The 69,062-nt window shown below is 50.0% G+C and overlaps 4 protein-coding genes across 6 annotated transcripts in view; 3 read left to right on the forward strand and 1 right to left on the reverse strand.

Moving 5' to 3' along the window:
- Nucleotides 1-5,032: 5,032 nt before the first annotated feature.
- Nucleotides 5,033-30,548, forward strand: MPP3 (MAGUK p55 scaffold protein 3). 2 transcript variants are annotated; one of them, XM_065897188.1, is made up of 18 exons: nt 5,033-5,057; nt 5,301-5,419; nt 5,557-5,634; nt 6,857-6,970; nt 7,209-7,346; nt 10,416-10,497; nt 12,446-12,531; nt 13,892-13,966; nt 17,211-17,407; nt 19,244-19,308; nt 20,761-20,781; nt 21,345-21,386; nt 22,539-22,703; nt 22,798-22,878; nt 26,216-26,309; nt 26,527-26,635; nt 28,001-28,123; nt 30,372-30,548. In XM_065897188.1, exons 1-18 carry the CDS (start codon nt 5,033-5,035, stop codon nt 30,546-30,548), a joined length of 1,791 nt encoding a protein of 596 aa, XP_065753260.1. The 2 variants fall into 2 exon arrangements, with proteins under 2 accessions (XP_065753260.1, XP_065753261.1); XM_065897189.1 differs by having other exon boundaries at nt 6,890-6,970.
- On the reverse strand, nt 28,424-43,296 carry CFAP97D1 (CFAP97 domain containing 1). The gene is made up of 6 exons (XM_065897222.1): nt 43,107-43,296; nt 42,539-42,609; nt 42,149-42,267; nt 41,067-41,190; nt 40,521-40,577; nt 28,424-28,609 (listed from the first exon to the last, which is right to left on the reverse strand). The coding sequence occupies exons 1-5, from the start codon at nt 43,228-43,230 to the stop codon at nt 40,530-40,532; spliced, it is 486 nt and encodes a 161-aa protein (XP_065753294.1). The 5' UTR covers nt 43,231-43,296; the 3' UTR covers nt 28,424-28,609; nt 40,521-40,529.
- Nucleotides 43,297-43,311: 15 nt separating this feature from the next.
- DUSP3 (dual specificity phosphatase 3) lies at nt 43,312-54,195 on the forward strand. Of its 2 annotated transcripts, XM_065897218.1 has the most exons (5): nt 43,312-43,462; nt 44,764-44,903; nt 47,490-47,543; nt 47,825-48,051; nt 53,801-54,195. In XM_065897218.1, exons 1-5 carry the CDS (start codon nt 43,370-43,372, stop codon nt 54,004-54,006), a joined length of 720 nt encoding a protein of 239 aa, XP_065753290.1. In that variant the 5' UTR covers nt 43,312-43,369; the 3' UTR covers nt 54,007-54,195. The 2 variants fall into 2 exon arrangements, with proteins under 2 accessions (XP_065753290.1, XP_065753291.1); XM_065897219.1 differs by lacking the exons at nt 43,312-43,462; nt 47,490-47,543 and having other exon boundaries at nt 44,779-44,903; nt 53,801-54,006.
- An 11,406-nt stretch (nt 54,196-65,601) lies between these two features.
- SOST (sclerostin) overlaps nt 65,602-69,062 on the forward strand; it is a 4,940-nt gene continuing 1,479 nt past the window's right edge. Inside the window, exons 1-2 of the mRNA XM_065897220.1 lie at nt 65,602-65,852; nt 68,552-69,062. The exon at nt 68,552-69,062 is cut by the window's right edge and continues 1,479 nt beyond it. Coding sequence (XP_065753292.1) covers nt 65,636-65,852; nt 68,552-68,973 — 639 coding nt within the window. The 5' untranslated portion in view covers nt 65,602-65,635 and the 3' untranslated portion in view covers nt 68,974-69,062. The remainder of the gene's footprint in view (nt 65,853-68,551) is intronic.

Genomic DNA, 69,062 nt, shown 5'->3' on the forward strand with positions numbered 1-69,062 from the left:
TGTATGCAGAGTGGTACCTGCTTGTGGATTTACTTTGCAATTCCCTAACAAATAATGTTGGATGAGCACTTTCTCATATGCTGCTTATTGGCTATTTATGTATCATCTTTTGTGAAGCGTGTGTTTACACGTTTTGCCTGATTTTTGGTTGGGTTGTTTTTCTTTTTATTATTATTATTTCTTTTATTATTGGGTGGCAGGAGTTCTTTATTGTGGATACAAATCCTTTGTCATATATATATATATATATATGTTGTGAGTATTTCCTCTCAGTCTGCTGCTTGCCTATTTATTTTCTTGACAGTGTTTTTTGATGAACAGAAATTTTAAATTTTGATGAAGTCAGTTTTGTTTTGTTTTTTGGAGTCCATGCTTTTTATGTCCTTTCTAGAAATCGTTGGCTTCCAAAAGATTGAGAAGATCGTCTTCTATGTTTTTCTTCTAGAAGCTTTCTCAATTTAATTTATGTTTATGGTCCCTTTTATTTTTTTAATTTTTAAAAAGTTTAGTAAAATATTTTCATCAGCCCACTATGTCCAAAATATTATCATTTCAACATGTAATCATCATACAAATTGTTAATGAAGTATTTTACATTCTTTTTTCTGTATCAGGTCTTTAAAGCTGGTGTGTAGTTTATAGTTACTCACACCTCAGTACAGAGTAGCTGCATTTAAATGCTCAACATGCTAGTGGCTGTAGTATCGCACAGTGTGTATTATACTTATATGTCTCCCCACCTCATGGATACTCTTGTGTATGACCTACTTGATCATCAAACCAAATACAGTCTTTTCCCCATACACCTGCTCCTCAAGCCTCTCCATCTGGACCTATGGTCCCATTTATTTATTTTTGAGAGATGGAAAAAAATTCTCATATTTCTTTGTTCTTTTTTTAATTTTTGAATTTTATTTAATTTATTTTTTTATACAGCAGGTTCTTATTAGTTATCCATTTTATACATATTAGTGTATATATGTCAATCCCAATCTCCCAATTCATCACCCCCCCGCATTGCTTTGCTCTTAATGACATGAGTGTACTTCATTCATCCTCCACACGGTCAGTATAGTGTTACAATATCAAATTAAGATGAGGACACAGAAGCTCTTGACCAGAAGTTAAAGGTGAGGGGGCAAGTCTGCATAGTACCCAGGGTCCCTACAGGGGACACATAGGACCGTTGTCAGGATTAAGGGAATGAGGTGAGTCACCCAGGGGTCTGTGACAGTGGGAAACTCTTGCCTTTTACCTTGGCCAAAAAGGGCCGATGGGAGGGAACTGTGTGGGCGAGCCTGGACAGCTGGAGGTGTGGCAAAGGAGGGGAATAGTCCCTGACCTCTCTCTCCTCCCTCCTGCCAGTTTCCTGCTGTGGCTCCCACTGGCCAAATCCAACTGGAAGTCCAAAGTAAAGGGAGCCCAGGTAACACAATCCATCAGTGTCAGTCTCCAAGGACACAGAGCAAAACAGAGTAGGACAGAGAAAGAATTGGGGGCAGGGTGTGGAGCGAGGTACATGGAAAATACCCAGCACGGTCTGATGCCCATAATCCTAAGATGTGGCTGACGTCCTCAGCACAGTCTCTGCATTTCTGTATGATTTTCTAAAACCAGAGAACAGCAGCCCAAGAGCTGTGCTTGGGTGGCCAATCGAACACCTGAAAAGAATCTGTTTTTCAATTTTCCAAAGAAATTAAGAAATTTCCATCATCTTCCCCAAGGCTGTGATGTCAGACTGTTTTAGTCTCAGCTCAGCTACTTCAAACACTGTCACGTATTTCTATAAACTTGAACCATGGGAGTTCCGCTTTCACGGTTTTAATATACAATCTAGAGGCAAAGACTGTGTCGATATGTCACAGATGTCCTGGTTACAGGATGCACCGCTACCCGGCCCGGACGAGGAGCCAGCGGGCCCTGCCAGACCCAGCTGACCTCATTTGGCAAAGCTGGCTTTGGGGGATTTTATTTTAAAACCTGAATATTTATACAGTTTGCATTCTTAGGGAGGTGAGAAATTCTGTGAAACTTCAAGAGCTCTCATTTGCTTTATCTTTTTGCTAAGAGAAGCCAGGCGGTCTGGCTGAGGGGACCTAGCTGACTTGGCTTAGCTGAAACATACCTGTTGTTATTAACCACAGGGCAGAATTATTTGAAGTTCAATTTCTACGTTAAACATAATCATTTTGCTCTGTTTGGATTCCTGAGGGCTCTTTGGATTCTGTAATTTATTTCATTGCTCTGATGCTGCGCCTCCCCCCACCCCCTTGTATTCCAGACTCTTCGGCCCCTATGGTCCCTTTTAAACTGAACTTTGTATGTGGTGTAGGGTAGGGATTGACCCCCCTCCCGCCCCCACCCCAGAATATCTACTTTTTCCAGCACATCGGTTGGTGCCCTCGTCAAAAATCATCTGACCCTATATCAGATGACTCTTGATATCTCTCAAACGCTAAGCACCCCTGGTAAAAATGTGTCTCATTTAGGCTTTCCCTACTCAAAGTGAGGTCCTAAGACAAGAGGCGTCACATCACCTGGGAGCTGAAATGCAGAACCTGGCACCACTCCAGCCCTACACAACCCCCAGATGATTCATAATCACATTACATTTTCAGAAGCACCGGTGTAGATCATTTTTGAGGAAGGAGGGGAAATGTGATCACGACATATTCTGCCACTGACAGCCTGCCCGTGCACCGCAGGCTGTGGGGGCCTATGGATCCATTTGTTCTCCTTGAATCACTGGACTTACTCCCATACTTCATCCCTGGGTCCACGCTCCCGCTGCGTGCTGCGTGCTGGGGGCGAGGGGCGGGGACTCACCGGCCCAGTCCTCACCCTCGAATACCCACAACCACCTGCTCACTCATCCAGCAGCTCCTGCCCGCTCCTCCGTACACATCCTTCCCTCTGAGCCTCAGTTTCCTCAATCACAGAGCAGAGATAATAATGGTCTCCATCTCAGGAGTTAATGCGATGCGAAGTGATCTGAAGAGTGCCTCGGGCATAGAGACCGCACAATAAAAGTCAGTGATCGTCACGGCTGTTTCCGAGCCGGTCCCCCAGGAGAAGCCCCTGCCCACAAGCCGCCGTTTCCCCGGCAGATCCACCCCCGCCTACTACAGCGGGGCAGAATTGAGCCTTGCAGTCTGGCCGACTCGACTTCTCCTCTCTCCCTTCCCCGCTCCCCCAGGACCCGGTGCACCGATAAATCTTTCCCAGCACCGTTGCATTGTTACGAGTTGCCCTCGCATCTGACTGGTCCCCCGCCCCGGCCTGGGGACTCCTCACATCCAAGATCTCTGCCTTGGTAGTCTCGGAACCCCCAGCCCCCGGCACAGTGCCTGGCACTTGGAGGGCGCGCAATAAATGTTTGCAAAACCTAATTCGGCGTTAAGCAAGCGTCCACCTTTCAGCACGTGGGGGTGGGGTGGGGGTGGTAAGTGCGGGCTATGGTGGGGGAGGGAAGGCTGGCTGTGTGCCCGGGTGGGGGACACAAGGCAGGGAGCTCCTCGTGGCTCGGGTGGGAGGACACTGAGGAGGGGGTACGACGCAGGAGAGCGGAGCCAGGGCCGGCAGAGGGCTGGCGGCGCCAGACGCCGCTGGGACCCTCCGCTCCTCCCCCTCCTCCCGGCGCGCCCCCTTCCCCCTCCTCCTCCCGGTGCCTTGCCTCCTCCGGCTCCTCCGCCCCCGCCAGCGCGGCCGTGGCAGGGAGGGGCCGGGGAGGCGGAGCCAGCGGCGGCCGAGGCTCCCGGCACCCGTGCGACTCCCGGTCTGGAGCTGAGATCCCGGCGCGCCGAGGTAGGAACCCGCGCGGAGGACGGACCAGGGGCTCGGAGCCGCAGGGGCCGGGAGGGACTGGAGGATGGGCTGAGACCCGCCTCTCATGCCCAGGCAGCCACGCGGCTCACGGGGCCCCCAGCTTGGTGATGGTCTGGCGGGGGGGGCTCAGTCCCCGCCCCTCGGCCCCTGGTCTTCTCTCCGCACCCACCCCCTCCTCCGTGCGCCCCTCTCTTTTCCTGCCGCTCCGCATCCTCCGAGACCGCCCCGAGCGCCCCCCAGGTCTCGCCTCGCCTTCACCTTCGCCCAGCCGCGCTCCTTGTTGGTCCCACAGGTTCCTTCCCAGAGCGAGCTGGAGTCTCTGCTTGGCTGCCTGGGGGAGTGGGGGGCACAGCTAGAAGGAGCCAGAGGATGAGTCTGGCGTAGGGGGGCGGGGCGTTGGCTGGAGGGCCGGGGACCATTCTTATGCATCTCGGTGTCAGCGGGGCTCGGGCGGGCGCTGTGGGGCTGGCTCCATGTTTGCGGAATGAATGAATCATTACTCTCCTTATCTCCTTCTGAAGGAGGACTTTTTGAGGTCCACGTGCTGCAGAACACGTCGGGGGGCCTGCCGAAACAGGGCTCCCCCCGCCGGCATAGTAGACACTGACTCTCATCTCTCCACCTCCTCTCTATACGCTCTGTTTTGGCGGCAGGCTCCCTTTAGGTTGGGGCTTGGGGATGGCGGGGGAGGAAGGGTTGTAGGCCCAGCCAGGTACTTGTTGACAGTCAAGGGACTTGAGTGAGGCCCCTTAGAAGGTAACAGGGGAGGGGTGCGCTGTGGAGGAGAGCACCCACTGTCAGCCAGGGGCCACTTCTCATCTCTGAGACCTGCCTGGAAGGGCCAGTCGAGTATGGATTCTGACCTACAATTTACTGAATCCTCCAAGCTTCTGTTTCTTCATCAGTAAAATAGGAATATTAGTGTCAATTCCTCAGGGCTTTGAACAGATTAAGAAAAATGTCATATGAAATCACCCAGGACAATGCTTGACACACTGGGAGCACTCAGCAAGGCTTTGTTTTCTTTCCTTCGTCTCTGAAAAAACTGAGCAGAGAATTATTTATTCCTAACCCTTCTGTCCCGAAATTGATCCCGGACAGACACAGTACATGTGTAATCACTGTTTGTTGAATGAATATGCTTGATGGAGTTTCACCCCTCTTTTTTCTCCCAGAATCCACAGGCAGAGATCTGACCAGCGCAGACATGCCGGTGCTCTCCGAGGACTCTGGTGAGTGTCTCCCGGGGCTGGACCTGCCACAGTCTTGAAGATGAGACCCTGCCTAGCAACCTGGGGCAGCAAAGAAAGCAGCTGCTATCCAGTGTCAGCTCCAAGCCCCGGGAATGAGAGCTGGGGGAGAAAATGTGCACATAGCAGGGCTGAAGTGTTGTTGGAAGGTCCGTTAGGGGGTCCCACAGGGCAGGAAGTACCCACTGCATTGGTTATACAGTGTTTTTCTTACTCTCTCCTCAGGTTTGCATGAAACCCTGGCGCTACTGACCTCTCAGCTCAGACCTGACTCCAACCAGAAGGAAGAGATGGGCTTCCTGAGGGATGTTTTCAGTGAAAAAAGCCTCAATTATTTAATGAAGGTAAATATGCTGCCCCGTGGATGACCCGGTCTGCAGCCCCAGGCATCCCCACAGCCGTGGGTGGGGTGTGTGATGTCCAGGGTAAACCTGGGGAGCTGGCTCGGGAGGCCGCAGCCTGAGATCAGCTGTCTTTGCAGATTCACGAGAAGCTTCGCTATTACGAGAGGCAAAGTCCAACCCCCGTTCTGCACAGCGCTGTGGCCCTTGCTGAGGATGTAAGCCCCAGGTTTCTTCTTACGGCCTCAGCCCCCCTCCCACCTGTAGCTCCTTCATCTGGCCTGCATGCCATTGCTTAGTGAGGGGACGTTGGGACTCGGGAGCCCCAAGGTGAAGAGTGTCTTCTCCCCTTCCCCTCCTCCCTGGGCTTCCTAATAGGCAGGGAGGAACTCGTGAGTCTTGGACAGGGCCAGGGGACATGGTGACGCCCACTTACTTTGTGTTCCTGAGAAAGTCTGTTTCCCCAGCTGTGAGAAGAGGACCGTTCCCAAACGGTTGAGAACTGGCGACAAGAACAGTTCAAACATGCACATTGTGTATCTGCTTTGGGGAGGCCCAATGTGAAGTCCTGCGTCCAGGGACTTGCAGCTTCTTGGACTTTTGTTGTTTGTTTGTTTGCTGTACGCATATGGCTTGCGGGATCGACTAGGGATTGAACCCTGGCCCAGATAGAACCCGGGCCTCCAGCAGTGAAAGTGCTGAGTCCTAATCACTGGGCCGCCAGGGAATTTCCAGGCTTTGTTTTTTAAAGGAATCCTTCCTCATTTCTTGTGGACCTGTCTGCTGTGTTGCATGGTTGGAAAAACTGTCCCGGTTGATTACTAAGGCTGGCTTCTGAATAAACTCACATAACCCCAGGAGATGGCCTAGTGAGGGGTCGGGGCAGATCCCCTGCCTTTCTTGGCTGTGGAATGCCATTAGGAGCAGGTTAGGTTGCCAGGCTCCCAGGCTCAGCTCTGCCTCTGCTACTAGCTCTGTGACCGTAAGCAAGTGACTCAACCTCTCTGAGCCCCAATTTCCTCATCTGGAAAATGTGGTGAAGGGCACAGACAATAGAGCCAAATAAGCCCAGGTTCAAGTCCTGCCTGTGCCACTTACCAGCTTTGCGACCTTGGGCAAGATATGTAACCTGTCTCATTTACTTCTTACTTCTGAAATGGCAATGTAATAGTACCTGCTCCATCTAGTTCCTTGTGAGAGTTAATCCACATAAGGCAGACAGCACCCAGGAAGAGCTTAATAAGTTAGCCCCCATTAGGATTAGAGGCTGCTCAGGGTCTCTGATCTCTGGTGCGATTACCCTGGGAGTGTCAGTCCTGGGGTGGCTGAGGGTCCAATGCTCCCTGGTGCTGTAGTAGTGGCTGGGAGGGCCCTTGGGTCTGAGGCCCAGGGAGCAGGGTTTCCCCTGGGTCACTCCCAGCAGGCTCGCAGCGCCCACAGCCATCTGTGGCCTTCTCTCTCCTTTCCCCCCAGGTGATGGAGGAGCTGCAGGCCGCCTCCATGCACAGTGACGAGAGGGAACTGCTCCAGCTGCTGTCCACCCCTCACCTCAGGGTAGTCACGCTGCAGTCCCTGGCCACCCACACATCTGTGTCTCCTGGGATGAGGGCAGGAGGGAGCGCTTGGCCGTGAGACTGAGGACATTTCTGAGCAAGTGCTCCTCAGCGCCAGCGTCCAGGGTGGTCGTCTCTCTGGCATGAGATTTGAGACCCCCAAACCACTGCCTGGCCAGGTCCTCCAGACCCATGTAAGCTCTAGGGCCAGCCCTTCTTTTCTCTTGCTTTCCTGACAGGCCATGCTCATGGTACATGACACGGTTGCCCAGAAGAATTTTGACCCCGTTCTCCCCCCTCTGCCCGATAATATTGACGAGGATTTTGATGAAGAATCTGTGAAGATTGTCCGCCTGGTGAAAAACAAGGAACCCCTGGTATGTGGCCCTCACCTCTCTGCCCCACCCTCTCCCTGTTTCCCACCTCCACCCACCCAGAAACCCTGGAAAGGACCCTCCTGAAGTCTTCGGAGTGAGTGATGGCAGCTTTGTCGGGGCTGCCACTAGTCCCTGTGACATCTTTGTGTGCAGAGTTTCCCTTTCTCTGGGTGATTACAGCTTCCCTCCACTGTGGTCAAGCTCCTTTGTACAGTCAAGAACCTGCACAGCTGTGCAGGGCAGCCCTGATCGTCAGCTCTGAACCAGAGGTTGGCAGACTACGGTCCTAGGGTCAAACCCCGCCCACTGTCAGTGTTTGTAAATAAAGTTTTATTGGTGCCCAGCCATCCCGTTCATGTATATATTGTCTGGGGCCCCGCCTTTACATGGCAACGGCAGACTCAATGGAAACTGTGTTGCCCACAAAGTATAAAATATTTACATTTGGCCCTTTCCAGAAAAAGTTGGCCAACCTTGTTCTGAATTCCAAGGAAGCTCAGGGCAGCAGCCATTCTTCTCCCCAGCTGACAGATTGTTATCATTTTGGTCCTGGTTCAGCACGGATGTACTGAGCAAAGGGACAGAGTTGTTTACGAGATGGAGGGAAGTAATGGCCGTCCAGAGAATTGAGGGCTTGCCCTAGAGAATACCACATCTGGCCCTCTTTATTGTCAACTTTCACCAAGTGACCTCAGATGAGCCGCTTCTGCAAACAGACCACGGTTCTCCTCTGCCTCTGTTTCCTTACCTTGAAAATGGGCCAGTCATCCATCCACTCAGCAAACGTATCGTGACCCCCACCCGCCGTGTGCCAGGCGCTGTGTTGGGTGTGGGCAGGATTAAGACTTAGTCCTTGCCCTCTGGGAGTTCACAGGAGGTAGTGACTGGGAGGTTTCCTGGAAGAGGTGATGCCCACGCTGAATTCTAAAAAAAAAAAAAAAAGGAACAGGAGTTTTCCAGAAGGAAGAGGAAGAAGAAAGGCATTCCACCATAGAACTGCGTGAGCAAAGCCATGGGAAGGTAAACGGGCTGCTATATTCAGGGAACTTGCCGAGTTGAAGGTAAAGTGTGACAGAGGCGAGGCCAGATCAGCGGGAGAGCGGAGAGATCCAGGTTACAACACGCAGTTGCTTGGCTGGATCCTGAAGGCAGTGGGGAGCCATTGAAGGGTTGTAAGTGAGGAACCAAATGGCCAGATTTGCAGTTAGAAGTATCACCCTGGCTACGAAGTAGAAAGTGGCCTGGAGGGTGAGACCAGAAGCGGTGGACCAATTTGAGGGTAGCAGCCAATACGTGAGGTTCAGAAACAGGGCTTGACCTTGGTTTGTGGGAAGAGGAAAGAGAAATCCAAGAAATATTTTGGAAATAAAATTAATGTCACTTTGTGCCTGCCCCAGTTTGGGCAGGAGTCTGGGGAGGCATCTTGGGTAAGGCCCAGGGGTCCAGCTAGGATGATGGGTGGGCACTGGGACCGTTATAAGGAGGAACTTAGGGTCCGTTGAATTCAAGAGGCCTGTGTGCCCACAAGTGGAAATATCCAGGAGGTGAAGGCTTACGTGTGCAGAGATACAGACTTGGCAGCTGCCATCTTCCAGGAGGGGTTACCACCCCGCCTGAGAGGTTGAGACCACCGGGGTAAAGCGTCTACCCTGGCCCTTTAATCAACATTTAAAAGGCGTATAGAGGAAGACTCGGCAAAGGAGAGGAATTGTCGGTGAGAAGCACGGGGAGAGAAGTGTCACCAGGGCCCAGGCTAAGAGAGCATTCCAGCGGGAGGGTGAATCAGACAGGAGATGAGAGAGAGAGAAGACTGAGGGTGGCGAGCTGGCAGGGTCGTCGGTGCCTTTGCTGGTGCATTCGAGGCAGGCGGGGAGTGAGTCAGAGGGCAGGAAGCGGAGAGAGCAGATGCGTGCTGCCTCTTTGAGAAGCTTGCTCTAAAGGAATGGAGACCGGTGGCTGCCGGATGGGGTTGCCAGCTTTTTAATGATGGGAGAGACTTGATAATATTTTTAGGACCAGGGGAAGGAGCCAGTGAGGAGGGGGCATTGAGAATGCAGGAGAGGGAGGGAGGGGGTAGAGGGCAGCCTAGCCAGGAGGAGCCCCTCCCCTGAGATGGGGAAAAGAGGAAAGGATGGATAGAGATGCTGGCAAGTTTGAAAGCCTAGGTGGCAAGAAGCCGTAGCGTTTTTAGCTGCTGGTTTCTCTTTCCAGCAATATTTATCTTATGGACTTTGAATGAAGTTACTAATGAGTGTGCCAGTGGGTTTGCATGTATAGCCAGTAACAAGTGGTTAGCATTTATTGAGCACTTACCGTGTGCTAAGTGCCTTGCACGCGTTACCTGATGTCAACCTCGCAACAACCCTGTGAGTTAAACGCTTTCCCACACCCCAGACGAAACAGTCGCAGAGAAGATAAGGATTCCTCGCTAAGAGCACGTGCTCTTAGTAAACGGCAGGGCCATCCAGCTCCTGACCGCTGCCCTGCCCCGCCACCCTCCAGTCTGTGTGGTGCACGAAACTGAGGGCTTGCTAGTGCCTTTTTCATCCTAGATATCATCTCTGCCATGCTTCGTGGGCCCCATCCTGGTCCCGAAGCTCCGGCTGGGGCATAATTGGTTCCCCTTGGCAACAACAGAAGGCCCGGTAACCCCGTGCTTGGTTAGAGGCAGGTTGGGAATTGGCTGGCACATATTCTCCTCATTATTAAATGTCTTTGCAAGAGGCAAGGGCTGCGGTACGATAGAGAAAGCAGTGGGTGTGGCATCACAGAAAGCTGGGTGACCTTGAAGTTGCTTTCCTTCTCTGTGCCCCAGTCCCTCATCTCTCAGATGAGATTGTGACAGCATTCTCCTGCCTTCTTTAAACTGTAAAGTGCTGTGCTATACTAATTTGAGATGTGGGTTTTGTTTCATCCTCAGCCTTGGAAAGGTGTCCACTGATCTGCCCCCTGGGGTGGCAGGGGGAGGAATGGGGCGGTGGCCGGGGGAGGCTTTGCTGGGTCCAGAGAGTCGGGGTCTGAGGTTCGGGGCTGCTTCTCAGGAGCCTGCCTGCTCTGTCTCTGATGCAGGGGGCCACCATCCGGCGGGATGAGCACTCGGGGGCTGTCGTGGTGGCCAGGATCATGCGAGGGGGCGCAGCAGACCGGAGCGGTGAGTGGCATCAGTGCCGGCCTAGCTGAGGTGATGGCCATGGTCCCCCAGCCTGCCCCCTTTGGCCACAGCTCTCCTTTTCCTCTCCTGTCCACTCACCTGTTTGGGAAGTGCTTTGCTTTCTGGAAGTGGGGCTGGAATTCTCTTCTCCTTCCTAAGCTCTGTAGAAAATTTAGTTGTTTGGAAATATCTCAGGCATGGAGTACTTTGAGGGTGATCAGAAAGGTTTGAGCATTGGCTTAACCTGAGGACTGTGCTAGTTAAGCTTGGTGTAAATCCTAACTGGGGTGGCAGGGACACCCTTCTCCGACACCCCAGTTGCCTTAACAAGCCACAGTTACTGAGGGGAGGGTGTTCATGTCCCAGATGTGTTTAGGTGGAGCACAGGTTAAGAATCACTGGTGTGGGGCTTCCCTGGTGGCGCAGTGGTTGAGAGTCCGCCTGCCGATGCAGGGGACGCGGGTTCGTGCCCCGGTCCGGGAAGATCCCACGTGCCGCGGAGCAGCTGGGCCCGTGAGCCATGGCCGCTGAGCCTGCGCGTCCAGAGCCTGTGCTCCGCAACGGGAGAGGCCCAACAGTGAGAGGCCCGTGTACCGCCGAAAAAAAAAAAAGAATCACTGGTGTGAAAGAGACTCACAGACTTAGAGAACGAACTTATGGTTACCAGAGGGGAAGGGTGGGGGGAGGGATAGTTAGAGAGTTTGGGATTGAAATGTACACACTGCTATATTTAAAGTGGATAACCAACAAGGACCTACTGTATAGCACAGGGAACTCTACTCAATACTCTGTAATTACCTAAATGGGAAAAGAATTTGAAAAAGAATAGATACATGTATATGTATAACTGAATCACTTTGCTGTACACCTGAGACTAACACAACATTGTTAATCAACTATGCTCCAATATAAAATTAAAAGTTAAAAAAAAAGAAAAAAGAGGGGCTTCCCTGGTGGCGCAGTGGTTGAGAGTCCGCCTGCCGATGCAGGGGATGCGGGTTTGTGCCCCGGTCCGGGAAGATCCCACATGCTGCGGAGCGGCTGGGCCCGTGTGCCATGGCCGCAGGACCTGCGCGTCCGGAGCCTGTGCCCTGCAACGGGGGAGAGGCCGCAGCAGTGAGAGGCCCGCTTACCGCAAAAAAAAAAAAAAAAAAAAAAGAATCACTGGTATAGGGAGGAAGTAAATTGGGGGGCAAATCTCCTGGCATAGGGGAGTGTTGCCCCAGAAGTCTGGGGCTCATTGTGGTGGGACCCCTAGACCCGTGCTTCCCAAACATTAACAAGCATGGAAATGGCCTGAGTGTCTTTTTAAAACGCAGATTCGGATTCAGCAAGTCTCAGGTGGGCCCAAGACTCTGTACCTTTTACTGTCTTCTGCTGCTTCTGGGCCAGTGTCCACACTGAATGGCAAATAGGGCCCGATATGCAGAGATGCTAGTCATTAAAGCAGAGGCCAACAGACAGGTGTGTCTAACACTCTTGACACCATCTTCCCTGGTGCCCTTAAGTTTTCGTGTAAAATTTGAGAAAGACATTCTTGGAGTCAGGTCTGTACATCCAGGAAGGTGAAGAGTTAATGATATTTTTAAAGAAGCAGAGGCTATAGCAGAAAGAACACAGGGTTTCTACAGCAAAGTAACTGCGTCTGCGCACTGGCTCCGTTTTTTCTTAGCAGTGTGGCCTTGGGCAAGCTGCATCTTTTTTTCTGGATCTCAGCTGCCAGTTTGTAAACCGGGGGTTTCACCGCGTGGTTGTGAGGCTGGGATGCCAGGTGAGGCACCTGGCATCCTGTGACAACTCAGTTCATCCCAGTCCCATCCACTGTCTTTAAACATTGCGTCTCCCCTGCAGTGGGCTCCGCAGGCAGGTGCCAGTGGTGCCCAGAACTCCCTGCTTTGGGGACCTCAGCCCCCTTCCCGTGCTGACCGTCAGCCCCTGTGTCTCCTAGGCCTGGTCCACGTTGGAGACGAGCTCCGGGAAGTGAACGGGATCACGGTCCTGCACAAGCGGCCTGACGAGATTAGCCAGATTCTGGTCTGTGCTGTGCGCATGTTGGGGACGCGGTGGCTCTTCAGAAACCCAGAGCAGGGCGCTTCCTGGAGCCAGGAAGTCCCTGTTTGCACGGGGAGGCCGCAGGCCAAGTGGCCTCACAGAGTGCCCTGTATGGAGGGTGGGGGACAGGAGGAAAGGAGCGCCCAGACCACCCACTTCTCTCAGACCCCCTCTTCAGCACAGCCATCCTCCCTACCCCCAGCCTTCTTTCCTGAGGACCCGTCTGGAAGACCCTGTCAAAAGGGTCACCTCTTCCAAAGGGCTGAGGAATATGGAGTAAAAGGCTGTAGCCCAGCAGAGCAAGGGCTTTGGGGTCACTTGGTCCTGGGTTCGAATCTTGCCTGCATCACTTTCCAGTTGTGTAACCTTGAACAAGTCATCAAATCAGTCTGAGTTTCCATTTCCCTTCCTGTCCAGCAGGGATAGGGATGGTTTCTCAACCAAAGAATGGTTATCGTTAGGATGTAAATATCCGGAAGAGGATATAGCACTTTACAACTGCAAGGGGATTCTAGGGGATCACGTGCTGGGATGGAAACAGCCTTCTCAGTCCATTCTGCGGGTTCAAGTCAAAACTGAAATTACAGAAATCCCCCATCGTAGTTCTGTCCTCTTTATCCTCAGGCATCCTCTCCCAACACAACAGTCTTTGCTAACTTCTGATGGTTTGGGGGGCAGATACAGGATGAGATCTGAAGCTCCGAGGCCCGCTTTTTAAGGCCCCTGCTGTAGGTGGTCCTGGTTACAGGCAGACACTTCAGTCTTCCTGCCCCCACTCCCCTTTCCCTGGTTCTGGGCACCGACTTCCTCGTGTTCCAGAGTGATGCGGAGCCAGGGATGGCTTTGGGTGAGATGTGCTCTCATGGGCTGACAGTGTGCTTCCCGTGGGCCCCCCACGTGGGGTGCAGGGCCTCTCTCCAGTAGAGGGGAGGGGAACCCCTGGGAAGGTAGCAGTGGCCTGAGATTGGGGAAGATGCAAGCAAAGAGGGGAGTACTGTTTGGGAACCAGCCCCAAATGAGGCAGGAAGGAGGAAAATGAAACTGGACGAGGTTATTAAAATAACCCGAGAGAAAAGAAAGAATGGCAGCCCTTTGGATGGAGAGTTGTACTTGGTGCATGCATTGTCCTCGGGTTCTCTCTCACTTTAAGTCTTCTGTCCCTTTGTCGCATGAAAATGCTTTAGTTAAGTCAGCCGGCTCCCACCATAGAAGGGTGGGTCATAGGGGAGGCAGCACGTCCCCTTTGTTTCTGAACGTGAGTTTCCAGATCTGGGAAGTAAGACGTGACGTCCTGGAGGGTCAGATCTGGTAGATGATACGGCTGTGTGCTCTTTCCTTTCAGGCGCAGTCCCAGGGGTCCATCACCCTGAAAATCATCCCAGCCACCCAGGAGGAGGACCGCTTGAAGGACAGCAAGGTATGGGGGAGCTGGAGGCAGCGGCGCGGGGGGCAAGCGGGGGCGGCGGACTCCAGCCCAGCCTTTGAAACAGTCATCCGGGAAGAGATCATCCATCTGGTCCTCGGAACAAGCTCCCAGTAGAGACCTGTAATTCAGTCACTGAGTGATTTATTTGTTTGCACCCGGCCTCTTCTAAACAGGATTTGACGTAACTTACTACTAAAAGACAAGGTTCTTCTAATAGAAGTCGAAAAGCAGGGCCGTGAAGAGGAGGAGAAGGTACCCAATGTTCTGGCTTTGGGACCAATTAAGTAACTGCCTTTTGTTTAATTCCTTGTGGAGCCTACCTTTGGTAGGCACCTCCTCTGTGCCCAGGCGCTCAGCCAGATGCTGGAGACCGGGATGATTAGTAGCTTCAAGGATTCCTGGGTCAGAAGGGGAGGCTGGGGAGCCATTCTCTCCTTGCTATGTGATTAAGCGCTTTGGAAGGATTCTGTACAGAGTGAGAGGCACTTTGGAAGGTGTCATGCAGTAGGGGTGTTGGAAGTGAGGCTTGAGGAAGATGGAGATGAGAGGGACTTCTCTGGTTAAGAGGAGGTGGAGGGAAGGGCGGGCAGAGGGGTCTGCATATGCGGGGGCTCAGAGATATGACAGAGAGGAGTAGGGGGGGCTCAGTGAGAAAGTGCACGGTGGTGGGGCTCCAGGGGGAGGATGGGGGCGTGTGCTGGGGAGGTGGGTCAAGGCTACCTTCTGAATGGCTTTGAATGCTTTGTTGAGGGTTTTGGCATAATCCCTGCTTAGTTTAGGATCTCAGAAGCCGACTCTGATACAGGGATTCACTACAAATAGTTTATTTGGAGGTGACCCCAGGAAACACCAGTACAGGAGTGGGGAAAGGAAGGCAGCCAGTGCAACAAAGGGTGTGTTCTCAGCAAGCTACCACAGGGGGCAACCAGAGCTTAATCCTGCTCCAGAGCTTGGTATCCCTTGTAGACCGTGCCTCCGTCATCCCTGCCAAGAGCTGGGAGATCTGGGGGTTCTGTACACCAACTCCCACCAGGCTGCATCCCGGGGGTTAATTCCCAGCAGTTCCTGCCGGCCAGGTTAGGGGAGAGCAGATCCCAGTGGCTGGAGAAAGCCGTTAGGCAGTCAGCCTGGGATGCCCTGAAAAAGTAAGGCCCCGGGGGATATGGGGGGCCCCCACAGCCCAAGTTACAACCCCATAGGCGGTGAGAAGCTCTTAAAGGTTTTTCGTTTTTTTTTTTTAAGAGGGAAGTGATACAACCACATTTGTGTTTTAGAAAGCTCCCTGGGACAGTGAGTAGAGGAGGGTGGAGACCGGGGCTAGGGCACCTGGTAGGAGTCTGTTGTGAAAGCCCAGGTGAGAGATTGTCAAGCCCTGAGCTGAAGTGGGGGTAGGGACGATGGAAGAGGGCATTACTTTTATTTCCCAATGAATTTGGACCTGCCCTTTCTGGCAGCCAAGGCAAAAAGGAGAACGTAATGAATTACAATAATGAACAGAATTCATCAGAGTATGGAAGGCAGCATGCCAATTTTTCAAGAAAGCTAATTCCCAGCCCGCATGAAAGATGGGACATTACAGCGCTTGGCACAGAGTAGATGTCAATAATTTTTTTTTTTTTTTTGCGGTACACGGGCCTCTCACTGTTGTGGCCTCTCCTGTTGTGGAGCACAGGCTCCGGACGCGCAGGCTCAGCGGCCATGGCTCACGGGCCCAGCCGCTCTGCGGCATTGGGGTCTTCCCGGACCGGGGCACGAACCCGTGTCCCCTGCATCAGCAGGCGGACTCTCAACCACTGCGCCACCAGGGAAGCCCCGTCAATAAATATTTTGATGAATGGCGATTAATAGTGGACAATGTATTTGAGGGTTTTTTATGGCAAATGAAGAAATCATCTTTATATGACTGTTTCTTATTTGCACCTTCAGTTGAATCCCAGGGCACATGTAATACCTGATGGAAGTGGTTCTTCCTGGGACAAGCTAATATGGTCTCCATAGGCAGCTTTTGCAGGTTCTAACTTGATACAGGGAGAGGACTTGGTTTTCCTATAGGACAAAATGGGTAGCCTGTCTCTTAGTCCATCCTTTCTAAATATTTTTCTTTGAGCTAGATGCTTGATCACGGCTGACCATTTAAGATTATGCTTTCTTCAGAGTGCCTGGGACCCTGGTAACATCTGTGGCTAAATGAGGGTATCTGTCCTCATAATATATGCCAGAAATTTCTTACTATTTTCAAACTGCGTCTTTTCTGCTTGGTGCATAAAGGAATATGATTTGGATTTGTCTAAGGAAACCCTCTGGTCGTTTTTTTCCCCCCTATTTGCTGTTAAAGTTATTGGGCTGTAATGATCTGGAAATAGAAATAAATAAATCCATGCCTCTGAATTATAGAAGAGAACGAAGAAGTGTGACAAAATGCTATGTCTTCCCATCCTCTTCTCTAGAGGGATGACTTCAGGGTAAAGGGGAGAGTTGGGGGTTGGCTAAGTGCGTGACAGATGAGGCAGGATTGAGCTGTCAAAGATGTAGCTGTCAGTTACCCACTGAAAAGTGATGACGAGGAATCGGTAACAGTAGTTTCACTGATGTTTGTGTTCTTATCAAAACATCTAGATTACCTATTTACAGATGGCTGCTGACATCATTAGGGGCAGTTAGCGTATCAGAAATAACATTTGAGTTAGAAATTGTGCTTGACTTTACTTTTTGCTCCCGGGACTAATGGTTGCTTTGTGTAGGCTGAGAGGCTGTTGTGAGGATAGCAGATCAGGCCAATAAGGAGATGTTTAGGTTGGAAAGGGAAATTCATGGGGCCCAGCTATTCATTTTCTGATTCTTGATGGATTTCCCAACTGGGACGTTGAAAATGGTTGAAGAACACTAAGAAAATCGGTGCGGTGGGTTTCTGATTAACTTTCTATTCTTTTTTTTTTTTAACATAAATAAGTAAATAAATAAATAGTTATTTGCACCGCGTCTTAATTGCCACGTGCGGGATCTCTGTTGCGGCAGGCGGGATCTAGTTCCCCAGACAGGGATTGAACCTGGGCCCCCTGCATTGGGAGCACAGAGTCTTAACCACTGGACCACCAGGGAAGTCCCAGCTTTCTATTCTTGAGGCTGCTTGTTCTTCCTAATTGTGAATGGTGGTTGTCCTTTGGTTTTCCGTGTGGCATAGACACATCTGTGCTTACACAGCAAAGGGCTGTCTCACTGAGCCCCTCCCCCGCAGGTGTTCATGCGGGCCCTCTTCCACTACAACCCTCGGGAGGACCGGGCCATCCCCTGCCAGGAGGCAGGCCTGCCCTTCCAGCGCAGGCAGGTCCTGGAAGTGGTGAGCCAGGACGACCCCACGTGGTGGCAGGCCAAGCGAATGGGGGACACCAACCTTCGAGCTGGCCTCATCCCCTCCAAGCAGTTCCAGGAAAGGTGGGTCTGGGGTGTGTTGTAAGGGGGTGTGGTTCTGGAGTGGCCGAGGCATAAGTACGTGACAAAGCCCCAAATCTCTGCCAGCACAGCCAGAGGGGCCCACTGGGTGTCCTCTGGGCTAAGTACCGATTGTACTTGTGTTGGCCCTTTATCTCCCATCATCAGTGGTGATGGCTGTTTGAGATTTCAATAAATATTGAAAGATGGAAATCTATGTTATTAAATTAATGTATATTTTATAATGCATACTTAGGGCAAGTTGAGAAATAAAGTATAAAAATACAGAAGAGGAGGACGAGGAAAAGAAAATTACCCAAAGCCTCACTGCTATCTAAACAACATGATTTATTTCCTTCCTGTGCCTGTTATGTGAGTGGTGCACATAGAATTCGAGGTCTTGCTTTTTTTTTTTTTTTTTTGGTAGCTTAGCATTTTGACATGAGCATTTCCTATATTACTCTAGAATAATATTATTCTGTACTATTAATTGATGGTAATATAATATTTCATCAGGAGATGTACTCTTCATTCACAGGCAGCAGCTATGGTTTCTTCCCTGGAGGAGCTTACAGTTTAGCTGAAAAGTCACCCATGGTTCAGACGAACACTTTATATATAAATGTGATGGGTGTGTGGGAGGAGGACACCGGGCCCCGCCAGGTCCTAGCAGGAGGGTTGGCCCTCGTCCGGGCACGCGTGGAAGGCTTCATTGAGGAAGGGTCCTACCTGAGTGACTTTGCTTCCTCCGTGTGGCTGTACTTTGACGCTGTCTCTAATGTTTCACTGCTACATTCTATGTGCAGATAATTATGTTGCAAGTAGACTGTTCCTTACATTTCAAATTGTTTCCTGAGGATAGCTTGCCCAAAGTGTAAATCCTGGCTCAGAGGGTGTGGCACTTACACCTGCAAGCCTCTCCTGGGGTTTGTAGCCCTCTTCCATTTTTGGGGTGTGCAATGATGCTGTAGCAACAGACCTCAGGGTTCATTTGTTTCAGTGGCCCTCCTGGTGTGGTCCTCAGACCGGGTGCATCAGCATCCCCTGGGAACTTGTTAGAATGCCAATCCCTGCCTGGGCCCTGCCCCAGACCTGCTGAATCAGAGACTCCAGGGGCAGACTCTGAGCTCTGTGTTCTAACAGGTATTCCAGATGAATCTGAGGAGCTGAAGTTTGAGAACTGCTGCTTTATTTCCTCAGGGGAGCCTCAGACCCATCTGCATCTTTGGCTTCACAGGTCTTGGGGGAAGGCTCTTTAGCTGCATCTAAATGTGGAAATCTAGAGACCTCTAGGAGCCCTGGGTGTTTTCTCAGCTCAAAGAGGCCTTGGAGGTGGCTTCTCCACCCAGGGACGCATTGCATAATGTGCCAGGCTGAGCTCTCTGTTGGGCTAGGGTGGGTGGGGAAGGGCATTAAATTAGGGTCACTTTCACCCTCGGCTTCTCCTGGGAGTCGTTCTGCTGTTTTCCAACTTCCTCAGAGATGGGGAGGCCGGGTGAGTTTGGAGAAGGTGCCTCCTTTCCTTGAGAATCAGCCATGGGAAAGTAACGACCAACTGCTGACCATGGACACTGGGCTGTACCCCTGTGTGTGACCACCTTGGGCTGGAAAAGCTTCTCCCAGAGCAAGAAACTCAGTTTCTTCCTCATGAACCAGTGAGAACCTGTGAAAATGTCCCTCTTCACTGGAACTCAGTGTGAAGCAGGAGGCCCTTGGAGTGCCAGGCTATCCCCACCTGTGGGTTCCAGGCCTCGGTTTCCCTGAGTTTTCCAGAAGGTTCCCTATGACTGGTTCTCTGGTCCAGCTCACGGGCCTGCCCATCCCCTTGTGTCCGCACAGGCGACTAAGCTACCGGAGAGCCACGGGCACCCTGCCGAGCCCCCAGAGCCTCAAGAAGCCCCCGTGTGAGTAGACTGGCAGGATGGCACTTCAGGGAAGCAGTTCAGGGAGGGGCTGGGGTTAGGGCTCTGGGGCTTTGTGTGGGGAGTTAGGGCTGGGGTTAGGGCTCTGGGGCAAGCACTGGGCTGGAGGGGGCACCGAGGGTCCTGTCTGAGCTCTCAGGCCTCCTGAGGGAGGAGGGGCTGGGGAGAGGGATGAAGAAGGGAAATGGGGGTAGGTTGCGGAGAGCTATTCCCTGGAGAGGAGCTACTATATTTGGGGCCCATAGATGACACTGCGGGGGCATGGTAACACTGCTCCCAAAATTTTGTGCGAACTGTGTGTGTGTGTGTGTGTGTGTGTGTGTGTTGTGTATCTGTGTGTCTGTGCCTGGGAGAGGCTCCACAGCTTTCATTAGATCCCCAAGGGGCTCTCTGACCCTGACAGTTTAAGAACCACTAATGTTGGAAGGGAATGGAGATGGCTGTGAGCGATCCCGTGCCTCTGAGTCAGCAGTCAAATCTGGCAAATAAAAATAAACGCTGCCCAGTTAAATTCGAATTTCAGATGAACAATGAATGGGTTTTTAGTATAAGTATATCCCATGCAATATTTGAGACATACTTATACTAATGAATTATTTGTTGTTTATCTGATATTCACATTTAACAGAGCGTATTGTATTTTGTCTAGTAACCCTACTCTCTGCATCACTTACCTTTTAGAAAACACATTCACCTACCTTCTTGCCTTTTAATCATCACAACAGCCCTGGGTAGTAGTGGAGTCAGGGCATCCCTTTTGCCAAGACGATTAAACAGAGGCTCATGAAGTCAAGGGAGTGGGGCTGGGGTCAGGTTTCCAGAGGGCCTGTGATCAGAGCCCCCAGGTTAGAGCCCCGTATGGAGAGGAAGCTTCCCCAGGGTATGGCCTCCCTAGCTGGGGGTCAGGGGTTAGGGGGGAAGGGGGGGCTTGGAACCAAGTGGGGCACCAGAACAATGCCAGATGAATGGAGCACAGCTGGCCCGCAGCCCTGCGCTGTGCCACTCTGTCGTCTGGCACCTGCATTTGCCCAGGAGAGTCTCAAACCCAAGAGAAGAGAGAGCAGGTCCTGGTCCCGCTGCAGGCATCGTAGGGCGAGCTGCTCCCTTGGCTGGGTGGCCACTGCCGACAGCCGCCTTTCCAGACTTGCTCTCAGGTCGGAGGGGCTGATGAGTAAATTGGCCCTGAGGCTGCTTATGCCAGTGAAGATCTGGCTTTCTTTGGGCCGCTAATGAGACACACACAGGAGGACTAATTAGAGCAAGTATTGGTTTAATAATGCACCGCAGCTCAGATCTCGGGTTTGTTGGAGGAAAGAAAGAGGGGACAGATGGAGGGCTCCTGAGGCACCCGAGGCTGCGGCTGCCTCTGGGCCACAGGGCCTCGCAGTTCCCCTCCGCTAACGCTGTTCCATCTGTCTTTTGTGCAAACCGCAGATGATCAGCCTTGTGACAAAGGTAGGCCCAGTATTTGTCCCCTGTGTGCATGGACAGGCCCCTTTTCTGTAGAGTGTCTGGGGCTGGAGGGGCTTGTTCTCCCTTCTGCCACCCCGCTCTGGGGTTGCTGTGCCCCTCTGGCTCCTGGCACCCCGCTCCCTGCTCTGTCAGCTGGACCGACCTGCTCCTTGAGGCCTGCAGAGCTGGTGGGGACGTGGGGCCCGGCCCTCCCTGGACTTTGGCTGGGATGACCACGTGACCCGGCTGGGTAGCGGTAGGGCAGGGCGAGTGAATCTCCCCTCCTTATTCTCACTGATCCTAACGCTGAGGGGCTGGAACGAGGTCTGCTGGCCCAGAACCCCAGCCAGGCCTGGAAAGGCTGTTTGTGGCCTAAGCATGGAGAACTGGGTGAAACAGAGGAACTTGTTTACCTGGGGTGGCCGGGACATGGCATTTGTCCTGGGCCCCCCGAGACTCCATCCCAGAGGGCTCTGAGACCTGGCCATCCGGGGCCTGGGTACCTCCGGGCTGGGGCATGTGTCCAGCATGGCTCACTGGCCTCCCTCTCTCTGTTTGGTCCCCAGAGACCTGTGACTGTGAGGGATATTTCAAAGGACACTATGTGGGTAAGTAATGGGGGCTCTCTCCCCGAGATCCCCGCCCCCCGCCCGTGCACAGACCACCGTGGGCTCCTGGGTCAGGGAGAGGGGATCCAAGCCCAGGAACCCCTCAAGAGCAGCTGAGTCTGTGGGACCCACATTTTCCTTCAGTGTGTGTCTGCCAGAGGCTGGGCTGAGCCTGCCCAGGCCTGGGGTCCCCCACCCCAACTTTCACCCAGCCACTGGGAGCAGTGCCCTGGCAGGACCCCTACATTAATACTGATTTTATTATTACCATAATCTCAATCGTAGTTTATTCAGTGTTTCTGCCACCGCCATACAACAATGGAGCCTTTTATCGATCTCCAAAGTACCTTCACTTCTTTTATTTTGGTAAATCTTTTCAAAGGCCTTAGAGACAGGCGAAGAGTTTTTAAACTTTTCGTTCAGAAGCAATTTCAAACTTACTGAAAAGTTGTGAGAATTGTACAAAGAACCCCCATATACTCTACACGCAGATTCCCCGGATGTTAACACTTTGCCTTATTAGTTTTATCATTCCCTTTTTCTGCACGTACACATTTAACCCTCTTCCCCCTGAGTCACGTAAGAGTTGTGGACGTTATGTCCCTTCACTCCTAAATAGCTCAGCATGTGTCCCCTAAGGACAAGGACATTTTCTTATATAACCCAGGGCTATTATCAAATTCTGGGAATTTATTTTTTATTTTATTTATTTTTAAAAAAAATTCCTGTAATTTAACAGGCATACAATTCTATTATTTAATATCGTGTTCATATCAGAATTTTGCCAGTAGTCCCAATAATGTCCTTTAGAGCATTTCCCCCGATCCAGGATCCAATCTAGGAGCACCCGTTGCCTTTGTAGATTTGGATTCCCTTTCATGGATAAGGGACTGAGGTGCAGAGGGGTGATGACTTGCCTGAGGTCAGTCACATACCAAGTAAAGCAGTAGCCTTGAACCCTAAATTTTGGACGCCAGGTAATCGCCCTTTCGTCATATTACCGTACGTCCCGATCAACCCCTTCCTGTAGCAGGAGGTGGTTGGGAGAGGCCCGTGGGTCTCAGTCCCACCTCCAGGTCTGACCAGGTAGAGAAAGTCTATAGGGAGATACTGGGACAAATGCCGCAGTGTCCCCCTGCCCTTCTCCCCAAGCTGGTCTTCGGAGGAGCTTCCGGCTGGGCCGCAGGGAGAGACTGGGAAGCCCACAGGAAGGAAAGACATCTGCAGTGGCCGAGTCTCCGAAGCTGCCGACCTACGAGGAGGTGACCAGGTACCAGCACCAGCCCGGCGAGCAGCCCCGCCTGGTGGTTCTGATCGGTAGGTGACGTCTCCAGAGAATGGGCTGGTTTCTCCCTGGAGGGGTGTGGAGGGAGCTCAGCAGGGACCTTGCAGCCTTCCCTTTGTTTCCCAGGGTCTCTGGGAGCCCGACTGCACGAGCTGAAGCAGAAGGTCGTGGCAGAGAACCCACAGCACTTTGGTGTCGCTGTTCCACGTAAGAGGGCTCGTGTGTGTGTGTGTGTATGTGTGTGTGCAAGCATGTCTGCACATGAATATTTCTTGGGGACTTGACTCCATGTATCCATCTTCATCCTTACTTTGGGTCTGAAGGACTGCCAGGCACTGCCTGCTATAGGCACATCAGGGGACCTAGGCATGATGGGAAGAGACCCACTCTCAGTGGTCCACTAGGACCCTCTGAGGCAGTAACTGGAGGACCACTTGCCTGGCTTTTGCCTGGGATGGGAGGTGAGTCTAGAGCTCATTGCAGGTGAAGTGGCAACTTCAGCCCAACACCAAGGGGCCCCCAGCAGTGGGTGTATTTCAGCCTCCTCTTCCCAATGACTCTGACTCCTATGGCCCCTGCTCTCTGCTTGGGCAAGAGAGTAGGTTGGGGAAGCCTGAGAGCCCTTGAGCAGTGTTGCTCGGGCACTCCGCCTGCAGCTGGATCCAGTCCAGCAGGGTGGCTATGTACACTCCTGAGTCCAGAGGCAGCTGGAGATGCTGAAATCCAGTAGGCAGAAGTCCTGGTTCTGAATGTGATGTGCAGTAGCTAGGAGCTCTACCAAGAGCTTTTATGTGCAGTAGCTTGGCCAGCCTTCCCAGTATCCCTGAGAAGAGGATCATCATCATCCCATACAGAGGAAGACACTGAGGCTCAGAGAGGTTAGGTAACTTGTCCAGTGTCACACAGTTGGTAAGTGGTGGAGCCAAGATTCAAACCCAGGCAACCTGCCCCAGTCTCATTCTTTTTTTTTTTTTTTTTAATTTAATTTATTTTTTGGCTGCGTTGGGTCTTCGTTGCTATGCGCCGGCTTTCTCTAGCTGCGGTGAGTGGGGGCTACTCTTTGTTGCGGTGTGCAGGCTTCTCATTGCGGTGGCTTCTCTTGTTGCGGAGCACGGGCTCTAGGTGCATGGGCTTCAGTAGTTGTGGCGCACGGGCTTAGTTGCTCCTCAACATGTGGGATCTTCCGGAACCAGTGCTCGAACTCGTGTCCTCTGCGTTGGCAGGCGGATTCTCAGCCACTGCACCACCAGGGAAGTCCCCACAGTCACATTCTTTTTTTTTTTTTTTTTTAAATAAACCATCGTAGTTTATTTATTTATTTATTTACTTTTGGCTGTTGGGTCTTCGTTTCTGTGCGAGGGCTTTCTCTAGCTGCGGCGAGCGGGGTCCACTCTTCATCGCGGTGCGCGGGCCTCTGACTATCGCGGCCTCTCTTGTTGCAGAGCACAGGCTCCAGACGCGCAGGCTCAGTAGTTGTGGCTCACGGGCCCAGTTGCTCCGCGGCATGTGGGATCTTCCCAGACCAGGGCTCGAACCCACATCCCCCGCACCGGCAGGCAGATTCTCAAGCACTGTGCCACCAGGGAATCCCCCCGCAGTCACATTCTTACTGAGGCCACACATCAGCCTCTCACCTGCTGCTTGCCACTTCCTGTCCTTGGCTGTTCCTTTCTGAGACTCTCAGTCCTCTTCCTCAGAGGGATACAATGTGGGCATCTGATGGCCACTGAGAAGGGGATGCTGTGGTGGCAGTAATGGGACCCTTCTGGAGTATTCCGAGGTAGTGCACCTACGTATTCTTTCTTTTGCCGTATCACTCCCCTGGGCCTCAGGGCTCATAGCTCAGTCTATGGGTTATGAGAATTGTCTTCCAGAATCCTACCTGAAGTGGTAGGGATGTGGTGGCGGGGTCATGGGGGGTTGGGGAGGCCATTCTGGAAGCACCTGTGATGGACCTGGGAGAACTTTAGGGAGCCCACAGCTTTCCAGGCTGAAAGGATGGACTGAAACAGGGCGTGTGGAAGTTGTTCACACATGGATCCTTCAGAAACTTCCAGACCCATCCTCTGGGGGTGGAGTACCTGGATGGCTAGACCTACCTGCTTCTAGACATCCCACAGATAGGTGACTTTCTCCCTGCTATTAGGAACCAGGCGAGTCAGGGAAGGCTTCCCAGCAGCAGTGACTTTTATCTGGGTTTTGAAGAGTAAGTAGGAGTTTTTCAGGCAGAGAAGGAAGAGTTCTCTATACCAAGGGAACAACATGTGCAAAGGGACAAAATATGACCCAGTACAGCAATGGGAGGGACTGGGGAAGTTAGTGTGGGTGATGTGGGGGGAGATGAGCTGAGTGGGAGGCTGGGTTGATTAAGAGGGTCTCATATACTCATCTAAGGTGTTTAGAATGTAATCAGTGGGTGAATAAAAGTTTTAAAGCAAGGACATGGTCAGGAAAGGTGATCCTAGCAGCTCTGCCAGAGGTTGGACACAGATGTCACACGGCGCACAGAGCATCCCCTGGGTGGCCCACAAGGGAGAAAACACTGTCCTCTGAGACCCCCTCTTTTCTTTTGGAATGCTCTGGAAAAAGCTGTGTGTTGCTTCGCGAGTGCTCTTGTTCTGTGGAGGATCTGATTTTCCCCAGAGGTGCGTGCCTTGATTCTATTATGGAAATCAGAGGGAAAACACTATGTGTTTAAAATTGTGTGAGGGGGTCTTCCCTGGTGGGGCAGTGGTTAAGAATCCGCCTGCCAATGCAGGGTACGCGGGTTTGAGCCCTGGTCCAGGAAGATCCCACATGCCGCGGAGCGACTAAGCCCGTGAACCACAACTACTGAAGCCCGCACGCCTAGAGCCCGTGCTATGCAACAAGAGAAGCCACCGCAGTGAGAAGCCCGCGCACCACAACGAAGAGTAGCCCCCACTCGCCGTAACTAGAGAAAGCCCACGCAGCAACGAAGACCCAACACAGCCATAAATAAATTAATTAATTAAAAAAAAATTATGTGAGAGCCAGCCTTGCGGAAACATCTAGTCCACGAGGAGACTGTCTGTCTTCATGCCTTTTCTCCCCAGATGAGAAATAATTGAATAAAAAATTTAAAACATACAGCAGGGTCAACTGAGTTTTTGCCCCCTTGGCTCTCTAAAAGAAAAACAATTAGGAAATAAAACCTAGAGGACTAGGGATTCCTTAGGCGATTCTTGAAAAGCCACAGCATCAGTGAGGCAGTTTGGCAGAGTGGTTAAGGGAATACGCTTGGCCTGAGACAGAGAGCGTTCCGACCCAGCTCTGCTCCCAGCCGTGGGACATCCACACGGTGCTTAACCTCTGCACCTCTGTTTCCTCACCTGCAAAACCGGAGGCCTCCTTTTGCCTACATCACAGAGCCGTGCAAGTCAGTGACGTACCTGCACACAGGGACCCTCGGTGGAGGGAAGTGGGTGGTTTGTACACAAATCCGTGACCAGCTCCGGACAGGAATGAGGGCACGGGCTCGCTGTGCTGTGACATCTCTGCCCAGCTACCCTCCTCTCTTTCACAGATACCACCAGGCCCAGGAAGAGCCATGAGGAGGATGGGGTGGAATATCACTTCGTCTCTAAGCAAGCGTTTGAGGCCGACTTGCATCACAACAAGTACGTTTCCTTGATGGACCAGTGGGGCCTCCGTGCAGCTGTGTGTCTTTGCATCTGTCCAGTCTTCCACTTGACCTCCTGGGAGGGCTTCTGGAAAAGTCAGGGGAAGCAGAGGATGGGAAGAGGAGCGGGGAGTCGTGGTGGGCCATTCACCTTCTGTGTTAATTCAGGCAAACTCAGCAGCTGACAGGCCTTTTCCCCTGTGGTGCTGTTCTAGGTTCCTGGAGCATGGTGAATATAAGGAAAACCTCTATGGAACCAGCCTGGAAGCCATTCAGGTTGTGATGGCCAAAAACAAAGTGTGTTTGGTGGACGTGGAGCCAGATGTGAGTTCCTGGGCCAGTTTGGCATTTCCTGTTAATGGAATTTTTATAAACTAGGGGGTTGTACATTTCACAGAACATTCGACCTTAGTCCAGGGACTTTTTATTCCAGAGCACTGGAGGTTAATATTTCCTTGGGTCTCCCTTTGAGAATCTCATGAAAGCTTTTGTATCCCAAAATGTGCACCTCTATACACAAAAATGACATGAATTGGAGGGACCCTCTTGGTGGCCCACAGGCCCAAGTTAGTAACCTCTGCATGGAGTAAATCATGCAGGAGATGGTGGCACCGACTGGTCCACTATGACCTGACAGTCAGGGACTTAGATGTAAATGCACCAGTGGAAGCTGGGCCATCCCTTCCCCGACGAGGACAAGTGAAATCAGAGAACCACTTAGAGAACCACTGAGGGAGGTGGTCAGGAGAGCAGTTTGAAAGGGAAAAAGGGCAGACTTGACCCTGTGTAGTGCTTCAGAGACATTTCCAGTTCTGCACACCCCACAGGGGCTTAACCGTCTTTCTAACCTTGTCTTTGAGAAAAATTTGTAAGCCTTGAACTCAATAGGGGCTGAGCTCTGATTTTATGACATACACTGTAGGCTTTATTTTACAGAAGTTGGCTTGAAACGGATTCCAAAAAGCACCTTATGTCCAGAAAGGAAAACCCTCACGAATTTGGACTTACTGGGAGTTGGTAGTGGAAATTAAAAGTCTGAATTTCAAAAATTTTTTTGAAAAGTGATTTTATTGGTTTAGAGGGGATGCAAGCTGTACGTATAGCAGTTTAATACCAGTGTTTCCAAATACAGGCCCTTACATCATAAATAAAATGCACTAATTAACAGGGCGATTTGCATATTGAAAACCTTCTAAAGTCTTTACAATTTGCTTCAAGGAATCTCTTAGTCTCTTCATTTGCTTGGCAAACCTTTTCTTTGAATGTCACGAGGAGGCCTGTGTGATAGCACAAATTTTGCCTTAGTCCAAACTGATGACGTTTGACTAAACAAGTACACACATTGAATCCTGCTGGTTCTTCCATCAGGACTAGGCAGGCAGAGAAGGGTGTACGAAGGCCAATTAGAGCTTGGTGGAGGGTAGTGAGAGCTAAGAAAGATGGCAACTCTCGGAGCTGAGGCTTTGGAACCTCCGTTCTCGGCAGGTGAGCCTTCAGGGTCCAGCTGAGGCCAGCGGGAAAATGAGCAGGTGGTCTGCGCGGATGAAGGCCATTGTCATATGACCATATAATCAGGACCTTTGCCATTGGGCTTATGTGATGAAGGACACCATTACTGAGTATTCAAGAAGTGCGCCTCAAAATAAAATATTCTCCACGTGTATAATGTTCCTGAACTGCCTTTCTCAGGTACTGCAACAACTGAGGACCTCAGAGTTTAAACCCTACGTTATATTTGTAAAGCCTGCAATTCAGGAGAAGAGGGAGACGCCACCCACGCCCCCAGCCGGTGAGGATGCAGCAGCCCCACTTGTAAGTTTAAAGTTGATCATTTCTCTTCCGAAGGCCTAAAAGGGCCGTTAGCTGCATGTGGGTGCCCATACCTTCTACACAAGACCATCTTTCCATTTTGCCTGTTGGCCAGACTCAGATGGTCATGTGATCTGAAGACTCAGGGTGGGGCAGCCAGAAGTGCCCCCCAATTGGCTTTGCCTGGGTTCCCCACCCTCCACTCCCTCACATAAGCACCCCGTTGGAAAGTTAAGGGACTGACATCTATCAGGGACCTGATCTGAGTGTGATGTACCACAAAAATTTGTTGAACTCCTAAGCCAAACCCAAAGAATTTTTAACCGAAACACCAACTTCAGATCCAGCAAGCTAATCCAGGATGGAGGCAAGGGGCATCATGGGGGAATCTTTCCTATGTGCATTTCAGGACTGTGACTCTCTTGCTGAAGCTGCAGGTGGTCGAGTTCCACCTTTACAGGGCAGGGAAAGGGTTCAGGGGACTGACAGCTTCAAAACAAATGTCACACGTTTTACTCCATTAGAGATTACTTGAGTTCTTTCAAGAGGCAGGTATTTATTAGGAAGATTGAGTGATTTAGGGGCAAAAGAATGTTCCTTCTATAATTGCTTAAATAGATAAATGCTTCCAGGATGAACAACGAAGGTACCTGGAGGAGGGGAAACTCTAGTAGCGGCAGACAGTCTACAGGATATATGTGTGTAAGGGGGTGGGGGAAGTGGGATGAAAGATCCAGGGGCAGCAGTGGGACACTGCAGGGTGGTTTTGAGTAGGAGAGGAGCCCTGCAAGATGCCATATAGAATTGGGAAGCTCTGCCCAATTTAATCTAGGTTTTTCCCTCCTGGGGGAAAGAAGTAAGAAGAAGTTATCTAAGCCTTCCCGTAGGTCTCTTCTGTCTTTGCGGTAGCACGCATAAACTGTTTCCTAGACCTTCAGAACATATTTTCTGAAAGCATGGATGCTCTCACTAAAGTAGGAGTCTGGTTTTGATTGGTGACAGAGAGGGGGAGGGAACATTTTGGAATATGGGTCATTTTAGGGGAAGACAGCTCACCCCCTCCATGGCAGCATAAAAACAGAGCTCCTAGAAGCAGAGGCGAGAAAGCAGCAGAGGACTGGAAGGAGATAGAAGGGGAGGTGGGTGAATGCCAGCCACAAATTTCACTTTGCAGTTTTACCCGGTGTGGATCCTGCCCCTTTCCTTTCTTCCAAAACCCAAGCTAACCGTCAGTGAACTACCTGCTTGAAATTCTACATACTAGAGGTATATTTGAATGAAGAAGCAAACAAAACACTGGGTAGGTTGGGTAAAGGAGGGATCATTGGCTGTCTAGACCTTACGGTTAGATGTCAGGAAAGCAATCTGATTAAAGAAGCCAGGTATCCTAAGGAAATGAGGGATTGGGTCAGGGTTGTCCCAGCACTTTCTTAAATATCTCTGCTTTGTCAACTGTGCTAATGTTGGGCTCTGGTTTGAGGAAATGAAAAGAAGAACTGAGTTCTACATCATGTGAATTTAGGAGTCTTCAGAAGGCATTTGAGTTACTTATTCTCCTTCTTTTTCCCCTAGTTGATTCCAGAAATGCTTGCTTTGCTTTTATATAGTGACTACTATTTTTAGTTCTTTCCTGCAATTATTTAACCAAATTGCCATGCAACACAATAGTACTGCTAGTTTGGAAATACCTTTGGACAGGAAGTGTGATATTGACATATATAGACAGCAGATATAGAATCAACATCTGCCCAAAGCATGGCTCGCAGTTAACAGGTCCTCAGTAGATATCTTGTGAAGGACTGAACAATGATTATGGCTGCAGCCCATGAACTTTCTTGGAAGTTTGATAGGCTAGCATCACTATGCTCTGTTCTTGTGTACCCAGTTGGTTATTCAAGGGCCATAGTCATCCACTCATCACCTAAAAATGAGAGGTTGGACACTGCCCAAGACAAAGGCTGTAGGTTTCTTTTTTTTTTTTTTTTTTTTTGCGGTACGCGGGCCTCTCACTGTTGTGGCCTCTCCCGTCGTGGAGCACAGGCTCCGGACACGCAGGCCTAGCGGCCATGGCTCACGGGCCCAGCCGCTCCGCGGCATGTGGGATCCTCCCGGACCAGGGCACGAACCCGTGTCCGCTGCATCGGCGGGCGGACTCTCAACCACTGCGCCACCAGGGAAGCCCAAGGCTGTAGGTTTCTTATTTGGGGGGAGAACAACCCAGTTGTTCCCTAACTGCCCCTTTTCCTTGCAGGATGAGGAGCAGCGAGAGATGGCCGCCTCTGCTGCCTTCATAGACCAGCATTACGGGCACCTGGTAGATGCTGTGCTGGTGAAGGAGGACCTCCAGAGTGCGTACAGCCAGCTCAGAGTGCTCTTAGAGAGGCTGAGCAAGGAAACTCACTGGGTACCTATTAGTTGGGTCAGGTAACTGTATCCTAGAACATCCAGGTTGGAAGGGACCCGGAAGACCACCTGGTCCAGGCTCCCCCATGTTACCATCAAGGAATCTTGAGCGAGAAGGGCAGAATTTTCCATAAACTCCATTATCAAGAAGAGTCTATGTGGGGAGTCTTGTTTTTTGCTGGTTTTTGTCTGTGGCTTTTCACTGCACCCCTTTGGAGCTGAACATACAAGTCGAAAGGGAGCATATCACAAAATAACACATGTCATTCATTAAAGTATCACAGGCAAGTTGACCCTGATTCTCCGTACCAAAGTTGAGTAGCCACTGTCTTTTGGGGGGTGGTGGTGGTGAATGTATACAGTACCAATTTGCAGAGGTGTTTAAGCTTTATAAACAGAGTGACACTTCATTTATCTGGCTTCATTGGAAGTTGAGTTGTTTCACCCAAGAGGATTTTCCATGCAATTGAAGTTCCCCTGTCTTCAGGCACTAAAATGTTGATTTTAACCTTTTCGGTAGTGTGTGTTTGCCTGGTAATGGAAAACATGGTTCTCTGCCTTCCTAAATAGTGAGCATTCATCAACTTTTTTGGCAGACTAAGGCACCCTTCCCTGTCACCATGATTTACTATACTCTTCCATGATACAGTGGTGTTTTCAGGGACTCTTGCGGAATGTCAGGCTGCTTGTGCCTTTTCTAAATATTCTCAGACTCTGAAACTTGATGCTTGCTTGCTTTGATTTATTTTATTCCATCACTTGTCTTTCTTGTTACTGACAGCTCTCTTGGTTCTCACCTGTCCCTACCTTCAGATTATAGGGGCTCCTATCCTGCTACATCATGGGAAACCACATGATTCCCCCCTGTCATAACTATGCCTAATTCACAATAAATCAGTCCTGACCATCAAAATCAAAGTACATAGACTCTGAGTGTGGGCCTGATGGGTTGTCTCTGAGCAAAAGTGCTTAATGTCACACAGGATTTGTGATATATCTTAGCTTCAGAGAATTTTATTTCTTATTAATAGCCAATGTATATAAAGCTTTATTCTGTGCCAGGAGCTATGCTAAGGCCTTTACGTACGTGATTTTGACAGATGCACCAAGCCTATGATGTAGGATTCTTTTTTTTTTTTTTTTTTTGGCCGCACCACATGGCTTGTGAGATCTTAGTTTCCTCACCGGGATTGAACCCTCGCCACCGTAGTGAAAGCGCCGAGTCCTAACCGCTGGACCACAGGGAATTCCCTGATGTAGGATTCCTATCATCCCTATTATACAAACGAGAAGAACAAGGCTAAAAAGTTTCAATAATGTGTTCAAGCTCACACAGCTTGAAAAACATGGCAGAGCCATTGTATTTGAGCCCAGGTCTTCCTAATACCAGAGATGGTCATTAATCACTATACTGCCTGTTTCTTTTGTGGTCCCATAATTGAGGCTACCTGTTAAATTATGGACTTAGAAGTGAGGAATGTGTTCTCAGCTAGAATTTACAATAATATGCAGTGTGGTTGCAGCTTCTAAGACTGAAAATAGTCTGCTTACATGTGTAAGTTTTCAAGCTCTCTTCCTCATGAGAAAAAAAAGGAGGCCAGGTGAAGGGTGAAGCACCAGGGAGAAGATCTGTTGCCCATTTAGAAATTTCCATTTCTGCCTTCTTACACAAGGATACCTATGCCACATTCTAGCTCGTGAACCTGGTAGGTCCACCTAACAGGATCACATTCTTCAGACCTTTCTAGCAAAAGGATGAGGACCTCTTTGCACTTACAAAGTACTGGATTCTTATCAAGTGAAATTAGTCTTGAGCTGTTCCACATAGAACCAGCACAGGGAGGGCAGCTGCCCTTTGAAGTGGAATGGCATATGCCAAGTTGTGTGTTATTATTCAGGAGAGCCAGGATCTAAACTCAGCTCTCAGGCAAAAAACACATAAGCTAAAATTACTCCAGAAAAATCACCTAGGGAGGCCCCTTGGTGGAGATCCTCACCAACTCTGAAGTCCCATCTGGGTGGTTTTTCTCCCATTGTAGGAGCACAGTGGTTGAATAACAGATGTTTTTTTTTTATATTTCATACTACAACAGACATTTTCCGCTTCCGAATATTTTCGCACAATTGTCAGATGAAATAGTAATCATTCCCTTCATGTGTATTGTGAAGCAAGGTATTAAAATGTGACGCCTGCTTTATTTCCTGTCGAAATAGCCTTCTCACCCTCTAAGGCAAGCTGTGTTGACAGCTGTTTGGCTGCTACGAAATCTGTGAGTAGAATGGACAGGGCCCCAGAGACAGGTCATTTGTAAAGTGTTTTTGCTGTTCGTAAAAAGAAAAGTCTTATTTAAAAAAAAAAAAAAGCACCTGTTTACAGATATATATTGGTGGAATGTGTGTAAATTCAATTCCCAGTCCCATTCCAGCCAGTAGCACATATGTTCTGACCCCCTGGGCAAAATTTTTGCAAAAGTCCATCACTCTGGGCCTCACACCAAGAAATCTGCTTATTTCATCCCTCTCAAAATGTACCTTTTTTTCCCCCCTTGGGCCCTCAAATGCCGGTAAGCTCTCTGCCTGTGTCTACAACCAGAGAGAATGTGAGCTCTGGAGGGCTCTTCTAGGTCAAGGATGTTAGACGGGTGGGGCATATGTGCTGCCACCAACCATTCTTATATCCGTGGCAGACAGCACTAACTGATCACAGTACTCTCTTGCTGAATGTAGGCACTGCTTTGGATCTTTCAGGATATAGTATCCAGTCTCAACTGAGCAGAACTGGCAAGTGAGTTATCCTGTTTGCCATCCTTGATCCATAAATTTGTAATCTTCTCTACCATCCACTCCACTCCCTGAAGGAAATGGGTTTAAGAAAATTATAACCATCTGTCCTTCACAGGCAATGCTTAGCTATGTTAAACATTAGCCAATTGTGCTTTTACCATTGTATGTTTGAAAACATACGTGCTTTAAGACATGTGACCCATCGGAGTTTTACATCCACTTACCCAGGGTTACATCATTTATGCCACCAATCACAGGATCATGTGTCCAAAAATATGAAAGCATTTGGTGACTTATTTAATAACTACAGACCAACATATGCACAAAACCCATTCTTGAATCATATAGTTTAGAACTAATAAGCAGCATTTCTCTAACTGGTGGAGTCGATATGGATTTTTTTTTTTTTTTTCCTGCCCTTTGAATACAGTCTCAAACTGCTTCCTTTAAAAGTCAGGCTTGTGGTTTCAGAACAAGATGATGTAGAATCATTTTTCCCTCCTCCTCAACTCTAAATACAACTTAAAACCTTGGAAATTTATTAAAAAGACAATGATAAAAGGACTCTGAAAGCTGGAGAGAAGATGATGGATTGATTAGGAAGCCTCAGGACTTGAGGAACAACAGTGTGGTGACTTTCCTGGGTTTTCTTTTCATCTCCTACACCCGACCTGCAACCCAGAACCACCAATAGACAGAGACAGGGAAGAAAAAAGGAAGGAAGGAAAAAAGGGAGGGAGAGAGGAAGGGAGAAAAGCTTGCTTTCTCTGCCAAAGGACAGGGAAGGGGAAGCCTAGTAGAGACCTACTGGGGAGCTCCAGCCCTAACTCCACACCTGGGTACCAGCAGGTGGCCCAGTTCATTCAGAGCAGGATTGAAGCCCTATGTCTCGCTGTCCTCCACCCAGTGATATTAGGAGACCCAGGCCCAGCAGTGCCTGCCTGCCCCTCTGCAGAAGGTGGTCCAGCAACACTGTGCAGCCCAGGGAAGCACCTTCCTACACTGCAGAAGACACCAGCAGGGATTGAGTGGGAGTCCTGGAAGCATCCAAAGAACAAGCAGACCAGAATAGTATCGTGAAGGCTCAGAAAACTATTATGTCATTGGAAATAAAACCCATAAAAGAAGCAGAAACTTATACACTACACCTAAACAGGACTCCTACCTGCTATAATGGAAGATGTAAATAGCATTAAGAGATTCCTAACATAACTACTCAAATATCTAGGATACAATAGGAAATCACTCATCATATCCCAAACCAGGAAAACCCTAATCTAAATAAGAAAAAAAAAAAAATCAATCGATACCAATATGATATGATTCAGACGTTGGAATTTATCTAACAAGGATTTTAAAGCAATTGTAGTAAAAATGCTTCAACAATCAATAACAAATTCTCTTAAAAAAATTGTTTAAACAGAAAATCTTAGCAAAGAAATAGAAGCTATGAAAAATAACCAAGTGGAAATTATAGAAATGAAAAGTTATTGTAAAATTAAAAACTCAGATGAACTCAATAGTAGAGTAGAAATGACAGAAGATCAAATCAGGGTACTTGAGGAAAGATCAATAAAAATTACTCAATCTGAACAACAGACTGGGAAAAAAAAAAAAAGAGAGCCTCAAGGACCCATGAGACAATAACAAAAGAGCTAACACTTGTATCATCAGAGTCCCAGAAGGAGAGGAGAAAGTGTGGGACCAAAAAGTACTCAAAGAAATAATAGCTGAAAATTCCCCAAATTTGATGAAAGATATAAATCTACATATTCAAGAAGGTGACAAACTCAAAATAAGATAAGCCCAAAGAAATCCATACCAAGATACAGCATAATTAATCTTCTGAAAACTAAAGACCAAGGAAAAAAAAATCTTAAGAACAGGGAGAAACAATGGGAAGGAACACTAACGCAAGTGTTACTATTTTACTAATACTATTACTATTACTAATACTATTTTAGTATTACTATCAAGGAGACTGTGGAGGCCAGAAAAAGTGACACAACATTTATCAAGTGCTGACAGCAAAGATTGTCAACTTTGAATCCTATATGTGAGGAAACTATCCTTCAGGAACAAAGGAGAAATAAAGACATTCTTAGATGAAGGGAAACTAACAGAATTTGTTGAGACTGACCCTTAAAGAATGGCTAAAGAAAGCTTTCCAAACAAAATGGCAGAAGGCTGGGACTTTCAGAAAGGAAAAAAACAACTGAAAAGGTAAAAATAGAAGTAAACATAATAGCTAGTTCTTCACCTCTTGAGTTTCTTTATCCATATTTTCTGGTTGAAACAAAAGTTATAACCCCATCTGATGTGATGCTCCTTGTATGCAGAGGAAATACATAAGATAATTATATTCTAAAAGTGAGGAGGATAAAGGGACCAATTAAAAGACAGATATTGGTAGAGTGGATTAAAAAAACTTGACCCAACTATACGTCATATACAAGTGTACATAGGTAGACAGAAAGTAATGATGGAAACTTAAATATTATGCAAACAGTTTTTTTAAAAACATCATTTTAAAAGGCTATATTATTATCAGATAAAGTAGACTTCAGAGAAAGAAAATTACTAGGGACAAAGAGGGACATTATAAAATGTTAAAAAGGATCACTCCCCCAAGTAGGTATAGCAATCCTAAATGTGTATGCAACAAACACCAGAGCTTTAAAATACATGAAGCAGGGACTTCCCTAGTGATGCAGTGATTAAGGATCCGCCTGCCATTTCAGGGGACATGGGTTCGATCCCTGGTCCGGGAAGATCCCATATGCCGCGGAGCAACTAAGCCCATGTGCCACAACTACTAAGCCTGCGCTCTAGAGCACGCGAGCCACAACTACTGAAGGCTGCGCGCCTAGAGCCCATGCTCTGCAACAAGAGAAGCCACCACAATGAGAAGCCCGCGCACCACAATGAAGAGTAGCGCCTGCTCGCCACAACTAGAGAAAGCCCACGCTCGGCAATGAAGACCCAACACAGTCAAAAATAAATAAATAAAAAATAAATTCATTTAAAAAAACAGCTTGAGCACCAGTTGCTTTAAAAATAAATAAATAAGATACGTGAAGCAAAAACTGATAGAGCTAAAAGTTGAAATAGACAAATCTACAGTTATAATTGGGGAATTCAACACCCTACTCTCAGCAATTGATAGAACTAGAACAGAAAGTTATCCAGCGTATAAAAGAACTGAACACCATCAACCAACAGGATCTAATTGACATTTTAAAACACTCCCCCCAACAGCAGCACAGTATACATTCTTTTCAAATGTCCATGAAATATTCACCTAGATAGGCCATATTAATAAATTTTAAAAGAATTGGAAATATAGAGTATGTTCTCTGACCATAATGGACTCAAACTAGAAATCAATAACAGAAGGACAACAGGAAAATCTGCAGACATTTAAAAGAATACCTAATATAACCTGAGCAGTTCATGGAAACTTCCTAGAGAATGGACTCGCTTGTATAAATAATGTATAGGTGTTTTCCAGGTAAAGACATAGAACTATGGATTTTCCAGCTACAGGGGACAACAGATGAATGGGATGAGAAGAAAACATGTCTTCTGTTAGTTGAAAAAGGCAAGGAATGATGAGATATAAGTTTGCAGACATTTGTCATTTTTGTGAAATTCTAGTACCTGAGCCTCATTCTAACTGGGGGGAAATTTCCTGTGCTGGTGAGAATGAGAAGCAGAACTCATGTCCAGCATTGGAAAAAGGCAGATACTCATTCCCCCAACCCTTGCAGATAAGGAATGGGCATATATGATCTAAGTTACACCAATCAGATAGACCTTCACTGACTTGGAATTGGGAGATAGTGACACAAAATGGCGGGGACAGTGAAGACTTTTCAGAGGCGGCACTAGCAGGTCAGCAAGATCCAGTTCTAGATAGAGCAAGGGCAGCTGTGCTAGCCACAGCGCCACAGACCAGTTCTACAGCAAGACTTGGAGCGTTGTCCCTTGATGTGCCGCTTGAAGCTGGGTTCCGCAGTTTTCTAGCAAATACTGTTAACGATTTCATATTCTTTCAATAAATTATTTCACCACTTAAAGTCAATTTCTGTTGCTTGAACTAAGAATTCCTGTTGATAGAGGCTTCCAAGACAGGAGGAACAGGATTGAGGGGGGCCGTATTAAGAAGTGTGGCTCATTCTGGAAGGAATGGCAAATCATTGAAGGTGTATTAAGCTAGAAAGTGATACGGGCATATTTTTGCATTAATAATACCGGTTGTAAATCACAAGCGCCTGAAATGGGCAGTAGCACATACAAAGACTGAGAAGCAGGACTGGTAGATTAAAAAGATGCAGAGGGCTTCCCTGGTGGCGCAGTGGTTGAGAGTCCCCCTGCCGGTGAGGGGGACGTGGGTTCGCGCCCCGGTCCGGGAGGATCCCGCATGCCGTGGAGCGGCTGGGCCCGTGGGCCATGGCCGCTGAGCCTGCGCGTCCAGAGCCTGTTGCTCCGCGGTAGGAGAGGCCACAGCAGTGAGAGGCCCGCGTACTGAATGAAAAAAAAAAAAAAAAAATATGCAGGAAGGGGCTTCCCTGGTGGCGCAGTTGTTGAGAGTCCGCCTGCCGATGCAGGGGACACGGGTTCGTGACCCGGTCTGGGAAGATCCCACATGCCGTGGAGCGGCTGGGCCCGTGAGCCATGGCCGCTGAGCCTGTGCGTCCGGAGCCTGTGCTTCGCAACGGGAGAGGCCACAACAGTGAGAGGCCCGTGTACTGCAAAAAAAAAAAAAAAAAAAAAAAAAAAAATGCAGGAAGGAGGAAGGGATGAAAGAGAGGGAGTAAAGGATGACTGCCAGACTTCTCACCTGGATGTCTAGAAGAATAGTTCCTCAAACCGAGATGAACTGGAACCAGTTTAAAAATGAATTTACACTTGGACATATTGATTTTTTCTTTAAACTTTTTATTTTGAGATAATTGTAGATTGACATGTGTGAAAGAAATAATACAGAGAGATCCTGTGTCCCCCTTACCCAGTTTCCCCAGGTGGTAGCACCTTACAAAACTATACACAGTATCACAGCCAGGATATTGATATGAGAGAGCCAGGATACAGAACAGTTTCACCATTGATAAATTGAATGTCATCAAAATTAAAATGCTTTACTCTGTGAAAGATGAAAAGATAAATTACAGAAAAAATATTTTGCAGATCACATATCCAGCAAAGGGCCTGGATCTAGAATATGTAAAAAACTCTCAAAATTCAATAAAAAAAAATCCAATTAGAAAATGGGCAAATGCACCAATATTTTACCAAAGAGGATATACAGATAGCAAGCATATGACAGATGTTCAACTTCATTAATTAGAGAAATGCAGGTTTCTCTCCTGCACACATGTTATAATGCCTAAAATTAAAAATGGTGGTAACATCAAATTGCTGCTGAGGATGTGGAAAAACTGGCTCACTCATCCATTGCTGGTGGGAATGTAAATGGTACAGCCACTCTGGAAATAGCTTTACAGTTTCTTTTAAAATGGACTTATCGTACAACCCCACCAATACACTCTTGGGCATTTATCCAAGAGAAATCAAACTTACTTTCATGCAGAAACTTGTGCACAAAAGTTCACAGCAGCTTTATTCAAAAACGGTCAGAAAACTAGAAACTACCCAAATGTCCTGCAGTAGGTGAATGGTACATTCCTAAACTGTGGTACATTCCTACCATGGAATACTACTCAGCAATAAAAAGGAATGAATTCTGGGTATACACAACCTGGATGAACCTCAAGGAAATTATATGGAGTGAAAAAAGCCAATCTGAGAAGGATGGATACATACTGCATGACCCCATTTATGTAACACTCATGAAACAGCATAATTACAGAGATGGAAAACAGATGAGTGATTGCCAGGGGCTAGGGCTGGAGGAAGAGGGAGGCTGTGGCCAAAAGGGGTAGTACAGCAGAGTATTTCCATAATGGTACAGTTCACTGTCTCGACTGTGGTTGTACTTATACAAAACGAGACATGCTAGTTACATAAAACTAGCTATACACCTACATACAAATGAGTGCATGTATAATTGTGAATTTATATATGCTCTATAGATGGTAGCAATGTCAACTTCCTAGATTGATACTGTACCGTATTTACACAAGATGTTAACGTTGGGGGAAGCTGGGTGAAGGGTGCAGGAGGCCCCACTGTACATTTATTTGCACCTTCCTGTAAATCTAATTATTTTAAAATAAAACATTTATTTGTGATAAGAACAGGTAAGATCTACTCTCTTTCAAAATAATTAGACCAATTACAGGAGACACGCACCACTGTCTTGTCATGTGTTCATATGCTTTTGTTTTCCATTTTGACAGAGCTGACTTTGTGGCTGGATCATCACACCCCACCTATTCTTTCCCCCGGGGTGGTGGTGATGGTGTATGGTTTAAAAAGTTGTCTCTTTCTCTCTCTCATTAAAACTTGTCATAGCCCCCCATAAAAATGCCTGTTGCATCTTTCCTTCTGCCTGCCCCATTCTGTCTCCATTTGGGGATGGGACTTAAAGCCTTTGGGTACTTTAAATGTAACTTACTCATTTTATGTTCCAAGCTTTATTGTAGCATCTTAAGACCGAGCATTCAGGCACTTAGGAGTGTCTTGAAATCCTAAGCAGCTAAGAAATCCTAGGGCCTTCTCTTGTCTTTTCCATGGTGAGTAACCTTGTATTCAGGGAGAGGACAAGGAGAGAAATGGAGAGCCATCAATTATACAGAACTGTTCTTTGGAAAGCTTGAGTGTCCATTTACCCTTCTCCCCAGGGGCAGCGGCAGAGCGGGGAAACTTAGTCACTACTAATAATATGAAATAATACAAAATGCCAACACAATATTACTTTTGAACAGTGACAGAGATCTGTAATATAAGTTTAGCATAATATTAAAGCCACAAGACCTCCTGTTTACGTCTTATTGAAACAAATCACTTCCCCTTAAACTCACATAAGGCCTCAAAGCTGATGACAAAAGGCAGTCATTTCCTACTTGTATGCAGAGAGGAAACAAAGACAGAGCTCTAGTCCCTGACTGGATGGCCAATCAATATTACAGAAGAGCAAAATCCACCCCTTAGTTGGGCCCCTCGTTCTCCATCTACACGGTTTTCAGGACTTTGGCATCAACTGTGATCACCGTGTTCTCTAATAAAGAGCAGCCGTCTGAAGACATACCTGTTCATCTCAGGAGAGAAGATATTTGGTTGTATTTCTGATATAGCGCCTTGAATTCTTGAAGGAAAAGAATCAGAAAGATTTATGTCAATGCCAGGGTGCTGATGCGAAAGCTGAAGTCCTAAATCCTACGGGTGGCTTAGAAAAGGCTTTCAGAGCAAAGAAAGGGAGTGGAAGTTTATAAAAGCACTGCGGATGGCTTTTTTTTTTCCTTCTTGAAGAGCCATTCCTAAATGAAGCAAGTCAACCACATACTGAATTGTATACCCTCATCCCCTTTGCTTGTCCATTCAGCCTGAATGAATTAAGGGATGAGGGAAGATGCTACCAGATATTCTCTGAAGCTGACACATAATGGCTTTGCTACCAAGCTGGTGGATGGTTTGCTCCTCTTGTTAGCTTTGTAGGCTCTGGATAGTTTTTCTTTCAATGATTGTTGCATTTCTCATGATTTCACCCTCAGCCGCTTAGGGGTCTCTCCTGAGATTGGCTCTACTCTGAACGCAAACTCTGTGCGTGCATAGGAATATCAGAGTACCCACGTGCCTGCCAGTCTAACTCCAACGAGCTGCGGTCATAGTGGGGTTTGCGATCACCGAGCCTCTTCAGAATGCCCTGGTTTTCCATGGTGATTCTCAATAGCTCCCGGTTCCTTGTTTCTCTGTTTAAGCTGAAAAATACAAAATCCCAAGATGCGTGAAGAATAAAGTACTCCTCCTGGATGGGAGTGGGGGAGATGAAGTCGTGATGTCATAAATCCAGGCTGCCAAAGGGCAGGGAACCAGCTGTCCCGCAGAGCCCTGAGGCCCTGTACGCCTGTTGAACCAGACCACACTCTGGGAAACGTGCAAAGCCTTTTCAGATTAAGATCAGTGGTTCTCAGCCCCGCTGCCTACTAGAAAATTCTACTTTATTGGTCTGGGATGGAGCTTGGGCATTGGCATTTTGCAAAAGCTTCCCAGGCATTATTATGTGAAACCAGGATTGAGAATCTCTGGTTTAGAGGATGAAGGGCTTGCCTACAGATAAATCACAAATGGCTGATGACAAGTTTTGGTTCACCTCACTCCCCTCAGCTGTCAACTCAATTTCAGAATACAAGGATTAGGAAAGACTTCTTGACACTCCCCACCCCCCCTACACACACACACACACACACACACACACACAACACTTTTCTTTCCCTGCATACACTCCTTTGGAGCCCTGATCACACTGCATAACTATTTACATAAATGTCCCCCTTACCTGACATTGGGTTCTTTGGAGTTAGGAAATATACTTCTCATTTCACCTCTATAGTCCCGGTGCTTAGCACATGGTAGTTCAGGAAATATTTGCGGAAACAATTTTAAGAGTGCTGTAGTCCCAGCTATGGTCACCATTTTACAAAAGTGCTTTCTTGTGTCAAACTCTAAATAGGACTCTGAAGAGTCTCTTAGAGGGAAAAAAAGCTCTTTAACGCTAGAGAAAGGTCCCTGTTTGGGGTGGTTTTCTTTCTCCTTAACTTGGTCTCTTTGGTTATCCCTCAAGATAACTTCCCTTAAGTATTCCTCTGGCACTAAAACCCAAAAAGGGTGAAGTCAATTTTGACTTTTGGAAAATGAAATGAAGAGAAAGAACACTACCTCTTAGAGAAGTATTCGTTCCAGCAATCCACCTTGGCGGGGCCGTGGTGGGCGTTGGCAATTTTCTGACACAGTTGCTTGTTTTCATATTCGATTTTGTCGAATTTCTTTTGTTCACCCTGGTGAGAAACCCCACCCCATCATGGTGACGTCATTGCTACATGGGGCTCCATCCCACAAACGCTGAGCATCCCCCTCCTCTGGGATTGTGCGAAAGGGGCATATTGGGGGCCACAGTGGAGACTGGGAGAGAAGCTGAGGAATCGAGGGGTGGTGTGTATGGGGAGGAGAAGGGTGAACGAATCTTTGGTGAGGTGGGTATTTAGAAGGCTCTGGGAAACTGGCCCTCTTTAGGACATAGATAAAATCAATAATGGCAGGAACAAGTACCTGTAGTTTGCTCAGTTTTAAAATGTGATGTGTGTGCACCACTGGAGGCTTGGTATCAACAGTAGGCTTCACTAGAGAGGGGGGAAAGAGAGCAATGTTACATCACAGGTGTCCTCTTAGTAGCCTTAGAAAATCTGCTCACATTCTAGACAACGGCCCTGATTAAAACATTACAAGTTTGAATTCTGAACTAATCCAGTTAGGAATTTTGGTTTAGTTGAGTTTCCCAAACTGACATCTTTTGGAGAGTTTTGAGCAGACATGAGAGAATGGTGAGGGCTGTGAAAAGTAAAATTTACAGACATAAATATCCTTTGAATCTAATGAAAGAAACCTCTCTCCCACCCTTTCCCAGTACGACTAGCCTGGCTACTGGATGCTGAAGCCCTATCCTCTGTCTACCTTACTTTGGCTTTAAAGAGTTTAAATGAGCATATCCATCAAATGAACTCCCTGGTGGAAGATAAATTTGCAAAGCCATGTACTGGTCTGGTTTACTGTCAATATCTCTAAGGTGGGCCCTTCCAGAACCCTAGTCGCAGTGTCCTGTTCAAATTGCCCCACGTACCTATTTGTATTCTATTCTTATGAAATACGTAGTGGCCAAAGTCCAGTTTCCTCCTGAATGATGTGCTCTGTCTATGATTAGAGACGATCACAGGGTAGGCTAGATAATCCAGGGAATTGTTCATCTTCTCTTCCTAGTCTCACTTCAGAAATGAGGCACCCAGGCTCCTCTGTGAGGTACTTAGCTGTCCCCATGACGGGTTGTCAGTTACCCAGTTATGACATCAGGGACAGGTCCCCTGGAAGAAGGAGGAGCCCCAGAGCATGCCTGGCCGTCCCCGGGCTTCTCTTTTGAGAGCTAACCCAGTCAAGATGAGGGCAGAGGCTCAGAAGCTTTCCCAGCTGTCTGGAATGCAGGTGCCACCAACAGCAGCAGGAAAAGGTGTGGTGTCTGGGAGGGGTGGGAAGGCACGGGGTGGGATGGGGAGACATCCAGCCTTGGTTACACACCTTGGGCTCTAAGTTTAGTCTCCACTGCAATGGTTTCCCTGAAGGTGTGAGACTACAGCTGTTTGCAGAAGTAAAAGACCTTAATGATAATTCGATCCGATTTCATTTTGCAGATGAGGAAACTGAAGTCCAGAGCAACAGCCAAACTTCTGTAGAACAAGTTAGTGGCAGAACTGGGCTCAGGATGTGGGTTTCCTGAATTCCCAGGACCACAGGTGCTTTTTGGAGAGGTGGCAGCTGCCATTTTCATGGCAGTGGAGGAGAACAGAGACGGTCTTTTGCTGGCAGCTGGACCTCAGTAAATGATGAGTTGCTGACATCGTGTGGCTCAATAGTGGGCTGGCAGCTGCTCCAGGAAGGGCTGCAAAGGAGCGGGATTCACGTCCACACTAGCACAGGGTGTAGCACCTAGTGGGTGCGCTACACGTTTGCTGATCAAGAGAGGGAGAACGCCTATCCAGTGCTCGCTTTCCTGGCATGTTAATCTTTCAAACAACCCTAGGAGTTAGGTGCTGTTATTACCCTCATTTTTTTCAGTAAACGGGCTCAGAGAGGTTAAGTCATTGCCCAGGGCCAGAATGCCATGCTTGCTTGCATAGAGCCCAAGCTTTAAGCACGATGCCAACTCTCACTGAAGGCTGGAAGAAATGTGCCTCCGAGTTGGGCTTCTCAAACTTTAAACCTTCGTAGGGATCCCCAGCAGGGCGTATAAAAGGCACATTCTCACTCAGCAGGTCTGAGCTGGGGCGGAGATTCTGCATTTCTGACCAGCTCCCGGGTGATGCCAACGTTGCTGCTCCGCAGCAGGCAGAGCTCACAAACGGAACCCGGGTGTCCCTGTAATCCTGAGAAAATTCAGCGACACTAGGGTGTACCCCGGTCAAGAGAAACTTTTATTGCGCCCTGCATTTAGTCCAGTGAAGTTACTGCACTTCCATGCCTTAACGGGGGGTGGGAAGAGGAACCCCCCAAAACTCCGGAGTAGCGGCATCTCAGCCCCCTAACTCAGGCCCAGAGGTCTGCCTCCGCGTCCGCCTGGCGGCGCGCATACTTCCCGGGAGCGGAGCGCGCCTGGCCGCCGGCGCTCCGCCGCTTCCCGTGCCCGGCGGGCCCGCCTCCGGGGCGGGACGGGGCGGATCCCGGCTCCGGAGCGCCCGCCCAGCTGACCCGGCCGCCTTCCCTTAGCTTGCTGCTCCCCGGGCGTGCAGGGCCCGGCCGCCGCCATGTCGGGCCCGTTTGAGCTCTCGGTGCAGGATCTCAACGACCTGCTGTCGGACGGCAGCGGCTGCTACAGCCTCCCGAGCCAGCCCTGCAACGAGGTCACCCCCAGGATCTACGTGGGCAACGCGTGAGTCGCCGCTCCCGGGCCCCGAGACACCCCAACGGCCCCTCCCCGGGGTGCCCCGCCCACCCGAGGGCTGGGGGTGGGGGCGTCAGCGGGCGCGGGGCGGGGGGAGCCAGGGCGGGGTCGTTCCTCCGGAAGCCGAGGCGGGGGCTGGGCGGGGGCTGGGCGGGGGCTGGAGTCACCGCCCACCCTCGCGCTTAGGGCGGAGGGGCTGAACCCCTCCCCGCCCCGCCCCAGCTCTGTTCTTCCCTTCGCTGGCTGGCGGAGACCCGGGCGCAGCTCGGGCAGCCCGGTGTCAGGCCCGAAGCCACAACCCTCTAGGGGCTCGGCCTTGTCGGGGCTACCAGGTTCACTTAACAGGTGGCCCTCTGTCCCCCGGCCGGTCTCCGGCCCGCTCGTCATGTGACAGCTGCCTGGTTCTGCAGTGAGGTCACCGCGGAATGTCTGCCTTCGCTGCCATGGCAACGGGATGACGTCACAATTCGGGCGTGGAACTTTCCCGGCCGGGCAGGCCCAGATGTGGGAATTGAAATATCGCAAACTAGGGGTCCAGAGACGTGGGCCCGGGCTTCCTCGCTCCTCCCCCTGCCTTCCAGTTAGGGTTTGATTTATCTAGAATTCTAGAACGATCTAATGATAACGCCCCCCTAAGGACCTGAACCATCACTTAGAAAAGGCTGCCGACCTTCTCACCACCAGGAAATGCATTTATTATTTATCACTGAGGAGTTCTTACCAAATTGATTTTCTCATAGTCAAACTACCAGTAAGAATTTCTCAGCAGCAGGAGAAAACCAGTGTTAACCATTCAGAAAGTTGCTGAAATACCAGCCAAAAGCAAAAAAAAAAATAGATTCCCGTGCCTGTGCAGCCGTGGGAGGGTGCAGGCTGGATTTTCTGAGACCCAGTTGTCAAGGCCCTAAGCTCCATGGGCCCAGGGACTGCATGTGCAATCCGGTTCTCTCCTTTTACACAGGAAGAAATGATGGCCCAGGGCACTTTAGGGATTGTGAAGATAGGGTCAATGTCTTGTTCATGTCTGTATCCCAGGTCCTGGCATAGGACCTGATGCTTAGTCTGCCAAGGACTGCCACAGAAATGGGGGCCATCACGGAGCTAGGGCGTCTGGAAGGCAGGCTGGGCCTCGTGGGGGCTTGTCTCATCCATCCATCACTCATTCACCACTTGGAGCATCACTATGTGACAGATGTTGATATTGATGACAGTGATAATGGTAAAGTTGTTGAATGTTGACTTAGAGAAGGAAGATGAATGGTAGTGACTCTTCAAAGTTAGTTATTTTAGTGCCTTTTTAATGAGCCACTGCTTTACAATTGTGTGCAGTATCGTGATAGCTAAAACAGGGTCCTAGAATCTCAGCCAAAGGCCTCGGTAATTGCCAAGTTCTGAGGATAAGCCCCGCTCCAGCCACCCAAGCAGCAAGTGGCCTTGGCCTTCTCGGAAACCTCCTCTCTCGGGCGGCTTGGCACATTGGGCTGTCACCACTTCCCAAGTGAAAACTAAGGTTGTGAACAAGTAAATCTGCCCTCAAGTAAATCTGCCCTTGACATAGCCAGGGGTGTGGGGGCGCTCAGCAGGGAGGATGGACTGAGGACTGATCCCCCCCGCCCCCACGCAGTTGGGAGCGCCTTAAGAAAATCAGGGCTCCTGATCAGGGCTCACAGGGCAGAGAGGAGCCTGGATGAGCCACATTTTCTGCCTCTTGAGATTTGCAGTTGATATGGGCACGAGAGGCAGGGTGAGGAGGAAGACAGCAGGGCTGGCGTGAGGAGAAAGGAGGCCTTCTCCCAGCACTGCTGTGCGGCAGCCCATGTGAGCATATGCACATCCTTCCGCTGTCATGTCGGGCCAGAGCTGAAGCTCTGTCCTTCCTCCCCGGGCTGCTGTGACAGGCAAACAAGATCATGCAGGAGAAGGCGTTCCGTAAAGTATAAACTGCTGTTTGAATTGGGACGTTGTTGTGAGATGAAATAAAGGAGCCCTTTGACTATTCAGATCGAATGTTTTGTAACCCCCCGAGTTCTGTTGAGGCCACTTGTTCCCCAAGTGCTTACTCACCCAAGAGAGCTTCAGAGACGTGGCTAGTGGACTATGGCAGAAAGGATCCCCCTGGGGGATGGGAGGGGGCTGCTGCACTTTAGAATCCAAGGGAGAAGGCTGCCTGGGATGTGCTGATTTCATTCTTTACTGATTCACCACATATTCAGCACCGACTGTGTGCCAGGTTCCATAGCACATGCTGGGCATACAGACACGAAGTAGGCACGGTTCCTCCCTCAAGCAGCTCACAGCCTGGACATCTGAACAAATAAGCACAATCAAGCATTAGGATAGTGGCAGTGACCACGGTGTCGGGTTCTGTCTATAGAAGAGCTCATTTGACACTCAAAACAACTCCAGGGGTAGGTACTGTTATCACCCCCATTTTACAGATGGGGAAACTGAGGCACAGAAAGGTTTAGTGGCTTGTTCAAGGTTGTCTGGCTGGTAGGTGGCAGGGCTGGAATCAGACCCGGGCAGTCTGGCTCCAGAGCCCATTTTAGCCCCGTGGTGATACCACCACCACAGTATAGGGAGCACAATGCTGAATGGACGGGAGATCAGGAGATACCGCCAAGGGGGGTGAGAAATGAGAGGGTGCATTTCCATGAAGATGGTGGAGAAGGGCATTCCAGGCAGAGGGAACAGCATGGGCATGAAAGTGCCCAGGCTATTTGGGGCAGGTAATTAGATCTGGCTGGAGTGAGGGCAGAGGATCATAAGCTGGGGCTGGAGAAGTAGTCAGGGGCCAGAGCATGGAGGGTCCTTGCTGGGCCAAGAGGCTTGGGATCTTCTCCATCTTTCTCCCCCGAGGGCTGCCAGGTGGTCAGTTGATCACCCCCCTGCTGCTGTCTCCTGTCCAGGTCTGTGGCTCAAGACATCCCCAAGCTGCAGAAACTGGGCATCACCCATGTCCTGAATGCGGCCGAGGGCAGGTCTTTCATGCACGTCAATACCAGTGCCAACTTCTACAAGGACTCTGGCATCACCTACCTGGGCATCAAGGCCAACGACACACAGGAGTTCAACCTCAGCGCCTACTTTGAAAAGGCGGCAGACTTCATCGACCAGGCCCTGGCTCAGAAGAACGGTAAGGAACCTGCCACCCAGGAAACTGTGGGAGGCACCTTTGACTGGACTTTCTCTAGAAAACAGGCCCACGACAGGCCTCTTCTTGGAAAACCTGTTGTTTCCCGTGTCTTGTGCTGAATGACTGAGAGCTTCGGGTCTCTCTCTGCTCAGCTGGCTGCCCGTCAAGTGGTTTCACATGACACAAGATGTACGAACCCATCACACAGTGGCAGCCCCGGGCTCCTTGTGTTGGATCTGACTTTGGCTGAGAGTCAGTTGCCGGCCGCTCCCCCCATTCAGATAGCTGCAATAATGAAGATCTATTGTTTTCTGTGATAAGAAATCCTGAGGCCAAGGGGCTCCAGGGCTTGCTGACTCAGCAGCTCTGTGGTGGCTTCAGGACTCTTCTGCCACCCTTAGTGTTGGGGACTCCCCTGATGGTCCCAAGATGGCTACGGCCGATCTGGTTACCACCTCTCGACAGGACAAAATGCAGCAAAAATGAGGCAGCCATCTCTTCCTCATGTTTCTCTCTTTTCTTAAGAGCAAGTGAAACATCCCCTAGAAACCCCCCAGTGGAGCCCCCCTCACATCTCACTGGCTACAGTTGGGTCACATGAATACCTGGCAAGGGGAGGGGGGCCAGTCATGATCGGTCAGGCCCAAAGTCAGCAAACTTTGGCCCAGTTTTTAAATGCTTCCTGCAACTCCCCAATATAAGGTAAGACGGAAGCAGGACTGTTGAGGTGCTGGCAGTTGGGCGAGGCGTGCCAGAGAGAAATCCTAGAAGGCCAGAGGGTAGACAGCCGCTGAGCAGGCTGGGCCGCTTGCCCTTTCTGCTTTTAGCTTGTTTCTCTCAGCAACTGCCTTTACCTTCCTGCCGCTTCCTCCAGCCTCTTCCTTCCTCCCCACCGCAAACCTTCCCAGGCGGAGTGACCCCCACTGAGGCGTCACCAGCCCTGTTCTCCTGATTCTAGCCTGTCTCTGCTACCCTGATGCTTCTTGTCCCAGCAGCCTCCCCGCTGGAATGATTTCCAGGGAACAGAGTTTACTAGCCGCTGGTTAGCACACGTTTGGGGCCCAGAAGGGAAGATTTATTGCCTGGGGAATCTGCAGAGTTTATCATCAGGTCCTTCGTGGTCCTCCAGTGCCTTGTACACCTTACCCACCTCCTCTGCGGCTGTTCTGAGCTCCTGTGTAGACGAGAGCGAGGGGCCCAGTTAAGGGGATGGATTTCGCTCTTCCTGTGTGTTGACTGGTCATCCATTCAGGGAACTTAGAGCCCTCTGATGGTTTCCTCTTTCCAGACAACTAGGAACATACCCTGACTTTGTGTGACCTCCTGCCTTAGCCCGCGTGGGTTGGGTCATTAGTCTGGAAGGCTCTCTCTGCCTCTTCCTGCCCTGTCCTCTGGCAGACTCCACCTCGTGCTTGAGTACTGGGCATAGTGTCCTCTCTTCCATGAAGCCTGCCCTCAGGCTGGGTCTGCTGTGTCCCTTGTCTGGTCTCCCTAGCACCTGATGTAGATCAGACACACAGCAGGTACACTGGATTACTGAACCAGTGACAAAAAGGAATTCCAAGGGTTCTAATGCCCAGTGTAAATGCTTCCAGAATTGACTGGCCAAGTGAGTCAACAGAAATGTGCTGGCCCCCAACACTGTGCTGGACTCGGGGGAGCTGGGGTCCCATCACTTTGGAGAGGGGAGAGGAGGGGAGTGGCCAGGGGCACTCAGAGAAGGAAGCAGTCACTTCCATCTGGGAAGATCGAGGGAGGCTTCGTGGAGGAGGTGGCATCTGGGCGGGGCCTGGAACGATGGGCTTTGAACCCTCCCCTTCCGCACTGGCTCTATGAGCCCTGGGCATGCTGAGTCTGTTCCTGGTTCCAGGTGGTGAGGCAGCTGCTCTGCAGACGGTCCCGTTGCCAGGGTGGGGGCAGGGAAAGCCCCACTCTGAATACTTTGGGTCCACTGGCCAGAGAGTGGAGGACTCCCCATTCCTGCTCATCAGCATTGGGAAGATAGGGTTGTGTTTTGGGGATAGGGTAATGGGAACGGAAGACACTCTGTTTGATTCTGGGCCAGCAGACTTTCTTCAGAATAATGCCCGTGTAGAGGTGTTGGTGGGTATTCATTCACTCAGCTGGTCGGCAAATATTTATTGAGCACCTAGTATATGCTGGATATTGTAGGGCATCTAAAATCAGTACCCCACTGTCCTAACCCTTAAGGAACTCACACTCTGGCAGAGGAGGGTCGGTCTTTGTGTGGCCGACGTTAACACAGAGCCAGGCTGCTGTAGAAGAGGATGTACCAGGTGCCAGCAGAGGACTCGTACTGTGTTGGCTAATATTTATTTATTGAATGTTCCCATCTGCCAGGCACTAGCCTAAGTCTTTCTTTTTTAAATTGATTTATTTGGCTGCGTTGGGTCTTCATTGCTATGCACGGGCTTTCTCTAGTTGTGGCGAGGGGGGGCTACTCTTCGTTGCGGTGCACAAGCTTCTCATTGTGGTGGCTTCTCGTTGTGGAGCATGGGCTCTAGGTGCGCAGGCTTCAGTAGCTGTGGCACACGGGCTCAGTAGTTGTGGCTCGCGGGCTCTAGAGCGCAGGCTCAGTAGTTGTGGTGCACGGGCTTAGTTGCTCCGTGGCATGTGGGATCTTCCCGGACCAGGGATCGAACCTGTGTCCCCTGCATTGGCAGGCGGATTCTTAACCACTGCGCTCCCAGGTAAGTCCCTAGCCTAAGGGTTTTATGTGTCACTTCCTTTAATCTTCCAACCACCTTGTGCCATGAGTACTATTGGCACAGACAAGGAAACTGAGGCACAGTGGGCTTAGGTGGGTCATAGAGTAATAACCAGTGTATTGGCCAGGGTTCTCCAGAAAAACAGAGCCAGTAGAATATAGCTATTATTTATTTCAGAGAATTGGCTCACGTAATCATAGGGGCTGGCAAATCTGAAATCTGTCAGGCAGACCGGCAGATGGAAACTCGGGCAGGACTTCTGGGGGTAGAATTCCTTCTCCAGGAAGCCTCAGTTTTTTGCTCTTAAGATCTTTAACTGATTGGATGAGGCCCACCCACCTCATCAAGGGTGATCTCCTTTATTTAAAGTCAACTGATGGGAGATATTCATTACATCTACAAAATCTCTTCGAGACTAGTGTTTCACCAAGCAACTGGGCATCATAGACAAGCCAAGTTGACAAGTTTAACCATCACAACCAGCAAGTTAAAATTTAAACCCAGATTCACATGACTTCAAAGATTTGGGTTCTAAGTCCCGATGCTGACAAAGGAAATACTTGAGCTGGGGTCTTAAGGTATGAGCAGGAGTTTGCCAAGTAGCCAAGAGGGAGAGGATGTTCCAGGTAGATGGAAAAACACGTGCAAAGGCACAGAGGTGAGTAAAAGCCTGGAAAGGTGTCGGGGCCGTGGGCGGTTGGCCTGGTAAGTCACACCTTGGGGACTAGACTACCCGGCTAATGGTGGCAGGTCACGTTTATATTTTAGAAAGCTCCCTCCAGCTGGAGTGTGGGTTGGTGGTGGTGAAGATAGAGCGAGAACTCAGTTTGGGGGTGAGGGGGCAGAGGTGGGAGGTGACAAGGACCTGAACTGAACACTCTGTGTGAGGAGGGGGTGGAGATAAGAAAAGCCGAGGCTTGTAGCTCAGGCTACAAGAACCTTGTTGACAATGCCTCTGACCTCTCCTGACCATCCCTTCCTTCCTTCACCCAACGCTGGGGATGCAGCAGGGAGCAAAACAGATGGACATCCCTGCCCTCGTGGAGCTTATGTTTTGGGGGAAGATGACAGCAAACAAGTGAAAAAGATATGTGGCCCGTCAGGGGGTGGGGGGACCAAAGCAGGGAGAAGGGGATGAAGGAGTATGGGTAGCGGGTTTGTGTTGCCAGCCGGCTGGAGAGAGGGAGGAGGGGATTACGTCAGTGGCGGGGGGAGGGCCAGATTTAGTAGAGCCTCGTGGGACGTTTGGGGGACCACGAGAGGGTGTTTTTGTTTGTGTGGGGTTTTTTTGCGGTACGCGGGCCTCTCCCGTTGCGGAGCACAGGCTCCGGACGCGCAGGCTCAGCGGCCATGGCTCACGGGCCCAGCCGCTCCGCGGCACGTGGGATCTTCCCGGACCGGGGCACGAACCCGCGTCCCCTGCCTCGGCAGGCGGACTCTCAACCACTGCGCCACCAGGGAAGCCCTGTTTGTTTTGATTTCTTGTGTTTTTATTTGACACGCACGTACCTTTTATTTTTAAAATGGCTTTGTTGTGGCATAACTGACGTTCAGTAAACCACACATAGTTGAGTTTGGTAAGTTTTGACATATGTATACATCTGTGAAGCCATGACCACAACCAAGATCATGAGCTTATCCGTCACCCCGCAGATTTCCCTCATGTCCCTTTTGACCTCTCCCTTCCGCCCCTCTCTTCCCTCTGTTCCTAAGCAACCCCCGATCTGCTTTCTATCACTAGACATTAGTGTACATCTTGTAGACTTTCATATAAATGAAGTTGCACGGTATGTCCTCATTTTTGGTCTGGCCTCTTTCACTCAGCATCATTACTTTGAGTTTCCTCCGCGCTGTTGCACGTATCAGGAATGCCCTTTTAACGCCGAGTAGCCTTCTGTTGGATGGACATAGCACAGTTTGTTTATCCATTTACCTGTTGATGGACATTTGGGTGGTTGTCATCTTTTGCTTTTGCTTGAAATAGAAGATTCACATAGAGAAGTACCCATATCACAGTGTATCAGTGCACTGCACACACCCATGTACCAGCCCCCAGATCAAGAAACAAAGCATGACCAGCACCCCAGAAACCCCCGACGTATTCCTTTCCAGTGTCACATCTCCCGCCTCGCATACCAGTATCCAGACTTCTAACAGCATAGTTCAGTGTTGCTGGCTCTTTCTCGTCGTTGTTAAAGTTTTGTTTTTGTTCTTGGCCACACTTTGTGGCACGCGGGATCTTAGTTCCCCGGCAGTGCAGTGCGGAGTCCTAACCACTGGACCACCAGGGGAGTCCCCTGGCTCTTCTACCCTATGGGATCGTACGCATCCTGTTTGTGTGTTTCTTCCATGCTGTACCTGGGAAGCTGGAGATTGCTTATCCTTAGTGTTTATCTACTCTGCCATCGACGGGCCTTTGGGAGTTTCCAGCTTGGGGCTGGAACAGTGCTGCCTGCAGTCTTTTAGCAGACGTGTGCGTGCATTCCTGCCGGCCATGGGTCTGGGATGGAACTGCCAGGCCCTGGGGAACGCGTGTGTTCAGCTTGAGGAGATCCTGCCACACGGCTTTCCGAAGCTGTGTGCCCGTTTACACCCCGTCCCCGAGCCACAGGTCAAAGTCCTAGCTGCTCCACATTCTCACTAATGCTGTGTGTCTCGTATTTATCTTTTTCATCTTAGCCATTCTGGTGGGCACACAATGGCCTCGCATTATAATTTTCATTTATATTTCCTGGAAGGGTTTTTTTTTTTTTTTTGCGGTGCGCGGGCCTCTCACCGCTGTGGCCTCTCCCGTTGCGGAGCACAGGCTCCGGACGCGCAGGCTCAGCGGCCACGGCTCACGGGCCCAGCCGCTCCGCGGCATGTGGAATCTTCCCGGACCGGGGCATGAACCCGTGTCCCCTGCATCGGCAGGCGGACTCTCAACCACTGCGCCACCAGGGAAGCCCCCTGGAAGGGTTTTGACTGGAGTCGAGGTGTCACGGGACGGCCCCAGCTCACTGTGTCCCCATCTTTCACAGGCCGAGTGCTCGTCCACTGCCGTGAGGGTTACAGCCGCTCCCCGACTCTCGTCATCGCGTATCTCATGATGCGTCAGAAGATGGATGTCAAGTCTGCCCTGAGCATCGTCAGGCAGAACCGTGAGATCGGCCCCAACGATGGTTTCCTGGCCCAGCTCTGCCAGCTCAATGATAGACTAGTCAAGGAGGGGAAATTGAAGCTCTAGGGTGCCCTCACTGCCTCTTCTCTAGAGGTCGGATGGAGGGAGGCACCCTGGTTGTGGTGTCCCAAGCTGCCATGTTTAGGAAACACAGTGTACCCTGCTCCCAGCATCACCAGGCACTTGCCCACAAGTCTGTCCCAACACAGCCCTGGGCCACTTTCCCCCTGGGGAGCATATAAAGAAGCTTGCTGAGGAGGGCATTCCTGCTCCCTGGTGCCTACAATTTATGATGTCCTCACCCTGAGGAGGGGGCACAGAGGGGGCGCAGGCCTGTGACGGGCGTGCTTCTCCTGGATGGCCCAGGGCAAGGGGTGTGTGGAGGTGTAAGGCCTGAGATGCTCACAGGGACCCCTCCCCGCCTCCCCACCCTTCACCCCTGGGCCCTCTCCTGAGTGGGGACCCCAGCCCTGTAAAGGAACTATGCAAACACGGGCCCCTCTCCCCCCACCGTGTCTGTCTCCCCTGTCCCCTCACAGCTGTCCACACCCTGCTCGTAGGCAGAGGCACGTCGTGAGGTCTGAAGTTGGCTCAGGGTCAGTTGTCTGTGGGTGGAAATTCCCATGAAGAGACTGCATTTTAATGATTTCCTTAGGATTAAAGATACCGAAACAAAGAAGCCTTTGAGTGGGCAAATACATGTCCCTGGAGGGCTCTCCTAAATTAATTGTTTAAAAAATGTGACTCCTTGGAAGGCTTGAGTTCAGAATCCACCTCTTCGGGGTACCCGGCTCTCAGAGGTCACTTGGTCGGTTAGAAGAGCGATGCCTTGGGCAGGGTTTTATTTTTCTTTTTTAGAAAACAGGGTGTTGAAGTCCAGCCTATTTAAAAACCCCACCATTTGGAGAATTACAAGGGTTTTGTCCTGAATTATAGTGTTGGCGAGCCCAAGCCACTCGTGCTCACTGCTTTTTGTCTCGGTTACTATTCCAAGAACAGGAGGAGGAAGTTGGCCAATTATAGCACGTGCGTGCACGTGCGCGCGTGTGCGTATCTGTGTGTGTGTGTGTGTGTGTGTGTGTGTGTGTGAGAAAGAGAGAGAGAGAGAGAGAGAGAGAGAGCAACACAGCCAGTGGCTGGACAAGCAAGGGGATGAACGGACCCAGGCTCACATCCTGCCCGCTCACAGGTAGTTCTCCCAGCTCTCTCTGCCGCCAGAAAAGGTCCAGGAGCCTTGGCAGCAAAAGATGACTCAACCGGGCAGAAAGGAAACATGGCGGAACGTCCAAATGCAGCCTTTACTGGTGGTAGAGAAAACAAAAAGAAACAGCCTCTGTCAGGACTTTTTTAGGATGACGTCGGAACGCACAAGCACTCACACACGTGTGCACACGCGCACATTTGTCAGAATATAGGAGTTTTGTTTTGAACACAGCCTTCTTAGCACTTGACATGATTGCCGTCAGGGCAAGCGATGCAGTGCTGCCATCTTCAGGTTCCCTAACGGCAGAGAGGTGGTCCTCAGCTCTGCCCCCAGCGCTTAGCACATAGATGTCTGATAAAAGTTTGTGGAATTAAACTTTTTTTTTTTTTTTTTTGCGGTACGCGGGCCTCTCACTGTTGTGGCCTCTCCCGTTGGGGAGCACAGGCTCCGACATGCAGGCTCAGCGGCCATGGCTCACGGGCCCAGCCGCTCCGCGGCATGTGGGATCTTCCCGGACCGGGGCACGAACCCGTGTCCCCTGCATCGGCAGGCGGACTCTCAACCACTGCGCTACCAGGGAAGCCCTAAACTTTTTTTTTTTTTTGAGCACCAAATATATGCAGGGTGTTGTTCTGGGGGGTGTATCAAACTCCCAGAAGCCTGACTTGGTGGTAGGATCACTTGCAAGGATCTGCAAAGGAGTCTTACCTGAAAGGAAATATCAGGGACTTTTGTTGAATATTTAAAATTCAGTTTTAAGTTTCAATTCAGGCAGCGTCATTACTGTATGGAGGTGGGGAATGTGCCTTTTCCAGAGTTGACCAGAAGCTTCCAGCTAGGTTGAGGAGAAGCAGGTGTGCCTTGGGCCTCACACCCAGGTGTAATGGTCTCTGTCTTGGCAGAAGCAGCACCTCCGCAGCCTGGATGTCCCCTTTGCTTTGTGACCTCAGCAGCCCCGAACAAACTAGAATCTGTCTTCTTTTTCAGCTACGAGGCTGCCCCAATAGACCCACCTAAGTGAAACGACCACACTGTCCACCACGTCCCTCACAGTGCCCAGATAACTCTCACACTTAATCTATCTTCATCCTCACCATAACCTATTAACTTGGTAGGACTTATTCATGTATTGTTAGCTTTCAGGAAAGGAACTGGGGTTCAGAGTGAGTAGGGGTGTAGTGCTCAGGGCTGCCCAGCTCTAAGGCAGAGCTGAGGCGAGATTTCAGGTTGGCTGCTCTCTGAAGCTGAATTCTTTCTCTCATACTACACTCCTCCTCAAGAAATGAGCCCCTGGGCATGTCCGTGACCCAGCCCGTGTGCACAAGAGCCAGTTAGCTTTGTGGCCAGAGGACAGCTGTTCAAGCTGTGGTGTTGGGGGCGGCGGGACTCTGCTCCAGGACAAGGAAGGAAAAGGCGTGGGTCCCCAACTGGGTTAGAATGTGTGGCTCTTCTTCTAGGAAACATGTAGCATCCCTAAGTCAGAGCTTTCTGCTCCACTTCCGGAAGAGGCCCAGGAAGCTGGGGCGGGGGTCCGCCTCCCACACCCAGGCAGTGGTCCCTGCACAGGACGGCCACAGCTACTTAGGCCGGCTGACCAGGATCTCTTGAAGGACTCTTTGTTAGGGGTATGTTGGAGAAAAGGCCATGGGGAGAATTAATGCCTTCACTTTGGGGCTACTTTTTTGCTGATAACTTGGGTTTTCTTGATAGTTTTTAGTCCCAGAAACGCCGCATTTACTTCACGAGATGTAGCTCCTCAAAATCAAATTCTATTGTTTGAGCCAACACATGCCCAGCTGTGAGTGGAAAGCTGTTTCTGGATAGCTTTCTACCCCTGGGAAGTGATGGGATAGGAACTCAGGACGCCTCTACCCCCTCCTCTGACCTGATCTCTTTCTTTGACTAGCAAACCCCCATCTAGGCCAGATGAGAGCACGAGACAGTTTTCTTCTAGATTCTAGAGCAGTACACCTTCCGCAGGCTGGTCTGTTTCCCTGCCACTCTGAGTGAGCTGGAGAGCAGAAATCACCATCTGTCAAGCAAGGGGACTCAATTTGAAGACCTCTAAGGTCCCTTTTGGCTCTGACACCGTGGGGTTCTTTAAGAATCCGCATTGATACTGACCGCCATCTGGAAATTATAGGGTGTGTAACAATATGATGACCAGCAGGTGGCGTTGTGTTCCACCTGTGGTGATGGATGCTTGGAAAAGGAATGTTGGTGCCTTTTGTGTCACAAGTTAATGATAAGATGCTAATGTTTTAATCGAAATAAGCACTGATCTTAAAATGTGAACATATTAGCTTTTATCGCAGGAAATTTTCTGTCATAAAACCTGCACAGAAATCACTGAAGAGCCAACAACGATGGTCCTTCCAAGTCAAGATTTTATCCTGATTGGAAAGAGAGGCCATCTCCGGTTGGGAGAACAGATTGTTTGGAAGCTTTACTTACCTCCTGTCAGCTTTTAGGGTAATTTGATTGTGAAAGTGTGAATTTTCTGGACAGAAAAGGAGAAGGTATTAAATTGGTTTTAAAAAAAGTAAGTTTAATGTCTGTTCTATCACAAATCAGTGTTAAAACACTAAAACTGTAACCAAAATAAATGTCTTACATTACAAAGAAATGGTCTTTTTGTCCTTCTTATCATAGTTGATTTTCTTTTATACTTAGCTTTTGTTTGCTTTTTCTAACGTTTTAAAGTAATCATCTAAAAATTAGCCCTCCTGATTAGTTACAGGTTCCATGATGATTACATTCATTCAGTAAATATTTATTGAACATCTCTCCAGCACCAGAAATTTCCTGTGTTAGGAATAATCCTTAAAAATAATTTAATTAAAAAAAAATTTCAGCTTTATTGTGGTGTAATTGACTGGAATATTCTTTTTTTTAAATTAATTAGTTTATTTATTTTTGGCTGTGTTGGGTCTTCGTTGCTGCGCGCTGGCTTTCTCTAGTTGCGATGAGCGGGGGCTACTCTTCGTTGCAACGCGAGGGCTTCTCACTGCAGTGGTTTCTCTTGTTGGGGAGCACAGGCTCTAAGCAAGCGGGCTTCAGTAGTTATGGCATATGGACTCAGTAGTTGTAGCACATGGACTCAGTAGTTGTGGTGCACGGGCTTAGTTGCACCACGGCATGTGGGATCTTCCCGGACCAGGGCTCGAACCCACGTCCCCTGCATTGGCAGGCAGATTCTTAACCATGGCGCTACCAGGGAAGTCCTGACTGGAATATTCTTGATTAGAGTAGCCCACTGCAAATCAGGGAGGTAAGATTTATGTTCTGAAAGCAGGGGACAGGGGTGACAGTCTCAAGGTGGCCTCACATGAAGATGACTGGGTGGCATTTTAGGATTTGAGTCATCCTGCAAGCAGGCAGTCCCCAACATCCCCTCCCTCCAGATGTCTTATAAATTCCTCCCGTAGCCGTAAGCTCCTTTATGATAAGCATTGCCTTTTTTCCCCCTGAATAAAAAACTTAGAGAAAATTGGGTGCCTTTTCTCCAGACAGAAAGAGCCTGGGCAGAAAAAGAGCCTCTCTGGTCTCCAGCTCCCCATCTGCAGCAGGAGGCAATTAGACTAGCTCAGCATTTGTCAAGCTTCTTTGGCAACATAATCTTTACATTTTCACACAAAATCTTAAGGCAGGGCACTGATATATAAAACTGGTAACATGTTTTTTTAAGTGTAAGTTACACTTAAAAAACATTTTAATTAAAAAGGCAATACTGTATATGTACACAGTAATAAATTCAAACAATACAAAAGGCTTAGAACAAAAAGTGAGTCTGCTACCCCAAACCTTCAATGCCTCTACCCCAGAGGAAGCCACTACTAAGTATGTCCCTCTAGAAAAGTGCCATTCATGTGTAAGTGCACACATATGGATACTTGTGTGTATGTAGAGATAGCCTTTTCCCCGTAAGTGGAGAATGTTTGGCACTTCGCTAGGTTGTACCCTCTTGTTTCTTATAGTCCCATTCCTTTTGCCAGCTGCCTAGCATCCATTGTGTATGGACATACTGTGATTTCTGTATACTTTTATTTTAAAGGTGTAGTCTGCTTTAATGAGCATCAAATATACAATGAGACTCATGAACGATAACCACAGTATTTGATCTGCTTTGCATGCAGTTAATTTCTGTCATCTGCTGGGGTGGTACAGCGTCAAGCACATCCTGATACTCAGAGCTAACTAATACTCAGAGCACATCCTGTGCTCCCTTGTGTAATTTCATGGGCGTGGATATGCCCAAGCCTAATTTTTAAAACGACAGTCACTGAGCTGTGGCCTTCTGTATTGATGACCCATTTATAATAAGTTCAAATGCACGGAAATACCATTTCTGAAGTCTACACCAAAATGAGTTAATTTGGAGGCAACAACGTGAGTGGATCATCTCCAGTTCATTCAAAGCAGATGCATAGGGCTTCCCTGGTGGCGCAGTGGTTGAGAGTCCGCCCGCCGATGCAGGGGACACGGGTTCGTGCCCCGGTCCGGGAAGATCCCACATGCCGCGGAGCGGCTGGGCCCGTGAGCCACGGCCGCTGAGCCTGCGTGTCCGGAGCCTGTGCTCTGCAACGGGAGAGGCCGCAACAGGGAGAGGCCCGCGTACCGCAAAAAAAAAAAAAAAAAAAAAAGCAGATGCATACCACATTTAGGTAATGTAATATGCATCTGCCTCTGGACATAGAGGGTGACAGAGAGTCTTCCTTGTCACCTTAAGCCCCTCTGAGCTCTTCTTCAACTGGGCCTCAACTTTTGGACTTCCATGTTCATCTCTGTATTGTCTAATTTTAGCAAGAATCCTGCCAAGTCAGTTTAGGCAGAATCCCCCTCCCTCCATATCTGATCACCCTCAATACCTGATCGGGTTCCTCACCCACCACCATCCCCCAGGTGATGTCTGACCACCCTGGCCTGCCTTTAGCAAGAGTCCTGTTAGGTCCATTTCACCAGAATCCTCCTCACCCCTGATGTTTCCTCAGTAATTTTCCATCTGCTGACCCCCACCCTGCTGCTTGGCTATAAATTCCCACTTTCCTTCTTGTATTCAAAGTTGAGCCCAATCTCTCTCCCTGCAACTACACAACCCCATTGCAGTGGTCCCTATCCCTGCCATGATGGTACCCCCTTGAATAAAGTCTTCTTTACCATTTTAAACAAGGATTTGCAGATAGGGGCCCTCCTGCAGGCAGAGGGTGGCAGTTTGGACAGCAGTTGGCGAGATTCTGGGGATGGGTCAGGGCCCCCCAACTTAAAGGGCCTGGTCTGCCAGGCAGAAGGAAGCAGAGGTTTTATCATGTGGGGGCTGGGGGAGCCATTAGCCCATTCTAAGCAAGAGGTTGAGTGACACAAGCTCTTTGGGGCTGTTCCTTAGAAGCTGCTGAGCCAACAAGTAGATTTCCACCTGTGCTGAGACCCTGCCCTCTACAGAGAACAAGTTCTCAACTGTGAATAAAGACAGGGTGATTTGGACTTCCCCCAGGGTAGGCAACTGCCTATAAACAGAGATTGCCCTCCAAATCCAGATCCTCCATTCTTACCACTCATCTGTGGCAGCAAAATCTGTTTTAAAATGCAGTTAATAAGAGTCCTCAGTTTCCATGAATTAGAGACTGGGAGCTTGGGAACCAAGTAGAGAGTGAAACTAACTTACCTTTGAGGTCCCTTTCAGATCAAACATTCTAGAATCCCGGGGAGTCAGACGAGCACAACTTACTTTCCAAATTTGGCCTGTCCTTCAGAGTCTGGTCCAAATGCCACATCTTCCCAGAACCACCCCAGGGGGAAGAGACTGTTCTCTTCCCTAAAGGCCCATAACACTTTATCCTGTTTAAAGAATGTATCTGAAGATTTCCTAGTGGCACCAATCACTTTCTACCCAGCATTAGAGTCATTTGGGTGAAGAATTTATTCCTTCCCTGGTACCAGAGCTCCTTGGTGGAGAGCGTGTATGAGTTCATCGTGCCTGATAGGAGGCCTTGCTTCATTAAATGTTTGACAGGTGGACTTATAAACAGGCAGCTTGGTAGAAACAAAACCCAGTAAATCATCACATAGAAAAACAGCCTTGCTAGAAATTTAGGTGCAACTACTAAAGTATTAAATTCAATATGGCGGGGGGACTTCTATGGTGGCACAGTGGTTAAGAATCCGCCTGCCAATGCAGGGGACATGGGTTCGGGCCCTGGTCCAGGAAGATCCCACATGCCCCTGAGCAACTAAGGCTGTGCGCCACAACTACTGAGCCTGCGCTCTAGAGCCCGTGAGCCACAACTACTGAGCCCACGTGCCACAACTACTGAAGCCCACGTGCCACAACTACTGAAGCCCGCATGCCTAGAGCCCATGCTCTGCAATAAGAGAAGCCACTGCAATGAGGAGCCCGCACACCACAATGAAGAGTAGCCCCTGCTCACCACAACTAGAGAAAGACCGCGCGCAGCAACCAACACCCAATGCAGCCATAAGTAAATAAATAAATACATTTATTAAAAAAAAAATTCAATAGGGGGACTTCCCTGGTGCCACAGTGGATAGGACTCCACGCTCCCAGTGCAGGGGACCCGGGTTCGATCCCTGGTCGGGGAACTGGATCCCACATGCAGGCTGCAACTAAGAGTTCGCATGCCATAACTAAGGAGCTGGCGAGCTGCAACTAAGGAGCCCTGGAGCCACAACTAAGAAGCCTGCCTGCTGCAACTAAGACCCAGTGCAACCAAATAAATAAATATTTTTTAAAATAAATAAATAAATAAATTCAGTTTAAGGGACTTCCCTGGCGGTCCAGTGGTTAAGACTCCATATTTCCACTGCAGAGGGCCTGGGTTTGATCCCTGGTCGGGGAACTAAGATCCAGCATGCCACGTGGTATGGCCAAATATGTAAATAAATTCAATAAAAAAAAATTTAACAGCCCAAACCCAGGGTTGGCAGCCTTGTGGAGAAACATGCTGTTATGGATTGAACTGTGTTCCTCCAAAATTCATATGTTGAATCCAAGGACTTCAGAATGTGAGCTTATTTGGAAGTAAGGTCGTTGCAGATGTAATTAGTTGAGATGAGGTCATGAGTGTGGGCGCTAATCCAATACGACTGATGTCCTCATGAGAAGGCGGAATTAGGACACAGATGCGCACACAGGGAGGACAGCATGTGAAGATGAAGGTAGAGATCGGGACGAAGCTTCTGCAAACCAAGGAATGCCAAAGCGTGCCGGCAAGCCCCTAGAAGCTAGGGGAGCGGCACGGAACAGACTCTTCCTCGCAGCCCTCAGAAGGAACCAACCCTGCCGACACTTTGATCTCAGACTTCAGCCTCCAGAAACTATGAGACAATAAATTTCTGTTGTTTAAGCTACCCAATCTGTGGTACTTTGTTTCAGCAGCCCTAGCAAACTAAGGCACATGCCCACTTGTATGTTGCTCATGGGCCTGGGGACTGTTTATCCTCTCAGACCCGGAATTCACTTCTGAAATAACCCTACAGTTAAAATACTTTGTGGAATACTACTCAGTAATAAAAAGGAAACAAATTGCTGATACATGCAACAGCTCAGATGAATCTCCAGGGAACAGTGCTGAGTGAAAAAAAGCCAGTCCTAAAAGGTTACATCATGACTGATTCCATTTATGTAACATATTTATTTGAAGTGACAGAATTGTAGAAATAGAGAACAGATTAGTGGTACCACAGGTTAGGAATGAAGGGGAAGGGTATGCTTATAAAAGGGCAATGAGAGGGATCTTTGTAGTCAGAGTTGTTCTTTCTCTTGACTGTGACGGTGGTTACTTGAACCAACAAGGGATAAAGTTGCATAGAAACACACACACACACACACACACACATGTGCAAATAACACTGGGGAAATCTGAATAAGACTGGTGGATTGTATCAATGTTACTATCCTGGTTTTTGCAAGATGTTACCATTGAGAGAAACTGGGCAAAGGGAACAGGGAATTTCCTCTGTATTAATTCTTGCAAGTGCGTGTGAATTTACAAGGACCCCAAAATAAAAAGTTTAATTCAAAAAAATGACTTTGTCCAAGGACGTTCACAGCATCCCTAACCGAGGATAGAGGAGCATCGGAAATGACCTAAACTACCCACAACAGAAGTCAGCTAAAGCCCTGAGGGTTTAACTCTGGGGAGTGTTGTCTAGCTCTGAACAGTGACAAGTTTGTGGACTGAATAAATATAAAAGTGAATTAGTGTTAAGTGAAAAAGCAGATGGCATCACAGCAGGTTCTCTCTGAGCCATTTTGTGAAAAGCATGGCTATACCTTGGCAGAGAGTTAATTCAAAAGGATGGAGATAATTCAGAAGTTCAAGTCCACTGGATCCTTCTTTTCTTTCTCCTCCTCCTTCTCCTTCTTCTTCTCTCTACATCTCGCTCTCTCTTTAAACATTACTTCAGTTTCAAATAAAATGACAACAATAAAATGAAATGAAACCCTGAGCTTTGCCATCCTCCGATCGTTGGCTTCTCCTTCCGTCTCCAGCAGGTGGCAGAAGTATTCTAAGGATGGTCCCCACGGTCTCCGTTTCCTGTGGATGAGCTGCAGACCCCAACAGCAGGTGGGGCTCCAGCATCAGTCCCGCCAGCTCAAGGAATCCAGACATCAGAACTGCCCTCTCCGAAATCCAGGGCAAGAAGGCAGTTGTCCGGCCACAACAGGGTTAACGGTCCACATTCCAGGGCAAGGGAAAAGGAGGCTGGAGGGTCACAGACAAAGGGAGAGGGTTCCGAGGGCCCCCTTCTCACAACATCACCAGCTCTGTTGGGAGAGATAGATCACCCGCAACAATGGCCACAGCTGTTTTCGTCTGCCCTGAAGGAAACTGACTTAGGAAGCAGGTATCAGAGAGGGCCCTTCCTGCAGGGGCTTCTGTCTGGCTTGTAAAACTGTCAGAGCAGCTGCATTCATGTGTCGAGTGATGGATGATGGAAAGGAGGGACAGAAGGCCACAGATGGACACGGCGACTTACAAGTCGAGGCAGGTGGCAGAGGCTTTGCAGAGGCTCTGCAGGTGGGGTGCACTGATTCATTGCCCACTGAAAATACCAAGGGACCTGGGCCACAGCCCGCTTCCCAGCCTCCTTCAGGGCCAGGAGTGGGTGCGCCTCCTCAAACAATCTGTCTGCAGTGAAAGCTTCCGCTGGCCGTCTTTCCTTGTCCTGCATCTCAGGTGTGAACATTCCTCCCCCCGGGCCCCTCCTTCTTCTCTGGGGCCAAGGTAGCAATTCCTTTTGGGTTCTCTGTGGCTAGCTGGACCTGGGATGGCTTCATAGAATGCGCCTGTGCTATGCACCAATAAGGTTTTCCATATAGGACTCAAAGCTGGTTTTGAAAAATGTAATGGGCTGGGAGACAAGAAAAAAAATATATATCAGCACTAAAAATGCTGGCTTTCACTTTTGCTAAGAAAAGGGGTTTTGTGCTCTCCACTCCTACCCACAGCCTGGCCCAGGAAATAACTATGGCCCATCAGCCTGCCAAGAAGTGCCTGTCACCAAGCACGGGATCCCCGAGGAGCATGAGCTGAGGTTTCCTCCTTGTCTCCATCACCAGAGCCTCTTGACTTCTCATCCTGGCCTTGAAACCGGAATCCCTGCCCCTCAGCCAAGTGGAAGCCCCAGCTGTGATCCTCCAGTTTTCCCTCTTGCCTTCCAGAGGGATGACAAGAGGGGCTTTCCTGGTCAGGATAATTGATGCTGAGCTGCATGGGGTCGGGACCAATGAGATTTCTTAAAAAGTAGCCTTCTGGGCTTCCCTGGTGGCACAGTGGTTGAGAGTCCGCCTGCCGATGCAGGGGACACGGGTTCGTGTCCCGGTCCGGGAAGATCCCACATGCCTCGGAGCGGCTGAGCCGGAGCCTGTGCTCCGCAACGGGAGAGGCCACAACAGTGAGAGGCCCGCGTACCAAAAAAAAAAAAAGTAGCCTTCTGCCTCTGCCTGGGTCTGTGAGGGCCAGAGAGACACCCCTAGGGCCGTTTTATTTTGGTGGGGTGACAAATGAACGTGGCCTGAGAAATGGGATCGGCTGGGCTAAGACCTGTGGAGGACTCAGAGCTGCTGTTTTCTTTGTTAAGCTGGTCCAAAGTTTGCTTGGAGGAAGCCCGAGGGACCCAGGGAGGTAGAGACTAGGAGCTCATTTTGATATCTGAAAACCGCAGCCGCCTGCACGTGGGAGGCTCTGAGAGCAGGCTTGCCTCACACGCCCCCTCACTGTGGGTCACCTGGGAGCACCAGCGGCAATTTGGGAGATTTCTGAGCTCAAGGAGGAGTCTTTGGGGAGGGCTTGCTCGGAGCACACCCCGTTCCCTCCCCCTGGGCTGAGGGAAGCATGGGACCAGCCCTGCCCCAGCCTGTCCTCATTGGCTGGCATGAGGCAGAGGGGGCTTTAAAAAGGCAAACGTGTCTGAGCTGGGGACCTGAGCCTGTGCTGCTGGAAGGCCGGGTGCCCCCCTCCAGCTGGCACCATGCAGCTCTCTCTTGCCCTGTGTCTCGTCTGCCTGCTGGTACACGCAGCCTTCAGTGTGGTGGAGGGCCAGGGGTGGCAGGCCTTCAAGAATGATGCCACGGAAATCATCCCCGAGCTGGGCGAGTACCCCGAGCCTCCGCCAGAGCTGAACAACAAGACCATGAACCGGGCAGAAAACGGAGGGAGGCCTCCCCACCACCCCTTTGAGACCAAAGGTATGGGATGGAGGAGAGCCTTTTTAGCATAAGGGTCCTGGGAGGGTTCTCTTTGGGGAGGTTTTGAAGACTGGGGTAGACTGTCAGCCGCTGCCAGCACCAGTGGAGGCACCATCTTGCCTGTAGGCAGGGTAAGGATGGCATGCCAGTGTAGCCCTGGAATTCAAGTGCAAGGGTGTGGGGCTGGGAGGGGGCTGGCAGCGAGAGCCCAGAGCGGGAAGGAGGCTGAGGTGGAGAGGGACAGCCTCAGGGGCTCAGAAAGGAGATTTCAAAAAATCCCCTCCTGAGAAGAGAGGAGCAGGGTCCAGCTGCTGACACCGCTGGGGAGGAAGTAAGGCAAGGGGGCCTCACGTCTATGAGTGCCTGCTGGATGCAGATACTATATGGGCTGTGCCTGAACCATACCCTGGGGAGCTCCCAAGTTGAAGGTGAAGAAACGGAGGCTTCAGAGAACAAGTAGCTTGTTAGTGAGTAGAGAGCTGAGATTTGAAGCCAGTTTGATCGAATTACAAGACAGCCCCGGTGGGGGGCTGTGTGGGGGGCATCGGAGGCCGAAAGCCAGAGCAGATCCCTGCAAAGCAGTGGGAAAGGGACACCAAAGAGGCACCCCTTCAGCTCCCACCACCCATGGTCTACCCAGTGAGCTGGCACTCGAGGGAATAGGAGCTGCAGGCACAGTTTTAGCTTCTGACCTGGGTGGTAACTGGGTCCAGGCCCTGGAGGGGAGGCAGCATCCTCTGTGCAGGGTGTGGACACAGGTGGCACCATCTGTCCTGAATCCCCACCCCAGACCCTGACTTGCCTCCTTCCTGGGAGGGACACTGACCCTAGCGGAAAGGCAGTGGCCCCAGTGGAGGGCACACCTGGGTTCCTGGTCAGGTCTGCACATAGAAGCCTGGGGGGCAGTGTACACAGCTGGCTCTGCAGCTGGCAGGAATGGCTGGGGGCGGGGGCTGGAATGACGCTTCAGAGTGAGGCCCTCTGGCTATGGTCCAGGTGGGAGAGGAGTCCACTGCCCAGGCCCCTGCATCCCATCCTGCCCTGCCTCACAACCAGCTGGGAATGGGGGTCTGCAAAGGGCAGCCCCCCGAAGAGGCCTCTCCCCTGCTCCTGCCCAGGGAAGGTCAACTAAGCTCAAGCAATGGACTTTAGGGGACCCAAGCACAAGACGTCCTCCCTGGGCTCCCATGAGAGCCACAGGCCGGGAGGAAGCCATGTGCTCAAAACAAAGTCGCCCTTTGCAGAGGAAGCGCCTAACCTAGGGGTACTATTCTTGGAAAGCCCCAAAGCCTCCTTCCCTGGGCAAACAGGCCACGCCCACACACCACCCCTGGGGCCTGGGAGCGGAGGTGAGGATGCCAAACCAACCCAGAAGCCAGGAGGCCACAGCCATGGGCGAGGGAACCCTGACATCTCCCCTGCTGTGCTTGTTCTCACGGGGGCAGCGGGGGGTGGGGTTGGCCTTCTTTGCCTCCTCTCTGGTTTTGGACTTAGGACTATTTTTCATCCCTTTGTGTCACATTGGAACTGTTCCTATGAGACCCTTGGGGATGGGCAAGTGCTCACATGAGGACAAGCTGTTTAAAAAAGCTCCCACCCATCTAAGCCCACACTAGGAGACATGATCAAGGCGTCTTCGGGGACAAAGTCAGGCCTTAGAGCCCAAACTTTCTCTGCCCAGGGAGCAAGCCTGTGCCACCACTGGGTGTCCATCAAGTGTCACAGAAGACACTCGCCCAGCACGGTGCCTGGTACACAGCACGTGCTTAATAAATGTTTGTGGCGGCCAAAGCTGTAGGTTTTCAGTCAGAGCTTGGTCTCCCTCTGGTAGGGAAGTAACCATAGTAAAAATAGTAAAAAGCAGGCCTTTGTCCCCCACCCAGCATCCCTCGGTGCTCGGGCATACAGCTTCCACCCTTGTGGGAGCTGAGAAGCTCTGGGACTCCAGAGAAGCAGAGTCAGGAGACCGGCTCTGTCTATCTGGAAAGAGCTTTTCCCTCTCTGGACCTCAGTGTCCACAGTGATAATGAGGGGGTTGGACATGCTGCCATTGGCTCCTTTCAAGTCTAACGACTTCAGTCTCCTCTCCACCTCCCCTTCCATCCTTCTTCTCAGTAGCTGCCCTGATTTATTATCTTCAATTAACCCCTACTCCTTTTTCCATCCCCCAACTCCCAGTCTCCCCTCCCAACCGGCTGGAAAAAATTCGGGAGAAGCCAGAGCCATTCAGAGAATGTGGCTAATACCTACCCTACTGAGGCCCTGTGGCACAGATGCGACTTAAGTCTGGCAAAGAGGGCCCCCTTGGAGAGGAATAGTAATAACATAATAACAGTCAACACTTCCAGCTCTGAGTATGTTCCAGGCAGTGTCCTCTGCATTATAGATGTAATGGATTAGCTCACTGAATCTTCAAGACAACCCATTTTACAGATAGGAAGCACAGAGAGGTTAAGTAACTAGTCCAAGGTCACACAGTCATGGAGCTGATACTTGAGCTGAAGCAATCACTTGGCTCCAAAGTTTTAGGGGGAGAGGGTGGATCGGAGATCTTTCCCCCAACTCCAGAGTACCTGGGCCCTTCCCGTAATAGATCCCCAGAGGCAAAAGCATCAGGGGAGAGGCAGGTTTGGAAGAGGCGGAGTGGTTTGGAGGGAGGCGGGACGGATGTTCGCCCTCACGCGCACTTCTCTCCGCAGACGCTTCCGAGTACAGCTGCCGCGAGCTGCACTTCACACGCTACGTGACGGACGGGCAGTGCCGCAGCGCCAAGCCGGTCACCGAGCTAGTGTGCTCGGGCCAGTGCGGCCCGGCGCGCCTGCTGCCCAACGCCATCGGCCGCGGCAAGTGGTGGCGCCCGAGCGGGCCCGACTTCCGCTGCATCCCCGACCGCTACCGCGCGCAGCGGGTGCAGCTGCTGTGTCCCGGCGGCGCGGCACCGCGCGCGCGCAAGGTGCGCCTGGTGGCCTCGTGCAAATGCAAGCGCCTCACCCGCTTCCACAACCAGTCTGAGCTCAAGGACTTCGGGCCCGAGGCCGCCCGGCCACAGAAGGGCCAGAAGCCGCGGCCCCGCGCCCGGGGCGCCAAAGCCAACCGGGCGGAGCTGGAGAACGCCTATTAGAGCCCGCCCGCCGCGCCGCGCCCCCAGCGGGCGCTCCCGACCCAGGCGCCCCAGGTTTCCGCCCCTTGCGCGCGCGGTTTGATCGTTTG

Source organism: Phocoena phocoena, chromosome 19 (genome assembly GCF_963924675.1).
Source record: "Phocoena phocoena chromosome 19, mPhoPho1.1, whole genome shotgun sequence".
In the NCBI taxonomy this organism is placed as follows: domain Eukaryota; kingdom Metazoa; phylum Chordata; class Mammalia; order Artiodactyla; family Phocoenidae; genus Phocoena; species Phocoena phocoena.

Excerpts from the sequence above, each read along its gene's own strand:
- MPP3 (XM_065897188.1), top strand. The coding sequence starts at position 5,033 with ATGCCGGTGCTCTCCGAGGACTCTG. Across the intron at positions 10,498-12,445 it reads GGGCGCAGCAGACCGGAGCG|GCCTGGTCCACGTTGGAGAC; the intron begins GTGAGTGGCATC and ends TGTGTCTCCTAG. Across the intron at positions 19,309-20,760 it reads GAGCCTCAAGAAGCCCCCGT|ATGATCAGCCTTGTGACAAA; the intron begins GTGAGTAGACTG and ends TGCAAACCGCAG.
- DUSP3 (XM_065897218.1), top strand. The coding sequence starts at position 43,370 with ATGCCTGGCCGTCCCCGGGCTTCTCTTTTGAGAGCTAACCCAGTCAAG. Across the intron at positions 44,904-47,489 it reads AGGATCTACGTGGGCAACGC|TATAGGGAGCACAATGCTGA; the intron begins GTGAGTCGCCGC and ends CCACCACCACAG. Across the intron at positions 47,544-47,824 it reads AGGAGATACCGCCAAGGGGG|GTCTGTGGCTCAAGACATCC; the intron begins GTGAGAAATGAG and ends TCTCCTGTCCAG.
- CFAP97D1 (XM_065897222.1), bottom strand. The coding sequence starts at position 43,230 with ATGAACAATTCCCTGGATTATCTAGCCTACCCTGTGATCGTCTCTAAT. Across the intron at positions 42,610-43,106 it reads TAAGAATAGAATACAAATAG|TGAAGCCTACTGTTGATACC; the intron begins GTACGTGGGGCA and ends CCCCCTCTCTAG. Across the intron at positions 40,578-41,066 it reads CGTTGGAGTTAGACTGGCAG|AATTCAAGGCGCTATATCAG; the intron begins GCACGTGGGTAC and ends TTTTCCTTCAAG.